This window comes from Salmo salar, chromosome ssa12 (assembly GCF_905237065.1).
Source record: "Salmo salar chromosome ssa12, Ssal_v3.1, whole genome shotgun sequence".
Lineage (NCBI taxonomy): Eukaryota > Metazoa > Chordata > Actinopteri > Salmoniformes > Salmonidae > Salmo > Salmo salar.
In genome coordinates this window covers 65,524,761-65,588,487 of record NC_059453.1, presented here as the reverse complement: position 1 = coordinate 65,588,487, position 63,727 = coordinate 65,524,761, and the positions used below count along the sequence as shown (strand labels likewise).

Below are 63,727 nucleotides of genomic sequence, written 5' to 3'. Positions count from 1 at the left end.
AGTGAAAGAGGTCATTTGCCATAGTAGAGTGGTCAGGGCGTGGCAGGGGGGGGTTGTTTTGTAGGTATTTTGGGGTATCTGTTTCTATGTGGGTTTGTTCTAGTTATCATTTTCTATGTGTTGGTTTTCATGTTCGGCCAGGTATGGTTTCCAATCAGAGGCAGGTGTCTTTCGTTGTCTCTGATTGGAAGCCATACTTAGGCAGCCTGTTTTTCCTTTGGGGTTGTGGGTGGTTGTTTTCCGTTCTAGTCTAGTGTACCTGACGGGACTGTGTTGGTCATTTGTTATTTTGTCAAGTGTGTTCATTAAAGAGTTTGAAAATGAGCACTATCCACGCTGCGTCTTGGTCTCCATTTTACGACCCGTGTGACAAAAAGGATACTCCTCCGACTGTACATTCACTTTATATTATAGTCTTTATTAGCTTAAAAGACAAAATAATCTCAATTAAAAATAGCCTCGTGAAATGAAGAGGTGACCTTTGGATAAGACTGTAACCATAATCTAACAGCAAAAAGTCTTTGAACTCCCACATGAAAGTACAATATTGTATCTGGAGCATGGAGTAAAGCGCTCTACAGGGTGTAGGCCTTGTGTCCATCTATGTCTCCAGAGGTGGAGTAGCCCCTGTCGTTGACAGGCCAGCTGCCGGGGCTTGGGGCGGGAGAGCGGATGATGTGCTCAAAGAGGACCCCCTCAGGAGACAGGCCCACTCTGGGCAGGTAGAGTCTCACATGGTTGTCCTTACCAGTCCAGAACGCGTTAGGGTCGGCTCTACGGCTGGACGGCTCCCTCATGTTGCTGCTCCAAACAAACAGAACATACACACTACACATGTTAAACAGTACACATTCTTGTTGCTGTGGCTACTATCATTGTGCACTCTTAGAAAAAAGGGTTCCAAAAGGGTTCTTTGCAGAGCGATAGGATTTGATCAGAAGAACCCTTTTAGGAAGACAAGGGTTATTTTTAAGGTAAAGGGTTCTACCTAACTTTTAACATCCTATGAACCGTTTTGGGAAGATGATTTTTTGGAAGGCAAGAATGGTTCTACATAGAACCATATATACTATTTCCCAGCATGCTCTATTGCAGAGAGATTTATCAGAATTATTTGTTTTACTGTAATCTGTGTTTTTGAATGTACATTGAATGTACCGATTTATTGCACCCGTTACTGAGATGGTTGTCTCAGTTTAGATTATTGAGGTAATCTCAATCTTCTCTACCTTGGCAGTCATTCTGAATGCAGGTTGCGGGTGATTAACAATTTCAGTTGGATATCTTAACTCTGCCTGGATTCCAATAGGACTTACACATCACTTTGCAAGCCAGCATAATGTGACTTGCAGGCCTGATGTGGCCTGTAAACCAGGAGATTCCTAACACCACTGTGTTAGGTATAACTAAGCCCTCAAAGAAATGCCTTATGATATATGGAATATATTGTAAAAAATAATTTAATTTAAAAGGATAATAAGGCTGGTGGAACCGTTCAAAGAGAGTTCTAGGAAGAACCCTCCAAAGATAAAAGGGTTCTCGGTAAAACCATTCATAGACGATTCTAGGAAGAACCTTTAGATGATAAAATGTTTTTTGGTAGAACAATATACAGGGGGTTCTTTTAAGAACCCTCTGCAAAGGGTTCTACCCAGCACAAAAAAGGGTTTCCCTGTGGGGACAAACCGAAGAACGCTGTATGGTTCTACTTAGCACCTTTTTTTCTAAGAGTGTGGCTGCTTGCTATAACACTTATGTCACTTTCTCCTCACCTGGTCATGTGGGTGTACTCCTCCCTGGTCAGCCAGCACTCTGTCTTGTGTCTGACCTCAGCTCGACCTGTGGACAGGGTCATCATCTTGGGGCCCCGACGTACAGACCTATGGGGGGGGTACAAAGACCTGGGGAGAAGGCAGAAAACACCACAGGTAATGTCAGAGCTGTAGACTTCTCCTTCACTGTCAGAACTGCATGTGGTATAATACAAACTTAAATCACTATTCTCTGCTTGATTTGACTGTCACTGTGTGGTCAATTTGATCATCTATCTTCGGTTGATGACATAAATACTCACGTATCCTTGCAGACTTTGTGTAGAGTGGCCTCTTCCTCCAGGTCATGCTCCTCTTCCTCCTTCTCCTCGCCCCCCCGGGGGGTACTGCTGCTGTAACCGATCCAGGTCCTCAGACGGCCCCCACACCCCGGCATGGGATTGGTTCCTGCCTGCCTCAGCACGAGACTCTCTGGACGCTCTAGGACATGGTCCCCTGGATGCAGCAGAACTGAGGAGGAGCAGGTCACACACACACACCGACAATCAAGGTGATTTAAAGTGCTATTAATTGGTAACGAAGAGTACTTGTCACTTAAGGTTGTGTAATTAGAATAGAAGAGGTGTAAACATCATCTGGAATTGTTTGTGTATGTAAAGCCAAAGGGGTATATGTTTGTGCTTTACCTAATGCCTGCCTCAAGGTATTTGGGGTGCTGTGGGTGCTGCAGCACCCCCTGATAAATATAAATAATTTTGCCAAAATTAGGCTATAAAAAAATAATTTCCCCCAAAATTATATTACTCCTGCCTGAACAGACATAAATTAAATAATTCAAAATACTACACCAGAGAGCATCATTTATCTACAGAGGATCAATAGCTTCTAAAAAAAATAGCTGTGGATGAAGTTTTATCACAAACACTTACAGTCGGGAAGGCCGCAATTAGGGCAGCATCCAAGGCAAATATAGAACAGCCTGTTGCATTGTGGCCATAGATACAGGATAATCCATAGAAGGATTTTGGAACCTCTAATCCTGGCACTTTGACTGTTAAACTCATGGGTACACTAGCATTGGCTGCCAGTCCTGACTTGAATGGGAACTGCCATCTATGGGTTATATTTCTATGGTTGCGGCTGTCAGTTTAAAAAGAGAAGACAAATCTGTCTGTACAAGCAAAAAAAAATTCTCAACAACTTTGGAGCAATTCTGAGCGAATTGCACTGATTTTCAAAGTAGCGTATCTTCAGATATTGGCATGATCACATCACCGGTGAATACCCTATGCTTCATCTTCATCATTGGGTGAGTCAGTGTCACTGGAAAATTTATTTTGTAGCCTACTGTAGCCTATACTATACACTGGGTATACCAAACATTAGGAACACCTTCCTAATATTGAGTTGCCCTCAGAACAGCCTCAATTCGTGAGGGTATTGACTCTAGGTGTCGAAAGCGTTCCACAGGGATGCTGGCCCATGTTGACTCCAATGCTTCCCACAGTTGTGACAAGTTCGCTGAATGTCTTTTCGGGTGGTGGACCATTCTTGACACCAGAGGAGGCTGGTGTGAGGAGCTATAGGAGGATGGGCTCAATGTAATGGCTGGAATGGAATCATTGGAACGTTATCAAACAAATCAAACATATGGAAACCACGTTTGACTCCGGTCCATTCATTCCATTCAGCTATTACAATGAGCCTGCCTTCTATAGCTCCTCCCACCAGCCTCTGCTTGATACACACGGGAAACTGTTGAGCATGAAAAACTCAGAAACGTTTCAGCTCTTGACACAAACCGGTGCGCCCGGCACCAACTGCCATACTCGTTCAAAGGCACTTAAATCTTTTGTCTTGCCAATTCACTCTCTGAATGGCACAGATACACAATCCCTGTCTCAATTGTCTCAAGGCTTAAAAATCCTTCTTTAACCTGTCTCCTCCCCTTTATCTACACTAATTGAAGTGGATTTAACAAGTGACATCAATAAGGGATCATAGCTTTCACCTGGTCAGTCTATGTCATGGAGAGCAGGTGTTCGTAATGTTTTGTACACTCAGTGAATACTATATATCAGGGTTTTTGTTAGGAAAATGTGCCTCTGGACAAGTGACTGGGAAGATTTTAATTTATCATCTGATATTTGGAAATGTACTGGTCATCCATATGCATTGGGTGCATTACCTAATAGGGCGTCCACCCACGCAGCCAGCACCATCAATACACGAGGGAAATTGGCCAAATGAGCCACATTTACATTCCTTAAAAACAGCCTATAACAAATTACAAAAACACTATTCCTTGTGTTTCGATGTGTAGCATATGCAACACTTTATAGCCTATTGTTATATTGTTTTTACTTTCCTAAAACAATAATAGTCCACCTCATGGTTCAGTTGTCAGAGATTTCAGCAATAAATGCATCAGGGCATGCATAGACCTGTATAGCTAATTTTCCCCCAACATCGGACACCCCCTAACTTCGGACACTCTCTAGCGGTTGGAGGACTAAATCACCTCGAGCTCAACATTTAAATGGACTGCTATGCTTAGGTGTCTACTGTTTGATATTAATCTTTAGAAAATGAATATAAAGGAAGAGAACCCAGCTTAGGCCTAGCCCCAGAGAGCGATAGAGATATGCCAGCTGCATGCTACGACACCAACATGCATTTGTTTATCCTTGTCAGATGGGCTACTGCGTCTGCTATACCGATATATAGGCGTACAGAAGGAGATTAATTCGTACATTTTCTATCAGAATAATTTTTTTAAAAGACAAGCATTATATTGTTAGATTGTAGGAGTAACTCTGGTAGGACTAAAACATTATTTGTCACCTCAAGTTCAACTGTCAGAGTCAGTTGGAACGTGGGTGTGCTCTACCTTCATATCATAGGCTGCAGTATACGCTAATAGCCCCAACACACCAAACCTTCACAAAAGTTCCTAAACTTTATTAGGGTAATATCAAAAGTAAGTCAAGCCATTGTTTATAGGTAAAATACGAGAAGGATATTATATCGCGGAAAACACAACATTACAGTTGGAACTTAAATTGGCCAAAGAAAATCGCTCAACAGAATGAAGCAAAACACTTGGAACTGGGCTTAAACCTTCACAAAAGTTTTGAACAGGCTATATTGCAGCAATTACCAAGAAAGGCTAGCACCTAACTTACCCAACAAATGACAGCAATAGAGTAATTATATGTATTTAACAAAATGCCTACTTATACAGTACCTATCTTAAAATAAATACTGAGCACATAATTAAAAAGACAGATCAAACTTAATTTAGCCAACCTAAATTTCTCTACAGAATGAAACCAAACACGTTTTGCATATTTAAAGAACTGGTTAAGATACAGTTGAAGTCGGAAGTTTACATACACTTAGGTTGGAGTCATGAAAACTCGCTTTTCGACCACTCCACAAATTTCTTGTTAACAAACTATAGTTTTGGCAAGTCGTTTAGGGCATCTACTTTGTGCATGACGCAAGTAATTTTTCCAACAATTGTTTACAGACAGATTATTTCACTTATAATTCACTGTATCACAATTCCAGTGGGTCAGAAGTTTACATACACTAAGTTGACTGTACCTTTAAACAGCTTGGAAAATTCCAGAAAATTATGTAATGGCTTTAGAAGCTTCTAATTGACATCCTTTGAGTCAATTGGAGGTGTACCTGTGGATGTATTTCAAGGCCTACCTTCAAACTCAGTGCCTCTTTGCTTGACATCATGGGAAAATCAAAAGAAATCAGCCAAGACCTCAGAAAAAAAATTGTAGACCTCCACAAGTCTGGGTCATCCTTGGGAGCAATTTCCAAACGTCTGAAGGTACCACATTCATCTGTACAAACAATAGTACGCAAGTATAAACACCATGGGACCACGCAGCCATCATACCGCTCAGGAAGGAGATGCGTTCTGTCTCCTAGAGAATAACGTACTTTAGTGCGAAAAGTGCAAATCAATCCCAGAACAACAGCAAAGGACCTTGTGAAGATGCTGGAGGAAACAGGTACAAAAATATCTATATCCACAGTAAAACGAGTCCTATATCGACATAACTTGAAAGGCCGCTCAGCAAGGAAGAAGCCACTGCTCCAAAACCGCCATAAAAAAGCCAAACTACGGTTTGCAACTGCACACGGGGACAAAGATCGTACTTTTTGGAGAAATGTCCTCTGGTCTGATGAAACAAAAATAGAACTGTTTAGCCATAATGACCATCGTTATGGGGAAAAGGGGGAGGCTTGCAAGCCGAAGAACACCATGCCAACTGTGAAGCACAGGGGTGGCAGCATCATGTTGTGGGGGTGCTTTGCTGCAGGAGCGACTGGTGCACTTCACAAAATAGTTGGCATCATAAGGTAGGAAAATTATGTGGATATATTGAAGCAACATCTCAAGACATCAGTCAGGAAGTTAAAGCTTGGTCGCAAATAGGTCTTCCAAATGGACAATGACCCAAAGCATACTTCCAAAGTTGTGGCAAAATGGATTAAAGACAACAAAGTCAAGGTATTGGAGTGGCCATCACAAAGCCCTGACCTCAATCCTAAAGACAATTTTGGGCAGAACTGAAAAAGTGTGTGTGAGCAAGGAGGCCTACAAACCTGACTCAGTTACACCAGCTCTGTCAGGGGGAATGGGCAAAATTTCACCCAACTTATTGTGGGAAACTTGTGGAAGGCTACCCGAAACGTTTGACCCAAGTTAAACAATTTAAAGGCAATGCTACCAAATACTATTTGAGTGTATGTAAACTTCTGACCCACTGGGAATGTGATGAAAGAAATAAAAGCTGAAATAAATAATTATCTCTACTGTTATTCTGACATTTCACATTCTTAAAATAAAGTGGTGATCCTAACTGACCTAAGACAGGGAATTTTTTACATAATTAAATGTCAGGGATTGTGAAAAACTGAGTTTAAATGTATTTGGCTAAGGTGTATGTAAACTTCCGACTTCAACTGTAAATACATACGCATACAATAATAACAATGATATAAAATAATAATAATGATGAAACAAAGTATTATTTTGGCCATTTTGTGCTAATGTCTTCTATCATGTAAATGACGTAGAATTGCATGAAATGCGTTTATTAAAGGCCCATTTGTTTAACAGACCCTGCTAAAACATGTTAACCCAAGTGTGTAAATCCTAAAAACGTGTCTGCTCAACTGTATGCCACCATGCAAATGCGATTATAGATGCATGCAATGCATTATTATAAAGGTGTCCACCCCCATCCAGCACACCCAACTAAACCTCTTCCTGTGGCTATGTGCTTGGGTGTCTAGTGTACTGTGTTCGTGTATTGTGTGTGTCATATTTGCTGTATGTGTGTTTTTTTATGGGTCTCACCTCTCTCCAGTGTGGCCTGGTTGACCGTGACCCCCTGTGTGTGACACTGGTCCAGTGAGTCCAGGTACTCCGCCAGACACTGTCTCCTGAACCTGTCCACCGCTCGGGCCGTGTCTCCTCCCAGAGAGGACGGGTGGGAGTGGGCGTCCTGGGTGGTGTTCCCTGTACACACTGTCTTCATGATGGCCAGCACCTCCTCATCCTGCATGCCCTCCTACAGACCAGGTTAGAGTCAGAGAGTGAGAAACAGAGAGAATGTCCTTAATAGCCTTGATGCTCTGTAGTGACAACTGTCTTTGGACAGGAGGTGTCCTGCCTGTAGGATTTGATTGTGTTGGTCCTGCCCTCACCTTGATCCTGTTGCGGCGGTGCTGCTGGATTAGGGCCTGCTCCTGCTGCTCCTCCAGAGACAGGGGAGCCTGTAGGCACAGCTCAGGACTGGGGAGGGGCAGGAGCTGGGCACCATGCCTCCCCGACCCACGCTTAAGACCACGGCTCCACACTGGCCTCCGTGCTGAGAGGAGAAGAGGGGATAAGAGGGAGGGGAGGGGAGGGGAGAGGAGACAAGGCAATGGGAGGTCTTTCTAGCACTGCATTTGTATCCATTTAATCACATCATACAACTTAACAATGCTACACAATGCTGATTGGGTGATGAGCTGAGAGGATCATGTCTCCATCTTTACTAACCTGGGATGCTCGGAGACCGCTGCTCCCTGCCCCTCACTCTCTCTATTTCCCTGTTGCATCCCTTCTCCAGCTCTAGCTCTCCTCTCTCTGTCAGGCCCCTGCGGCCCCAGCTGGCACTCTCCTCCTTCTCCCTCTCTAGGCTCCAGGCCTTGATGCCCTCCGCCAGGTCCTTCACTGTCACTGTGTCCCCTTCCATGCCGCTAAGAGTGGACACCAGGTCATCCAGATGCTCTGGCACCACAGGGAGGCCCTCCTGATGGAGATGCATCAATATCAATAAAAACACACATAGGCTTACACTCACACGGATTGCCATGTCATTATATTATTTATAGGATCACTACCTTCTCAAACACATCTCGGAGGTCATTTCGACTGATGCGTCCCGTGCCATGTTTGTCAAGCCTCTTGGCCAGTTCAGAGGGTCGGAGCTTGTGAGTGTGGAGGTACCTCCTTACCTCCTTTACCTCGCGCAGTGGGGACCGGACTGCGCGTGCGCGAGGCACATTAGCCCGCCGAGAAGGACGGGTCGGGCTGGCACGTGTTCTGGCCTGGAGAAGGGATAGAGAAAGGTGATTAAGACAAGTAACATAATGGGGTCTATGAGCCATGGAGGCATCACTCATTGATGATTTCCCAGTGAACACATGTCTATGCATAGATAATAAACAACGAGCGAGTAGCAGCGTAAAAACAAAGGCGGGGGGGGGGGTTGTCAATGTAGATAGTCCAGTTGGCCACTTGATTAATTGTTCAACAGTCTTATGGCTTGGCAGTAGAAGCTGTTAAGGAGCCTTTTGGGCCTAGACTTGGCGCTCCGGTATGACTTGGGTGACTGGAGTCTATGACAATTTTTTGGGCCTTCCTCTGACATCGCCTAATATAAACAGTAGGTCCTGGATGGAAGGAAGCTTGGCCCCAGTGGTGCGCCTTACGTTCAGATGCCCAGCAGTTGCCATACCAGGCGGTGATTGAACCGGTCAGGATGCTCTCGATGGTGCAGCTGTATAACTTTTTGAGGATCTGGGGACCCATGCCAAATCATTTCAGTCCCCTGGGGGGAAAAAGGTGTTGTCGTGCCCTCTTCACGACTGTCTTGGTGTGTTTGGACCATGATAGTTTGTTAGTGATGTGGACACCAAGGAACTAGAAACTCTCAACCCGCTCCACTACAGCCCCGTCGATGTTATTGGGGGCCTGTTCGGCCCTCATTTTCCTGTAGTCCAGATCAGCTCCTTTGTCTTGCTCACATTGAAGGCGAGGTTGTTGTTCTGGCACCACACTGCAGTTCTCTGACCTCCTCCCTATATGCTGTCTCATCGTTGTTGGTGATCAGGCCATCCGCTGTTGTGTCGTCAGCAAACTTAATGATGGTGTTGGAGTTGTGCTTGGCCATGTAGTCGTGGGTGAACAGGGAGTACAGGAGGGGACAAGCACGCACCGATGAGGGGCCCCCGTGTTGAGGATCAGCGTGGCAGATGTGTTGTTGCCTACCCTTACTACCTGGGGTGGCCTGTCAGGAAGTCCAGGATCCAGTTGCAGAGGGAGGTGTTTAGTCCCAGAGTCCTTAGCTTAGTGATGAGCTTCGTGGGCACTATGGTGTTGAACGCTGAGCTGTAGTCAATGAACAGCATTCTCACATAGGTGTTACTTTTGTCCATGTGGGGAAAAGTCAGTGTGGACTGCGATTGAGATTGCGTCATCTGTGGATCTGTTGGGCCGGTGTGCGAATTGGAGTGGGTCTAGGGTTTCTGGGATGATGGTGTTGATGTGTCATGACCAGCCTTTCAAAGCACTTCATGGCTACAGGCGTGAGTGCTACGGGTCGGTAGTCATTTAGGCAGGTTCCCTTAGTGTTCTTGGGCACAGGGACTATGGTGGTCTGCTTGAAACATGTAGGTATTACAGACTCGGTCAGGGAGAGATTAAACACAAAGGCTTCTGTCCTGCTGTCCTGCCGATGCAAGGAAAACTGGCCAGCTCTATATTATCCATATAGTCGTTCAGCCACGACTCAGTGAAACATAAGATACTACAATTTTTAATGTCCCGTTGGTAGGATAATCTCGAACGGACATCATCAAGTTTATTTTCCAGTGATTGCACGGTGGCCAATAGAACTGATGGTAGAGGCGGGTTACCCACTCGCCGATGAATTCTCACAAGGCACCCCGATCTCCGCCCCCTGTATTTACGTCTTTTCTTCACGCGAATGACAGGGATTTGGGCCTGGTCTCGGGGAACCAAAACATCCTCTGCATCGAACTCATTAAAGAAAAACTCTTTGTCTAGTTCGACGTGAGTAATCGTTGTTCTGATATCCAGAAGCTATTTTCGGTCATAAGAGACGGTAGCAGCAACATTATGTATAAAATAAGTTACAAAAATTGCAAAAAAACTAACAAAATAGCACAGTTGGTTAGGAGCCCGTAAAACAGCAGCCATCCCCTCCGGCGCCATTATACATCATTAAACTTAAAAACTACATTAACACGTAGATGTCTATGATTGGTTCAGATTTGGTCTGGTCAGAACAAACCAAATGTGGTCTTGTTTGGGGGCGGATGTCATTATAATAATACCCTGCATGCTTTGCAAGTCTTTATTTTTTTACATTTACATTTTGGTCTTTTAGCAGATGCTCTTAGTCAGAGTACTTACCGCCAGTGCATTCAATTAAGGAAGATAAACAACCACATATCACAGTCTTAGCAAGACTGTAAAAGTGTGTTATTGTAGTTTGTGTTCTGTTGTTGTTTTTTGTTGGTCTGAAAACTTGCCACTTCTAATGCTTTTTGAAAAACACATAATGGGAGGAATAATAAATATTCCATAATGCAATCTTCAGTTGGCTCCAATTAGAATAAAAAATGATGAATGTGATAATGCTTTCTATATATGTGAATGAAAGTACAGTTGAAATTTGGCCATAGAAACAAAAAAATAATCAATTTTAAAGGTCTATTCAACTTTAATTCAGAACCGAAAATGAACTTGAATTCAACGCCTGGAAAAAATGTCTACAATACATATTTTCAACATAATTCTGCTCACTGGGGTTACCTTAAGAGCCTCAGGGGGTGTCAAAGTAAAACCCAGGACAGGTGAGGGAGTTCTCTGCTTCTTTTTCTCTCTTTCCACAACCAACATCTCCAGCTCGGTCACCGTCGGCTTGCTGTTAACCCACTTCGACAAGTCTCCGAGACTATCGAACTGTCGACGAAATGACCTCCTTTGGTTAACCCAGTCTTGGTGCTTCGCGTCATTACCTTCCAAAGGCATCACTGTCATTGGAGCACCACTGACTCTGTCCCCTGTTCCCGACACCATGGCCGCCACTGACCCATATCGGCTTTTTGTCAGCACTTGGCTTTCAGGCTTCGGCATGCAAACGGGCCGTTTGGGCATCGGTGGCGCGATGAAAACCCTGTCCCGTGTTTTAGCGGGACCGAACACTCTGCTTGCCATTTTGTAGAAATATGTCTGCAATAAATCTCTCTTTTTAATGCGCGCCAGTTGTTCCTCTATCTCCAAATCATCCATGTTTGGGTGCTGAGATTATAGACCTAGTCAAATGAAACAGTTTGGGATTTATATTGTATATAATGTATTCCTATTGTAAATGGAGAAGTAGCGACACCAGTTCTGTTTTCAGCATTCGACTTGTCATGGCCGTCTACTCTTGGGGAGTAGCGCTGGTTCTCGATACACTCGTGCGTGTTTACGCATGGTAACCATGGAACCTTTTGTTGCTTTTGCAGGGGCCACTCCATACTGTAGATGCTGTAAAGATGTCAGTCGAACTCGACCAACAATGGAATTGCCATGGAAACGCGTGGGGGTCAAAGTAATGGACTTCAGGATTTTTGGAGTCGACCACGATTCCGACTCCTGTTGTTAGAGTCGAAGACTCCGAAAACAAGCTGAAATTGATGCGCACACATGTACACACCACCTCATTATTGCAGAGTCCTACTAGACTACATGCGGGTTCAAGAGGACTGGCATGAGCATGATGCTGCCTATTTGGTCATCAACTAGAAGGTGATGTGTTGGAACTAGAATATTTCAGTGATATTTCTGCTGTATGCAGCCTTGACGATCACATGGGATGATGCGGGGCACTATGCTGATAAACCTATTCTTTACCATGTTATAGCCCTATTCGGACGGGTATTACTAGAGATGTTGGTTTTGTCATTATTATCCAAGCATGTGCGTTATTCCAGAGGACAATTCACACACCATATTTTTTTCCAAACTGCCCCCTGTAATTCTAAACGTTTTAAAATATAATTTACATTTACGACAGAAGCCTGGAGGGTTTGATTGTAGGCATGAAGATATTTCAACGTCATGGTCTATACTGATAACTCGTGCTTGGCTGCCAAATGTATAGATGTTCCCATAACATTTAAATTTATAAAGTGTGATCATAATCATTATTTTAGCGATCCATGGTTGACGACCTTCCTAATAACAATGCACCCCATCCGGCTGATTTCAATAAATAAGCTATAGGCACAATATTTTTTATTGCACATTGATGGCTAATTAAACTGATGCATTTGGCAATGTTTAATTTCAATTAACTGGCACAATGAAGAATAGCTTAGCCATACACATTGATATCTTAATATATACTTGAATATACTTTTGGTGAATTTACAAGGCATTGCTCGTAAATGACAGATTTGACGAATATCCACTTTGTTACATCAGATTTGTTCAATGTGTGCCAAAGATGGCGCTGAAGAACATGGCTGACGTTTTACATTCTCCCAACCAATTGTGTTATTTTGTTAGTTTTTTTTTGCATTTTGTGTAACTTATTTTAACTTATGTTGTACATAATGTTGTCTTATGACCAAAAATACCTTCTGGACATCAGAACAGAGATTACTCACCGCAGACTGGAAGAAATGTTTTCCTTTAACGAGTCCGACGAGAAGAATATACTGTACTGCTTTCACTGGAACAGACCCAGATCCCTGTCATTTGCTTGAAAAAAAGATGCAGGAAAAGGGGCCGCAGATCGGGCTGCCTTCTGAGAATCCGTAGGTGAGCGAGTAAACTCCCACTGCCATCCGTTCTTCTTGCTAACGTGCAATCATTGGAAAATAAAATTTATGACCTACGATTAAGATTATCCTACCAACGGGAGATTAAAAACTGTAATATCTTATGTTTCACCGAGACGTGGCTGAACGATGATACAGATAATATAGAGCTGGCAGGATTTTCCATGCACCTGCAGTACAGAGAAGCTACATCTGATAAGACGAAGGGTGGGGGTGTGTGTTTATTTGTCAATAACAGCTGGTATGCGATGTCTAATATTAAAGAAGTCTCGAGGTATTGCTCGCCTGAAGTAGAGTACCTTATGATAAGCTGTAGACCACACTATCTACCAAGAGAGTTCTCATCTATATTATTTGTAGTCGTCTATTTACCACCACAGAACGAAGCTAGCACTGAGACCGCTCTCAACCAACTCTATAAGGCCATAATCAAAGAAGAAAATGCTCACCCGGAAGCGGTGCTCCTAGTGGCCGGGGACTTTAACGCAGGCAAACTTAAATCAGTTTTACCACATTTTTACCAGCATGTCACATGTGCAACCAGAGGGGAAAAAATCCTGGACCACCTTTACTCCACACACAGAGATATCAGGTTTCAGGTAAGACTCAGGTGCAGACTGTGTTGAAATAACAATGTTTACTGCAAACACAGCGGCAGGCAGACGACAGGTCAAGGCAGGCAGGGGTCGATAATCCAGAGTAGCGGCAAAGGTACAGGGCAGCAGGCAGGCTCAGGGGCAGGCAGAGTGGTCAGGCAGGTGGGCTCAGAGTCAGGACAGGCAAGGGTCAAAACCAGGAGGACGAGAAAAAGAGAGACTGAGGAAAAACGAGCTTAGAAAATGCTGGTTGCCTTGAACAAGACAAACTGGCACAGACAGACAGAAAACACAGGTATAAATACCCAGGGGATAAGTAGGGAAGATGGGCGACACCTGGAGGGGGGTGGAGACAAGCACAAGGACAGGTGAAACAGATCAGGGCTTGACAATACCCCCCCTAGGGACGCCACCTGAGGTCCTACCTGGGCGCATACCTGGTTGAGCGGGGTGCCGGCGCTGGAACTCAGAGATGAAGCCTGGGTCCAGGATGTCCCTAGCGGAGACCCAGCAGCTCTCCTTCGGGCCATAACCCTCACAGTCAACCAGGTACTGATTTTAACTCTAGGCACAAAAAGGGTAAGGAAGAATATGGAGGGTACGGGGCAACAGAGGACGAACAGCAGGTGGGCTAATGATTTTGGAGTGGGGGTGAAAGGTTTTGGCTTCCGGGGTAGTAGCCGCGGCACTATAGCGGCGTGCCAGCGCCTCAGGCTTGACATTCTTGGATACGGGTGCTGCGGAAGCAAAGTGGCCCGGGCCTTACTGAACCCCTCCTGTGGGTCCTGGTGTTCTGCGGAGCTGGCAGAGAGTTCCAGGGCAATTTCCAAGCCCCCAGGAAGACGTCACGGGGCAGGCAGAGCTGACTTCAGGCAATGAGTGTGGCAGGACGGAGCCAAGAGAATCCCAATACCACGGGAATCTGCGGAGACTCAACCAGCAAGAATTGTATCGTCTCGCTGTGGTTCCCTGACACTTGTTGGTTGACGGGGGTGGTCTGGTGGGTGACCCAGCCAATAGAGCGCCCGTCCTGCGCTCTAACACCCATGGGAATGGAGAAGGGTTGAGTGGGGATGCCCAGTTTGGATGCCAGGGAAACATCCATGAGACTCACATCGGCCCCCGAGTCGATGAGTACCTGGAGAGACTTGGACTGGTCGCCCCACCGCAGGATGGCACAGAGAGGGGGGCGAGCAAGGGGAGACAAAAAATTATCTTTAAGGCCCACCGGAGTACTCACGCAAACGAATGAGCTAGGTCTCTTGAAGGGACAGGTAGACACAATGACCGGCAGTACCGCAATACAGACAACTCTGGGTCTCAAGTCTGCCTACGCGTTTTGTCTGGAGACAGCCTAGCCCTGCCGAGCTGCATTGGCTCGGGAAGAGGTGAATCGGCAGTCTCCGGAGGCACTTGGAGGGACTTGGATAAGCTCGGATCCTCTTGGGGACGTAGACGCCGGGGACTTCCGGAGTTCATCAGATGCAAGATTTGGAACGTCTATGTACCATTGACTCTTTTATTGCAGCACAGTTTGACTCCTTTTTATGAGCACAGTTTGTCATTCCATTGCATTCCCAGACATTGCATTCCCAGACACTGAGCAGTGGTAAAGCGGAGTAGGACTGAACATTTTAACAATTCTGCATCGCAGTGCTGTAGGCGTCACTACGGACCCGGTTTCGATCCAAGGCTTTGTCACAACCGGCCGTGATCAGGAGTCCCGTAGGGTGGCGCACAATTGGCCCAGCGTCGTCCGGGTTAGGGGAGGGTTTGGCCGGGGAGGCATTACTCGGCTCATCGTGTTCTAGCGACTCCTTGTGGCGGGCCGGGCACCTGCAGGCTGACTTCAGTCCTTAGTTGAACGGGGTTTCCTCCGACACATTGGTGCAGCTGGGTTTCGGGTTAAGCGGGCGGGTGTTAAGGGGGGCGGTTTGGCAGGTCATGTTTCGGAGGACGCATGACTCGACCTTCGCCTCTCCCAAGTGCGTTGGGGATTTGCAGCGATGAGACAAGATCGCAATTGGATATCACGGAATTGGGGAGAAAAAAGGGTGTAAAAATAACTAAATAAAACATTTTGGTTCTATGCCTATCCCAATTGTAGGCATAATTCTCATGTGCAAGTTTCTGTCCCAATACTATGAGAATAGGATGTCAACACCATTGTCCTACAATGGGATTTTATTTTAATAAATTACTCATTATCAGTGGTTACAAGTTGAAAAGGTACACACATTTAATATTAAGGCATCTAGATCCACATTAAAGATCACCATGTTAGATATTATTTTTAAATTGATGATGTGCAATAAGGCTTTTGGAGAAATATAACACGAGATCACATTTACAAATAAAATCACATTTTTACTGGTCACATACACATGGTTAGCAGATGTTAATGCGAGTGTAGCGAAATGCTTGTTAGTGATCATCTTAGTTATGCTGTTAATTCAGGACCATCTGGTATGGTGAATGGTGGTGTGGATTAACACAGTGAATACACTGTGTATATCCTTGATCACACTACTCTCTGTGACTAGCTGATTGTCATTAGCTAGATGTGTTGTTGAGCTGTGTGCTAGCCCTGCAGGGACCTGTCTAACACGTTCGTCCTGTATAGGGTAGGGCATAGTGACTTGTAGCTGCGTCTGGTCCTCCATAGTTAATGTTTAAAAAATATATTTCACCTTTATTTAACCAGGTAGGCCAGTTGAGAACAAGTTCTCATTTACAACTGCGACCTGGCCAAGGTAAAGCAAAGCAGTGCGACAAAAACAACAACACAGAGTTACACATAAACAAACGTACAGTCAATAACACAATAGAAAAATCTATGTACAGTGTGTGCAAATGTAGAAGAGTAGGGAGGTAAGGCAATAAATAGGCTATGGAGGCGAAATAATTACATTTTAGCATTAACACTGTAGTGATAGATGTGCAGATGATGATGTAGAGATACTGGGGTACAAAAGAGCAAGAGGATAAGTAACAATATGGGGATGAGGTAGTTGGGTGTGCTATTTACAGATTGGCTGTGTACAGGTACAGTGAACGGTAAGCTGCTCTGACAGCTGATGCTTAAAGTTAGAGAGGGCGATATAAGACTCTAGCTTCAGTGATTTTTGCAATTCGTTCCAGTCATTGGCAGCAGAGAACTGGAAGGCTTTGGGGATGACCAGTGAAATATACCTGCTGGAGCGCGTGCTATGGGTGGGTGTTGCTATGGTGACCAGTGAGCTGAGATAAGGCGGGGCTTTACCTAGCAAAGGCTTATAGATGACCTGGAGCCAGTGGGTTTGGCGGCGAATATGTAGTGAGGGCCAGCCAACAAGAGCATACAGGTCACAGTGGTGGGTAGTATATGGGGCTTTGGTGACAAAACAGATGGCACTGTGATAGACTACATCCAATTTGCTGAGTAGAGTGTGGAGGCTATTTTGGAAATGACATAGCCGAAGTCAAGGATCGGTAGGATAGTCAGTTTTACGAGGGTATGTTTGGCAGCATGAGTGAAGGAGGCTTTGTTGCGAAATAGGAAGCCGATTCTAGATTTAATTTTGGATTGTAGATACTTAATGTGAGTCTGGAAGGAGAGTTTACAGTCTAACCAGACACCTAGGTATTTGTAGTTGTCCACATATTCTAAGTCAGAACCATCCAGAGTAGTGATGCTAGTCGGGCGGGAAGGTGCGGGCAACAATCGGTTGAAGAGCATGCATTTAGTTTACTAGCATTTAAAAGCAGTTGGAGGCCACGGAAGGAGTGTTGTATGGCATTGAAGCTCGTTTGGGGGTTCATGTTATGCCCCTGAAAAAGGGGAGAAATAATCACGAGAGTGATACGGTATTGTTTCTCCATGAGAACTTTTAGTGCAATCATTTTACAAAAGTAAAACATTTTACAAAAAAAAGATCTACAGGAAGTAGATAGTTTTGTAGGGTACAAGGCTTATTCAAGTCACAACAGTATACACTGTAATTCACTGAAACATATACTAATTTCAATATAACTGTCAAGCACAAAGCTTAAACTCAGTAAACCATAACTCAATTTATCAACAGTCAATAAAGTGTTTGAAAAACCATTATACAAATAACACCGCAAAATATCTTATTAACTTCTTTGGGATAGGTGGCAGTATTTTCACGGCCGGATAAAAAAAACGTACCCGATTTAATCTGGTTACTACTCCTGCCCAGAAACTAGAATATGCATATATATAGAAAACACTCTAAAGTTTCTAAAACTGTTTGAATGGTGTCTGTGACTATAACAGAACTCATATGGCAGGCCAAAACCTGAGAAGATTCCATACAGGAAGTGCCCTGTCTGACAATTTGTTGTCCTTCTGTTGCATCTCTATCGAAAATACAGCATCTGTGCTGTAACGTGACATTTTCTAAGGCTTCCATTGGCTCTCTAAAGCCGCCAGAAAGTGTAATGGGGTGTCTGCTGTCTCTGGGCGAAGAACAGCAGCAGAATTTGTAAGTGGTCAGCCTGGGGACAGTGACACTGAAGATGCGCGGTCACGAGACTACTCCATTTTTTTCTTTCAGCCTTTGAATGAATACAACGTTGCCCGGTTGGAATATTATCACTATTTTATGAGAAAAATAGCATAAAAATTGATTTTAAACAGCGTTTGACATGCTTCTAAGTACAGTAATGGAATATTTTGAATTTTTTTGTCACGAATTGCGCTCGCGCATCACCCTTCGGATAGTGACCTGAACGCACGAACAAAACGGAGCTATTTGAATATAACTATGGATTATTTGGAACCAAAACAACATTTGTTGTTGAAGTAGAAGTCCTGGGAGTGCATTCTGACGAAGAACAGCAAAGGTAATCCAATTTTTCTAATAGTAAATCTGAGTTTAGTGAGCCCCAAACTTGGTGGGTGTCAAAATAGCTAGCCGTGATGGCCGAGCTATGTACTCAGAATATTGCAAAATGTGCTTTCGCCGAAAAGCTATTTTAAAATCTGACACCGCGATTGCATAAAGGAGTTCTGTATCTATAATTCTTAAAATAATTGTTATGTATTTTGTGAACGTTTATCATGAGTAATTTGGTAAATTCACCGGAAGTTTTCTGTGGGTATGCTAGTTCTGAACATCACATGCTAATGTAAAAAGCTGGTTTTTGATATAAATATAAACTTGATTGAACAAAACATGCATGTATTGTATAACATAATGTCCTAGGAGTGTCATCTGATGAAGATCATCAAAGGTTAGTGCTGCATTTAGCTGTGGTTTGGGTTTATGTGACATATATGCTTGCTTGGAAAATGGCTGTGTGTCTATGTACTCTCCTAACATAATCTAATGTTTTGCTTTCGCTGTAAAGCCTTTTTGAAATAGGACAATGTGGTTAGATTAACGAGAGTCTTATCTTTAAAATGGTGTAAAATAGTTGATTGTTTGAGAAAATTGAATTGTGGTATTTTAGTTGGTTTTGTATTTCGCGCCGTGCGATGCCATTGGCTGTTGGCTAGGGGCTAGGGGCTAGCGGAACGTCTGTCCTCAACAGGTTAACAACGCACATGTTCATTCACAATCGACATAAAATGGCAGCTACTCTCAGTACGAAGCTATTCTTCGCTGCAACCGAGCAGGGCTTCGCTCACACGCACATATTACTCTCTGCAAACTTAACTCTAACTTCCTCAAGTTACTAAAACACACCTTAAACACTCTTGACATGTTAGCGAGTTATAACATTTAAATTACTCTGTTTTATCATCAATAACGTAACTGAAAAAGGGGAGAAATAATCACGAGAGTGATACGGTATTGTTTCCTCAATGAGAACTTTTAGTGCAATGAGGAAAAAGCCCGCGATTTCCCCGGGAACTTGGGTGGAGACCAGTGCAATCGATCTCAGGCTCATAGATTAAGAGCATTTAGTAGATCACAGATTAACACTTTTACCCTTCAATTAGGCACCACAAAATAAAGTAATCAATATAACGTTTACACATTCCTCTCACAATTCTTACCCTTTGTACGCTTGACGGATTTTAACTTTTTAACACAATTATATGAATTTTATCAATCTCTATCAACTAGTACTGAATGTATGATCTTTTTAACCTTAGATGTTTTAAGATCCTCACATACTATGAACTTACTAATACTTTTTAATGTATACCAGGCTATGAGTATTTCCTTTAACCTGTCACATTAACACAGTGTTCAAAGAAGGACCAGATGTATACAGAATAGTGTCGTCTGCGTAGAGGTGGATCAGAGAATCACCAGCAGCAAGAGCGACATTATTGATATATACAGAGAAAAGAGTCGGCCCGAGAATTGAACCCTGTGGCACCCCCATAGAGACTGCCAGAGGTCCGGACAACAGGCCGTCCGATTTGACACACTGAACTCTATCTGAGAAGTAGTTGGTGAACCAGGCGAGGCAGTCATTTGAGAAACCAAGGCTATTGAGTCTGCCGATAAGAATGCGGTGATTGACAAAGTCGAAAGCCTTGGCCAGGTCAATGAAGACGGCTGCACAGTACTGTCTTTTATCGATGGCGGTTATGATATAGTTTAGGAACTTGAGCGTGGCTGAGGTGCACCCATGACCAGCTTGGAAACCAGACTGCATAGTGGAGAAGGTACGGTGGGATTCAAAATGGTCAGTGATCTGTTTGTTAACTTGGCTTTCGAGCAGGGCAGGATGGATATAGCTCTATAACAGTTTGGGTCTAGAGTGTCTCCCCCATTGAAGAGGGGGATGACCACGGTGGCTTTCCAATCTTTGGGGATCTCAGACGATACGAAAGAGAGGTTGAACAGGCTAGTAATAGGGGTTGCAACAATTTCGGCGGATCATTTTAGAAAGAGAGGGTCCAGATTGTCTAGCCCAGCTGATTTGTAGGGATCCAGATTTTGCAGCTCTTTCAGAAAATCAGTGGGCTGGATGGTCTCATATGTATTGGAGTTCCCCGACCAGCACCGATGAGCCACCTGCAGGGATAAGGTGCAAGGGAGTTATACTTGAGTGATGTATATATACACTGAATATACAAACATTATGACCTGCTATTTCCATTACATAGACTGACCAGGTGAATCCAGGTGAAAGCTATGATCCCTTATCGATGTCACTTGTTAAATCCACTTCAAATCAGTGTAGATAAAGGGGAGGAGACAGGTTAAAGAAGGATTTCTAAGCCTTGAGACAGTTGATACATGGATTGTGTATATGTGCCATTCAGAGAGTGAATGGCCAAGACCAAAGATTTAAGTGCTTTCAAACGGGGTATGGTAGTAGGTTAGATGCCAGGTGCACCGGTTTGGGTCAAGAACTGCAACACTGCTGGGTTTTTCACGCTCAACAGTTTCCCGTGTGTGTCAAGAATGCTCCACCACTCAAAGGACATCCAGCCAACTTGACACAACTGTGGGAAGCATTGGAGTCAACATGAGCCTGCATCCCTATGGGACACTTTCAAACACCTTGTGGAGTCCATGCCCTGAGAAATTGAGGCTGTTCTGAGGGCAAAATGGGGAATGATTCCTAAAAGTTCAAACATTGTTACATTTCATTTCAGTTTTGGTAATGTTCTAGGAATGAACAACGCTCTTCAAGAAACAATGTTCTTGTGTGGGAATTTCAGTACTTCAACATAATGTTTCCGACAGGTTTCCTCATAGTTCTATTTCAAGTAATGTTCTGAAATTGTTCCTGAGAACATTAAGTAAACTTTCCATAAAAACCACAGGAAAACTTTAGTAACATTCAGAGAAAGTTCTAAGAACGTTATTTAGGGTGCGTTCGTAAGTTCTATCCAATTTCAAAATGGCAGTGTCCATAACGGCAAGATGTGATGGATGTGGCTATATTGATACACTTGAAGTTAAAATTCAACATATTGCCAAATGGAATGGGAAAACTAACCAAGGAGGTAATTTAGTTATGTAGTGTATGTATGTGTCCATGAAGATTGAAGGTGTATTTAATTTATTACATTAACTTACTAGTGTTAGCAGTTTGTCACATCCTGACCATAGAGAGCTCGTATTTTTCTATGGTAGAGTAGGTCAGGGCGTGACTGGGGGGTTTTGTCTAGTTTATTTCTATGTTTGGTTCTAGTTTATTTTTTCTATGTTGGGGTGTTTGTCTAGTTTACATTTTCTATGTTGTGTTCTAGGTTCTTTTTTCTATGTTGTTGTTTTGTCTAGTTTAAATTTTCTATGTTCTAGGTTATTTTTTCTAGGTTGGGGTTTTCATATGATTCCCAATTAGAGGGAGCTGGTCATCGTTGTCTCTAATTGGGGATCATATTTAAGTGGTTGTTTTTCCCACTAGTGTTTGTGGGAGATTATTTTGAGTTTATGCATGTAGCACCTCTTCGTCAGGGTTTGTTGTTTTTGTTTATAGTTTATTGTCTGTCTTGCATAGAAATAAAGATGTGGAATGATACGCACGCTGCTCCTTGGTCTCCTCCATACGACGGCCGTGACAGAATCTCCCACCACCAAAGGACCAAGCAGTGTGCCCAGGAGGAGCAGGGATCCTGGGCCCGGAAGAGAAGAGAGCGGAGGACATCCTGGACCTGGGAGGAGGTAATGGCAGGGGAAAAGACCCTGCCATGGAAGCAGGCGGAGACAGTGAGAGAGGAACGGCGACGATACGAGGAACTAGCACGGCAACAACGGAAGCCCGAGAGGCAGCTCCCCCCCAAAAATGGGGGGAGCACACGGGGAGATTGGCGGAGTCAGGGTTGAGACCTGAGCCAACTCCCCGTGCTTACCGTGGGGAGCATGTGACCAGTCAGACACCGTGTTATGCGGTGATGCGCACTGTATCTCCAGTGCGCATTCATAGCCCGGTGCGCACTGTGCCTGCGCCCCGCATTTGCCGGGCTAAAGTGAGCATTCAGCCAGGACGGGTTGTGCCGGCTCAGCGCTCCTAGTCTCCAGTGCGTCTCCTCAGTCCAGGATATCCTGCACCAGCTCTACGCACTGTGTCGCCAGTGCGCCTTCACAGCCCAGTGCGTCCTGTGCCAGCGCCCCGCACTTGCCGGGCTAAAGTGAGCATTCAGCCAGGACGGGTTGTGCCAGCTCTACGCTCCAGACCTCCAGTGCGCCTTCACGGTCCAGTATATCCTGCACCGGTTCTACGCACCAGGTCTCCAGTGCGCCTCCACAGCCCAATACGTCCTGTGCCTGCTCCCCGCACTCTCTCTGAAGTGCGTGTCCTCAGTCAGATACGTCCTGTGCCTGCTCCCCGCACTCTCTCTGAAGTGCGTGTTCCCAGTCAGGTATGTCCTGTGCCTCCTCCTCGCACTCTCCCTGAGGTGCGTGTCACTAGTCCGGTGCCACCTGTACCGGTCCCACGCATCAGGCCTCCAGTGCGCCTCCCCTGTCTAGTACGTCCTGTGCCTGCTTCTCGCACTCGCCCTGAAGTGCGTGTCACCAGTCTGGTGCCACCTGTCCCGGCTCCACGCACTAGGCCTCCAGTGCGCCTGCCCAGTCCGGAGACAGTCCCCAGTCCAGAGCTTCCGGCGACAGTCCCCAGTCCAGAGCTTCCGGCGACAGTTCCCAGTCCAGAGCTTCGGGCGACAGTTCCCAGTCCAGAGCTTCCGGCGACAGTTCCCAGTCCAGAGCTTCCGGTGACGTTTCACAGCCCGGAGCCTCCTGAGACGGCCCACAGCCCGGAGCCTCCTTAGACGGCCCGCAGCCCGGAGCCTCCAGCGACGGTCCGCAGCCCGGAGCCTCCAGCGACGGTCCGCAGCCCGGAGCCTCCAGCGACGGTCCGCAGCCCGGAGCCTCCAGCGACGGTCCGCAGCCCGGAGTCTCCAGCGACGGTCCGCAGCCCGGAGTCTCCAGCGACGGTCCGCAGCCCATGTCTCTGCAAGGATTTATGTCTCTGCAAGGAAGTTAGATATAGTTTTGCGAGCCAATGCTGATTAGCATTAGCACAATGGCTGGAAGTCCATGGTATCTACTAGCATGCTAGCAGTTACCATAGACTTACAGTCATTCCGCTAACGCTAGTTATCAATTGTGCTAACGCCAGTTAGCAACTTCCTTCAAACTGCACCCAGAGACAAAAAAATATATATCCACGAGTTCATCTACCTGAGGAAGTAGATAAAGGGCCTCCATTGCCAAAATCCCAAAGTCTCCCTTTAAGACAATGTCAATGTGAGTTTACAAAGGGGTTAGTGCCCTCTACTGTTGACTGTTAGGACTAATCGTGGTGCCATGGACTATTCCAAATCAAACTGGGAAAACCTAAATGGTAACGGAAAAACAGCATCTAATTGAAATGCTGTAGAGAAGGGAGGATAGGCGAAGGGAGGGATGTGTGGTTACCATGCCACTGGTGACGATGGCATGGGGGGAGGAGGGCAGGCTGGGGAACAGCCCTGATGGATGACCACTGTACATGACAAGAGTCTGCTCCTCTGTCATCTCACTCAGGTAGTGCATCACCAGACGGATCTACCCACTCACACATACACACAAAGATACTGTATATAGCAACGAATGTGTTTCCACACAGTACAAGTAAAATTACACACACATTATTACACACAGATACCTACATACTGTAATACCATCATACTCACGTGCTCTGTCCTTACCTGGGCCCAGATACTGAACACCTGTCCATTCCCCACATAGGTAACCAGCTCCTGGGGAAACTGGAGAGCAGAGCACGGGAAGATGATAAAGCAACAATAGACAGAGTGACTTCGGTGGATTAATACATTGTTTTAGTTAAATCAGAAATGAGAAGTGAACTGTTGTGTGCCATGTACAGTATGTGAGAGTGGTGGTTACCTGGGCAACTGCAGGGTCCAGGTTATTCATGATGATGAGCATGATGGAGGCAGCTTGGCGTGTACGACAGGGATACTGATCTATAGGGTAGGCCCTGAGGACGGACACACACACACACAGAGATTACAACAGATGGGGAGATGAGAGGTGGTGTTTTAGATGTTTATAAGTACCTAATATGTATTAGAGGGCAGAAGCGGTACATGAAGATGTGTCCATACTGCCTGAGCTCCCAGGCAAATTCAGAAGCCAGGATGTTGTTGTGGGAGGAAGGGGGGTAGCGCAGGTCATTCCTCAGGGCCAGCTAGAGAGGAGGACGAAAGGAGGGGGTGAGACAGGAGGTCAGAATGTGGCGTAATTGTTTTGAAATAACTCAAGGACATTGACCCTCTTTTTCTTTTGCGTCCTCTCTTTTGCTAACTTTCTGGTCCTTTGTGTTTCGCTCCCCCTCTCTAGCCCCCTCTGAAAGCACTCACTCGTATCTCTCTTAATCGTTGACAGTGTCCTTTGCTCCCAGTTCTGGCAAACGGTAGTGAAGCTGATAGAAGGTTCTGAGGGGGTGAACCAACACTGTCTCCTCCTACCCTAAAGCCCAAAAAATGCCATTGTGCTGAGCATTACATAATGTGAACCGTGCGTCAACACATCATTGACCCCCAATAGATTGGATCAAGTTAATCACATGCACTGTGTGTTATTATGTTCAGTGTCCCCAATTGTCTCTAACAATATTTGGATACAACCCACAAGCTGTAGTGTGTCTGTAATCTTCACTCCTCCTTTTTCAATTTAAAGATTCACTCTCACTGAGGAATACAAGGATGGGCATGATTTAACACCTAAACTGACAATTCTCTGGATGAGATAAAAAAAGCTTATGAAGTTTATGACACTGGCATCAATAAGATAATTCCTTGGCTATAAATGGGATATGCCTCTAGTTTAGTTACTCCTAAAATATTAAAAGCATTATGGTTCCACTCAAAGATAAACTGAGAAGTCTTGGAAAAATCTACAGGTAAATCCCTGAGTGTGATGTCTATGCTCGTTGACATGGGTCTGCATTCCAGAGATGTGACAGTATGTCTGTGTACTCACCCTCTCCTCCTCTGGAGTGAGGTTGGGCGTCCGGACGGGTGCGTGTGGCTCATTGGGGTCCCGGCCCTGGTTGGGTGTCATTGGGTCCAGGGGCAGGCCCCTACACAGCTCCTTCAGGTTCAACATCCTGTCTACTGTGGGGGACTTAAGCAGGATCAGAGGAGAGACAAACCCATAGAGACACACAATGTCAGGATCACAGTGAAAATGGGCATGCAGCTCTGTAGCTCACTGCTGTCCACTCTTTATCAGAGTAAAGGTGACGTAGATTGTCGGACAGCTACCTGTGTTGAGGGTCACCCTCCTCTAGGCACTCTCATTGGTTATCTGGCCTTTTCCCCCTCCTCACCGCACCAATAGCAGGGCAGAACCAGAGAAGGGTAATACTTGATCTTCTAGTGAATATGATGTGGCACACACCTTCAGTCAACAATTACTGGGTCTGCACTACTTAGGGAACAGGGTTCCATTTGGGACGCAAACTGGCACTGACCTCTGACCTCTCAGCTAAAACATGTAACTCAGAAAAAAACACACATACTGTACGCATCTCAGAACAGGCCCATGTACCCTACAGATTTTTTTTTAACCTTTATTTAACTAGGCAAGTCAGTTAGGAACAAGTTCTTATTTACAATGATGGCCTACCGGGGAACAGTGGGTTAACTGCCTTGTTCAGGGGTAGAACGACAGATTTTTACATTGTCAGTTCTGGGATTCAATCCAGCAACCTTTCGGTTACTGACCCAACATTCTAACCACTATGCTACCTGCCACCCCCCTTAATCAGGAAAATACAATGGAACCATCTCTAATAATGACTATGTATTAACCAGAAATAGGTTGTGTCACGGCTCCTCCACTGCAGTGCAGGGGTGGTTCCTCCTGCAGGCAGAAGAGGGTCATTAGTGATTGGAGCTGGCGTGATTGGAGCCACCTGGGCTCAGGGTATAAAACTGCTCCACTAACCTCTCTCTCTCTCCCTGCTCCTCCAGGTATGATCCTGTTTTGTTTGTGCCTTTGTAGTTTTACGTAGTTTCCACTCAGTCATGTTCACACACACATATTCACGCATCCATGCACTTTACATACACCCTACATTATGACATTTCCACACCTTATTCCTTTTTCCTTTGTTTAAAGTTAATAGTTTTGTTTACAATAAAGAACCTTTTTGAATTGGCCTATACCTGTTGATGTCCCCTCATTTGCCACAGGCTGAGCCAGCCTGTGACAGTTGTTTGAGATTTCATAAGGGTGGGAGGCAATTATGTCTGGGATGCAAATAACTTTTTTTAAATTAAAAATGATTCTTTCAACCACCATTAATGTAATGGTCAAATGTTTTCATGTACATGCAGTGAGGGGGAAAAAAGTATTTGATCCCCTGCTGATTTTGTAGGTTTGCCCACTGACAAAGAAATGATCAGTCTATAATTTTAATGGTAGGTTTATTTGAACAGTGAGAGACAGAATAACAAAAAAATCCAGAAAAACGCATGTCAAAAATGTTATAAATTGATTTGCATTTTAATGAGGGAAATAAATATTTGACCCCTCTGCAAAACATGACTTAGTACTTGGTGGCAAAACCCTTGTTGGCAATCAGAGGTCAGACGTTTCTTGTAGTTGGTCACCAGGTTTGCACACATCTGAGGGATTTTGTCCCACTCCTCTTTGCAGATCTTCTCCAAGTCATTCAGGTTTCGAGGCTGACGTTTGGCAACTCGAATCTTCAACTCCCTCCACAGATTTTCTATGGGATTAAGGTCTGGAGACTGGCTAGGCCACTCCAGGACCTTAATGTGCTTCTTCTTGAGCCACTCCTCTGTTGCCTTGGCCGTGTGTTTTGGGTCATTGTCATGCTGGAATACCCATCCACGACCCATTTTCAATGCCCTGGCTGAGGGAAGGAGGTTCTCTCCTAAGATTTGACGGTACATGGCCCCGTCCATCGTCTCTTTGATGCGGTGAAGTTGTCCTGTCCCCTTAGCAGAAAAACACCCCCAAAGCATAATGTTTCCACCTCCATGTTTGACGGTGGAGATGGTGTTCTTGGGGTCATAGGCAGCATTCCTCCTCCTCCAAACACGGCGAGTTGAGTTGATGCCAAAGAGCTCCATTTTGGTCCCATCTGACCACAACACTTTCACCCAGTTGTCCTCTGAATCATTCAGATGTTCATTGGCAAACTTCAGACGCATGTATATGTGCTTTCTTGAGCAGGGGGACCTTGTGGGCGCTGCAGGATTTCAGTCCTTCACGGCGTAGTGTGTTACCAATTGTTTTCTTGGTGACTATGGTCCCAGCTGCCTTGAGATCATTGACAAGATCCTCCCGTGTAGTTCTGGGCTGATTCCTCACTGTTCTCATGATCATTGCAACTCCACGAGGTGAGATCTTGCATGGAGCCCCAGGCCGAGGGATATTGACAGTTCTTTTGTGTTTCTTCCATTTGCTATTAATCGCACCAACTGTTGTCACCTTCTCACCAAGCTGCTTGGCGATGGTCTTGTAGCCCATTCCAGCCTTGTGTAGGTCTACAATCTTGTCCCTGACATCCTTGGAGAGCTCTTTGGTCTTGGCCATGGAGAGTTTGGAATGTGATTGATTGCTTCTGTGGACAGGTGTCTCTTTTACAGGTAACAAGCCTCCCCTCCCAGTTAGGAGCACTCCCTTTAAGAGTGTGCTCCTAATCTCAGCTCGTTACCTGTATAAAAGTCACCTGGGAGCCAGAAATCTTTAAGAGGGGGTCAAATACTTATTTCCCTCATTAAAATGCAAATCAATTTATAACATTTTTGACATGCGTTTTTCTGGATATTTTTGTTATTCTGTCTCTCACTGTTCAAATAAACCTACCATTAAAATTATAGACGGATCCTTTCTTTGTCAGTGGGCAAACGTACAAAATCGGCAGGGGATCAAATACTTTTTTCCCCCACTGTATGCTCAGAACTGACAGGTTTCTTTCTGTAAAAGTAGACAGTTCAGTCACACACTGCTGATACAGAACTCATGGTTCAAATATAGATTGTGTTCAGATGACTGTGACTCGTGCCTATGTACATTTTTGCTATTCTAGGTTTGTTGTCATGTAATGCTGTGACCTTGTTCTGAAGTAGTGTTCCCTACACAATGAAGTTATTGTGAGATTGGTTTAAGTAACAACTATGGATCTCAGAACTATGCACTCAGGTGCAGGTTTTGTTACATTACATTTTTGAACTGTGACATCTCTTTGCTGTATGGTTTCCATATTATTTTAGAGTAGGATTGGGAAAATCAAACTTCAACAAAGTATCTTGTATCTGTCTAAGAGCGCCAACTCACCTTAATTCTAACAACCACATACTGCTGTTCACAATAGATACAAGGGTTAATTTAAAATGTCTCACAACAATTTAAAGAGAACAATTTATTATATCACTATTCACTTCAGATCAAGCTGATTCAGTCACATTTATTTCAAAAGCACTGGAAACACACCTCAGTCAGAATCCACAACAACTCACAGCTCAACTATGTCAATCAGTGGCGGTCGGTGCCGTTTAAGATGAGGGAGGACAACCATTTTCTTTACGAGCATGGCCTTATTTCTATTACAGCATAGTGGATGACTGTCATTCATATTACATTCACCCAGCTCAATATAACATCGATAGGTTTAGGCTAATACTCGAATTTTCCCTATATCCATCATGAGTTTGCTACAATCTAGCCTATGAATTAAAGTTTACAATGTAGGTGCACAGGTTGAGAGAATTGAGTAATCAAGGTGACAGACATTGACACATTCAATACCGCCTTGCACACTCTTGCCTGCAACTAGCTGATCTAGGTTGTAATCATTAGTCCAACAATTGCAAACGAGTTTCTATTAGACAAATTCAGGTATGTTTATCCCCGTTTAGTTCCGTTTGCTTCTGTTTAAGAAACGTTTTTCAACAGAATCGGCGGAATGAATACACCTCTGATCACACGCAAACACAGTTCACTTTCATAGCAGCCACATACAAATAGCATGATCGCATTGATCATTGTATAAATCCTTCTCGCGTCTACTCGCTCTCCTCCTCTCACCTTTTCTCTTCGCTTGTGGACTTCAGTGCACAACACAGCTGTCTGTGACCAGGCTAAAAAAGTCAAGAGAAATGCACAAGAATTTTGCTACACTCGCATTAACCTTTGCTAACATGTGTATGTGACATAACATTTGATTTGAAAACCTTTCCAAGCCAAACCTTCATATCATTACCGCTAAACGCTGCACACAGCCTACATCGTTGTCACCATATTAACGTCATAGTCAACATACTGTAGCTACTACAACTAACGCATTAGTAAACAATCATTCACTACAGTGTACAGTCAGAAGCAAGCAGTTTCATCAAAGTGTATCAAGTACACCGGTAGGCCCCGGTGGCAATAAATTAATAAAACCAAAAGTTTACCTTGACTTGGAAGAGTTCCAGTGTTGGATAGCCATAGCCAGCTGTTTGAGACAGGTGTTTGAGTAGGCTGAACTAGCTAGCTGTATTCTAGCTAAGAAAGTGAAAGTGAACAAACAATACTGTCCACTGTCTGTTTCCTGGCAAAACTCACATTTTCCTGTTGGATGCTTTCCTATCACATGTAAGGTCTTATTCAACAGGCTGTGTCCCACCCTTAATCTTGTAAATATAGCCTCCTCTCTTCTGTCCCTTCCTGCCATTCTCACCTCCCCAACTTTCCTCTGTACTTGAAATAAATGCCTGCCCTTAGTATCTCTATTCCACTGCTCCTGCCATTTCTCCACCATCACTGTCCATATCATGCTTTTTGCCTCTGCCTTGCTCATTGAAACTACCACATCAACATCCCCACTACTTAGTGCTTGTTTAGCTAGTACATCAACTGCCTCGTTCCCCTCCACTCCCACATGAGCTGGGACCCATGTAAATATTATCTGTATACCCATTTGTTTACTTCTGCCATGGGTTTGTAGCAACTCATAAAGCAGGTCTTGTCTGCTACGTGATATAAAGGACTGGACACTCTTTAGCACTGCACATGAATCAGAGCAAATGACTACTCTTTCTGGCTTAACTTCCTCCACCCACTGCAAGGCCAACAGTATGGCCATCATCTCCGCCGTATATACAGCCAGATCTGTAATACGTTTCCTGACTTTCACCCCACATTCCTGCACTACAAATGCTGACCCAGTACATCCTGTCCTTGGATCTTTTGAACCATCTGTGTATATGGCAAAATCCTGATACACAGTATCAAAACTTCTCTTAAACAAATCAGATGGATCAACACCCTCCCTATATTTCTGTGTTCTCTCCAACACTTCTAGATCTACTACTGGATGTGGGAGGAGCCATGGTGGATTCACAGGAATAGCTACCGTTGGGCTAAACTCCCTTCCATACAGTCTCATCTCCCTCGCCTGGGTACTACCCACCCACCCAAAGCTCGTGTTCTGTCTTTGCTCATGTTCCCAGCATGCCTGTAAAATCCCTTTTTCAGGATGAGATACCCCATGTCCCTGTAGGTTGACCTGATAATTAATTGCCAGCTGCTGTCTCCTAATCTGCAATAGCATTTCCCCCATCTCCACCTGTACTGCAGCCACTGGAGACATCCATAATGCCCCACTACATATTCTGAGTCCTTGTCCCTGTATGACATCTAGCCTTTCCAATGATGTCCGGGCTGCCGACCCATACGCTATACTTCCATAGTCTATTACAGATTGGATCAATTCAACATATATGGTCTTCAATGAGGCACGCCCAGTCCCCTACTCCTTCCCTGTCAGACAGCGCATCACATTTAGTACCTTCATACACTTTCCCACCACTCTCTCACTGTGTTCTGCCCAGGTCATTCTAGTATCAAAGTATACCAAGGAACCTGAAGACCCCCACACTCTCCAAGTTTCTCCCATATAACCTCAAGCATACCTCATCTCCCACCTTCCTCCTGGTAAAGAACACTGTTTGTGTTTTCTCTACAGAGAACCTGAATCCCCACATTAATGCCCACCACTCTACCTCATCAATTGCTTCCTGTACCTTCCTGACTATGTATGGAACATTTCTTCCTCTCTTCCATAAGGCCCCATCATCTGCAAATAACGACCTCGCAAAATCCAGCTGTACCTGAGAGTAAACATCATTGATCATGATTGAGAACAACAGAGGACTAATCACACTTCCCTGTGGTGTACCATTATCCACCATGTAGCTGCCTGAGAGAGACTTCACCACCCTCCCCTGGATAGACCTTCCAAACAAGAAATCCTTTATCCAGTTGTACGTTCTTCCTCCTACCCTCATAATATCAAGCTTGATTAACAACCCCTCCTTCCACATCATATCATACGCCTTCTCCACATAAAAAAAAACACAGCTACAACAGTCTTCTTGTTCACCTGAGCCTCACCTGACCTCTGCTTCTAAGTAGAGCACTGGGTTCATTGTTCCCCTACCCTTCCTGAATCCACTCTGATCTGGCGATACTAACCCCCTGCCCTCCAGGAAGTAAGTTAGCCTCTCCGTTATCATATGCTCCATAATCTTACATGCATGTGATGTTAAGGCTATTGGCCGATAGCTTGTTGGCCTCGTTGGGTCCTTCCCTGGCTTCCGAATTGCTACCACTACTGCCTCCTTCCAACTGCCTGGTAGTTTGCCCTCCTCCCACACTCTGTTGTACAACCCCAATACCTTTTCCAGTGCCTCATCACCTCATCTTTCCTAGGTGAAGTTAACCTAGCCTTACCTATTGCCCTCTTCACATCTGCCATGATAAATGGTTCATTCAACGCATCATTTACATCCTATCTAGCACTCCAGGATGCTCCTCTTTCGTTCTCTCGCTCTCCTCTACCCCTCCTCTGACAAATTTGCCGAGCTATGCACTTGAACAAACGCTTTGGACATAATCTCTGCCTTCTTCTCATCTGTTACAATTTGAGAGAAATAAGCTTTTTGTGTGTATGGACAATTTCTGGCATCTTTTATTTCAACTCATGAAACATGGGACCAACACTTTACATGTTGTGTTTATATTTTTGTTCAGTGTAGATTTAAGTCAAAAAAGTAACTCGCCCACTCAGGAACCTTCACTATCTTCTTGGTAAGCAACTCCAGCGAAGATGTGGCCTTGTGTTTTAGGTTATTGTCCTGCTGAAAGGTGACTACATCTCCCAGTGTCTGGTGGAAAGCAGACTGAACCAGATTTTCCTCTAGAATTTTGCCTGTGCTTAGCTCCATTGTGTTTATTTTTTATCCTGAAAAACTCCCCAGTCCTTAACGATTACAAGCATGCCTATAACATTATGCAACCACCATTACGCTTGAACATTTGGAGAGTGGTACTCAGTAATTTGTTATATTGGATTTTTCCCAAACATAACACTTTGTATTCAGGACAAAAAGTTAATTTCTTTGCCAGTTTTTTTGCAGTCTTGTTGCATGTTTTTGAATATTTTTATTCTGTACAGACTTCCTTTTCACTGTCAATTAGGTTAGTATTGTGGAGTAACTACAATGTTGATATGTCCTCAGTTTTCTCCGAGCGGTTTCCTTCCTCTCCGGCAACTAAGTTAGGAAGGACGCCTGTATATTTGTTGTGACTGGGTGTATTGATACACCATCCAAAGTGTAATTAATAACTTCACCATGCTCAAAGGGAAATTCAATGTCAGGTAAAAAAAAAAAAATCTAGCAAGAGGTGCCTTTCTTCGCGATGCATTGGAAAACCTCCCTGGACTTTTTGGTTGAATGTGTTTGAAATTCACTGTTCGACCACACACATACAATGAATTCTGTTAATTGTATGTGTGGGGTACAGAGGTAGTCATTCAAAAATCATGTTAAACATTATTATTGCACATAGAGTGAGTCCATGCAACTTGTGACTTGTTAAACAAATGTGTACTCCTGAACTTATTTAAGCTTGCCATAACAAATGGGTTGCATACTTATTGACTCAAGACATTTCAGCTTTTCATTATCCATTATTGTAAAAACATTCCACTTTACCATTATGGAGTATTGTGTGGAGGCCAGTGACACAAAATTGAAATTGTATCCATTTTAAATTCAGGCTGTAACACAACAAAATGTGGAAAAAGTTAAGGGGTTTGAATACTTTCTGAAGGCACTGTAGCTTCTATTGTGTTCCCATTTCATATATATTTTTAAGCTTTCAGCTATCCAGAGACAATACATAGAGTGCCTTACAAAAGTATTCTGACTCCTTGGATTTCTTCACATTGTGTGTTTCAAAGAGGGATTAAAATGGATTTGTCATTTTTTTTGTCAACAATTAAGACAAAATAATCTGAAATATCAAAGTGGATTAATATATTCAAGCCTAAATTAGTTCAGGAGTAACATTTGGTTTAACAAATCACATCAGTTACATATCTTTGAGTGACTAACCCCCCCAATTCCCCCTAACAATAGCCTCTACTCGTCGGGGAATGGACTCTACAAGGTGTCGAAAGCATTCCACAAGGATGCAGGCCCATGACTCCAATGCTTCCCATAGTTGTCAAGTTGGCTGGATGTCCTTTGGGTGGTGGACCATTCTTGATACACATGGGAAACGGTTGAGCATGAAAAACCCAGCTGCGTTGCAGTTTTTGACACTAACCGGTGCAACTAGCGCCTTATAACATACCCGTTCAAAAGCACTTACATCTTTTGTCTTGCCCATATACATAATCCATGTCCCAATTGTCTTAAGGCTGTTGATCTTAATGTTTTGTTCTCTGTGTATATTAAACCACCCAGACACATAAAGAAATATAGTCGTCCTCCTGAACTGAGCTGCAGGACAGGTTGAAACAGCTCAGGGATGTTACCATGAGGCCATTGGTGATTTTAAAACAGCTAGAGTGCAATGTCTGATGGTTGAAAACTGAGGTTGGATCAACATTGTAGTCACTCCACAATAATGACCTAAATGACAGAGTGAAAAGAATACAAACATACAAAACTGTATGCAACAAGGCACGAAATGAATATTGCAAAAAAAAAAAAACAGCAAAGGAATACACTTCATGCAACGCCTTGTGTTGGATTTGACCCCAACATAACACATGAGTAACTGCCTCCTTATTTTCAAGCATTGTGGTGGCTGCATCATGGAATGGATATGCTTGACATCAGCAAATAGAGTTTTTCTGGATAAAAATTAACGGGATGGAGCTAAGCACAGGCAACACACTAGAGGAAAACCTGCTTCAGTCTGCTTTACACCAGAGACTAGGAGAAGACTTCACCTTTCAGCAGGAAAATATCCTACAACAAGGCCAAATCCACCAAGACGACAGTGAATGTTCCTGAGTGGCCAAGTTAGTTTTGACTTAAATCTGCGGCAAAACTTTTTTTTCTGCTTGAAAATCTAGCCATGATCCCTAACATCTTGACAGAGCTTGAAGAATTTTGAAAATAATAATGGGCAAATATTGCACAATCCTGGTGTGTAAAGCTCTTATAGACTTACCCCAAGAAGACTCACAGCTGTTATCACTGCCAAAGGTGTTTCTAACATGTATTGACTCATGGAGCTGAATACTTATGCAATGACTATATTTTAGTTATTTAATTTCTATTCAACTTTTTTGTAGATTTGTTGACAAAAATAATTAAATCAATTTTAATCTCACTTTGCAACACAACAAAATGTGAAGAAGTCCAAGGGGTCTGAATACTTTTGCAAGGCACCCACAGAATCTGAGAAAATTGGAAAATAAAAATGAAAAACCAGATGTGAATTAAATATAAAAGACAAATGGAAAAATAAAGAAGTAGAAACAAAGTTTTTAAAATACAAAAAGCAATTACTAATGGACTTTATAGTAAAGAGAACAATCAATACAAAAACAGAACACTAGTAATGGCAAAGGATAGCACAGCACACATGGTCTTGTTTTTTTCCTGAAGGAGCAAAAAGAGAAATATACACAAACCTAGAATAAAGTTATCCCATCTTTTTTCTTACCCTCCTCCCTCTACAAGTCTCTTATATTCTATGAGGAAAACCCAATCTGGGTTAGAGTGGGGGGGGAAATAGTCAACACTTTAATTTATCAGTTTAAATAATTGATACAAAAAGGATCACCTTAACACATCCATAGAAAGGGCTTGTCGTGAATCATGCTCAGCCTGAGGCTGAGCTGTTTGAGGGTGGTGGGGTGTCAGCAGGGGCGGTGGAGGGGCTAGAGTCTTGGACAGGGGCTGCAGGTATAGGGGTAGTGGTTGGTTCAGGGGCAGAGTCTTGTTTGGAGGGATCCGTTTCAGATGGCCCTCCCTGGGTCTCCTTGTCGTCCTCCTGGGGGTAGAGTTCTGGGTATCTCTGCATACACTCCTGCATGCCCCTGAATTGCTCCAGGCACTCTGAGCCCTTCACCTCCTCCTTGCTGTAGTGGAAACAGGAGAAGGCCTCCTTAAACGATGCTCCACAGGGACCGCTGGCCATCCCTCCCAGACAGGGGCAGTTCCAGTTGATCTCCCCATTGGGCAGGATCAGACCTTGGGAGGAGACAGAGAAAAAGGGAAACAGATACTAATTATACCAGAAAGGAGTGCAAATCTATTAGGTTACTGGTTATAAGAGGTCAGCAAGTCTGGCCAATGTCACAACAAACCAATGAAAACATGTAAGGCATGGGGCATGTCCTCATGTCAATCTAGTTAACAATTGAGCTAATCTGGGCCTAATGTAATCTAATTGAGAAGCACTACTCCTCTCTACTCACCTCGTTCTTCATAGGGGTCATCAGGATCCTCCTCCACCAGCTCAGCGTTGCTCGGTGTTTCATGTTCCTCCTTAGTCACAAAGATGACACGGTCCTTACCTGGTGTGGAGAGGACAGGCAGATATCAGTCTCCGCTGACTTAAGTGGCATGAAGAGGATTTTGGACTGAAGTTAGTCAACCCTAATATGTCCAATCAAATACTATTCACTTATACAGTCATGTGATGTAAATTAATGGCCGACCAATTTATAGTCGGGTGATTCTGCAACTTCGGGCACTTGGGCCATGCAAACTTTCAGAAATTAAAAGTTATTCAAAAACCATTTTACCAGTATTGTACTTGTCTTTGATTTGTCTAGAAACTATATCCGAGAATGGCTTCGATCATCCTATTCAGGATTGTATATATTTTTGTAATTTCCCCCCAGACAGCCATAGACAAATGTCATTTCCATCACGTCTTTAAACATCCATTTTAGTTGAAAATGAAATATCATACAATTGATTTATAATGGATTTCTTATACATTTGTACTTGTTCCTTGTTAGTGGGTCCTTTTTCCCTCTTGTTGCTCTGCTGTTGTCATCACATTCATAGAATCTAGTGATTTTCTCTTCTGTGGCAGTGCTAATTCTGTTACACTGATTTTTCCTGGAGTATTTAAGACTTGATGGCCTGTTTTCATTTGCCCTCATTGCTTTTGCTGAAAATCCAAATTCTCTGTTTGTGGCTTTGACCAAGCCATACTTTGCCTCTGAGCATTTTTGAAGCCACTTGTTTGTCCTTGGCACTGGACATTTTTTTATACTTTTGTTTTAACTCTGCAATGATGGCATTTTGAAACAATAAAATCCTTCTCAAGTTCTTCGGAGGTCCCTTCATTTGCTGTTTTGTCTTTGGGGAATCTTGTCTCCATTTTGTTCATCAGTCGATCATACCTTTTTTTGTATTTCTCAGCTTTCCGTAAAGCATTATCAAGTTTGACGTTTGTCATACTAAGATCTCTGTATGCTTTTGAGCGAAATCTTCCAACTTTATTCCTTCCAGCAAGTATTCGACTTCTCATTCCTGTTGCAGACCATGAGGAAGGGGTATCAGGGTGTGCATCAGGGGCAGGCAAGTTAGGGGTAGGTATGTTAGCCTCATGTTCTGGCTGCAAGTCATCTGGTGACTGAGGTGGTGTGTTGCCTGATAGGTAGGTCTCCATTGCAACGGTTCTCTTTAAAAAGTCTGTCTTCTATTCCGTTGGTTGCATTACCATTGCCTTCTCTTGTTTCTTTGTTCTCGCTTTGTAAGCTCAGAGATAGATTTCACTTCTCCCTTCCTTTTTGCAGATGTTCCTGGTATCCTATAGGATCATTTTTTATTTTGTTTCTATATGTCTGTGACCTCTGTGCTGTTTTATGTGGCATCTTCTAAGAATAAAGACAAATACTACTTAGTTTTCAACTTGTGCACACCTTGGAGCATTTTCTAGATTAAATTAATTTAAAACATGATTAAATAAGCCTAAAGAAGAAAACAATGTAAAAACAAGTAAGATAATGGATTTGTCTCATTTCCACCACACTTAAGTTTGTGATGGAAATGACACTTCTACAGTTTCTGAAGAAAATCGACAGACTGCTTAGCATGCTTTGGTTAGTATTAAAGCTAGCATATCATTTAAACTAAATTATTAAAATATACTTTTCCCCCCCAAAAGTTCTACCACAAATTAAAGAAATTATAGCCTGTTTGGAAATGACTAACAATTCAAATATTCTCTACACAAGCAATATTTACCTCGATTTTCCTTCAACTACTGGACATCACATCTGGAACAACTGTCCACTGCAGGCATGTGCTTCAGTGTCACAATATGTTTCCATGGTAACTAAATTAACATTCTATTGAAAAAAACTTTATTAATGAGGTATTTCGTCCTTAATGGTGGAAATGACACCACTCCCAAAGGACAGGTATATTTTATGTAAAAGAAACAATATAAATGGGCATACTCACAATAAATATTGATATAGATTTTATTTAATTGACTCTGTAGTACATAACATTATATAATGTGTAATTATTAATGTTCTCTCATAGAAAAACATAGAAGTTTAAAAGTCTGGGTCAGGGACAAGGGCAAAATAGTGAAATTGAGGTATAAAATGCATCTGAACAGTACTTAAAATACTTGATAGAGAGGTGTTTAAAAAAAGTAGAGTGATTACAGTGTGAACTTAACATACAAATATTTGTATTTGTTCTATTATTTATAAAATCCCCAAAATTGACCCGAAGACATAGAAGTGCCCGTAGTTGCAGAATCACCCATTCATAAGTTATCACACCGACAGCAGTCCGTCTACTTGTACTGAAACTGATATCTCACACACCATGCCTGAAATCAGCGACATAGATTGTCTAAATCTGTCTCTGGCTGAAACTGGTTCTACAAGCATTGGAGACAAACAATGCCTCGTTCTAAATAGAATCATAATTATAAAATACAATGATCGAGCAACGTTAGCTAGCTAGCTACTGCATCTAACCAGTTTGAAGAGAAGCGGTCATTCATTCACACAGCAAGTAACGTTACCTTCCTCCTTGCCTGAGGACATTTCTTCGGTGTGGTGTCTACTGACGTGTTGTGCCCTTCAAGGTGTCCCTACAGTGCCGAGTTTCCCGACTGATGTTATACTACTTTATTAATTACAAAAGGAGAATAATTTGGTATTGTATAGCTAGCTAGCTGTTTCACAACTACTTCATCGTTCACATAACCCACGTTTTTTTGTGTCAGTGCATCTGAGGACGTAAGAACGAAGGACCCATTTTAGCTGCCCCTCTTAGTTCCTGACATAAATTCTTAGGGAACCGTCAAACACTTAGGTTGCAGTCCAAACACTTAAAAGACACACCCTCGTCATATGCCCTTGGGGGAATCCCCGCAGCCATATTTGTCGTCGGTCCAAATGATTAGCCAAGCAAGGGAAGTTTGCAACTTAAGCCGCTCAGCCCTCGTTTCTAATGGAGTTTACGAGTGTACAACTATGTTCACGTCGGGCCTGACACGCCCCATAATTCAATTCGCGTTGAATGTAAATGCGCTAAGAAAAGTCCGCTACAACTTTAAACCTCAACGTCAATACGGAGTTAACATACTCGTGTGACTAAGGCCGATTTATGCTTGATGCAATATGGTCCAACTAGCGGAGGCCAAATCAAGCTCTACCACATCACCGTGCGCCTCCCAAATTTTGTAACAATGTGTAGGGCTCCGCACTGACATGATTGGTTGACGGTAGGTGGGGCCTATACGTCCTGTATAAACACAAACACTTCCTTGACAACTTCCTTCACAACAGCTCTGCTTCTCGAAGTGCAAGTATGAATGCCCTGACTTCTGTAGAGGCCACATTGCAGTAAATACTGTATGGCCAATTCGATTCTTGAATGACCATACATTGGCATTTGATTAACATAAATTGTCAACCAATCATGTAAATGCAGAGCTATACGGAGCCCTCCGCATTGTTAAAACATTTGGGAGGCGCACTGCGATGCGGTACACAACCCTCCATACAGAGTCTTCGGGGCACATGGCCATATCAAGCATAAATCGGCTTTAATGTACAGGTATGAATTAAAATGCTGTCATACGGCCTCTGCAGAAGTCAGGGCACTCATACTTCATGCGTTTCACGGAGCAGAGCTGTTGTTAAGGAAGTGGGTTTGTGTTTATACAGGACCTTCCACCTCCACCTAACGTCAACCAATCATGTCAATGCGGAGCTATACCCTTTTTAAAATATTTGGGAGGTGTACTGAGCTCGATTTGGCCTCCGCAAGCTCAGCAATTGCATCACACCCTCTAACAGTTTTGCTTCCTCTCCTCGCCCCTACCTGGGCTCGAACCAGGGACCCTCTGCACACATAGACAACAGCTACCCTCGAAGCATCGTTACCCATCGCTCCACAAAATCCGCGGCCCTCGCACATCGGTTACACCTCCATACAGAGCCTCAACACCAAGCATAAATCGGCTTTAAGGGACAGACAGAAAGAGTACCACAGTCCCCTCCCGAATTTCACTGTGGGGTACAATAATCTTGACTGAAGTAGATTAGATACAAGAAAGCAAGTTGGTTTACACCGTCGACCATTAGTTTAGACTTCCAGATATTGGAAAGTTATTTTCATCATGTGACACAAAGCTACTTTGCTCTAAGTGTGTTGTGATGGATTTATCCAGACAATAATTCAAATTGTTAGTATAATCTTTACAGACAAAGAAAAAACAACTTTTCCCTAAAATGAGTTTTTATTGAGAAAGATCTTTTTTTTCCCGGAATACATTTGTTCGGAACAGCATACTATTATATATTTTTTTACATATTAAAAAAAACGTATTTTACACTGTTGATGGATTCAATGCATGGCATATATACAGAAAACCAAAATCCACGACATGTGAAAGTGTTTTTAATACAGTCATGCTCAAAGCAGACAAAAACACACAAAAAAATCTTTCCTCACCCAATCTTACCCAACAAAGTGGGCAACAGGTATGAACGTGGCATATATAAGATTACCTCTCCCTAAACGCACGCCCAGTTTCAACATTAAGGACCTTCTGCTGAGTGGTTCACTTGATAAACTCTTCCACTGCTGCACACTTTCACATTAAACACATTTGTTTTTGACAAAGCTGGACCACACAGAGCCCTACACTCTACCTGATCCTATATTGGATCACTGCTTTAAAACAGTCACGTCTGGCAGACAAACATGGTTATATTCTGAATAGTTCTGAGCCTGGTCCAAAACTTCCTTTGCTACTCAGTGAAATGAGTGGCCATCAGGTCAACACCCCAGATAAAGATTGTACCAAAGAGCCCAGCTGTGAAGGTATACTGTACACTTGTACTCATCTATATCCTCCAGGTAATAGAGATGATGGACATTAAGCAGAAAAACAAAGTGTTCCTATGTATACTGTGTTGGGTTGTAGGAAAGAAGTCCAGTAAGAGAGGGACTGCCGTCATCCCAGTGTAGCACACATGATTGCATACATGAGCCACAGAACTCTTCTCTCAGTCTGAAAAGGAACAACCCCCCCCTGTGGATCAGACCATTTTATTCAGCTAAGAAACACTTCAGATGATGACTCTGAGGAGGCTAACCAGTCCCAGGCATCAGGCAAACTGAGTTGAGAGATTGATCTATGCGTTATGACTAAAAGAGGGAGCAGGCCAAGGGTTGTGAATGTCAGGATGTAGTCAGTCCCACCACTTTGCTACACAAACCATTCTGTTCGAGCTGAACCTTCTATAGGCCATATCAGGGGGAGATGCCAGAAAGCACCCGGGAAATCACAGATTAATTATGCAGATTTAAAAAAATCTAAATGGACATAAATTATGGGAATAATAATAATAGATGGAGATTTGGGGGGACTTGGTCTGATCTGTCCATGTGCATTAAGAGGGTTGTTTCATCACAGGTGTGGGCAGCCAGGTGTCTGTCTAGAAGAGCAGGGCTCCCATGCTGCCCATTTCACTCTGCTCCTTGACAAAGATCTCAAAGTACTGGTAGATGATGGTGACGGCCAGCAGGATACCTGTTCCTGAGCCAATAGCACCAAGGAAGTCCGCCATGACAGAAAGGCCGCCGATACAGAGACCACCAAAGGCAGCTGCTGTGGGGATGTACCTGGAACACAGAGTAGTAGTGCACCAATCATTACCTGAAGAAAGTTTGGAATAGTATAATATTAAACCCTGGTAAAGCTATGATGATGTGGATTGTTATGGCTAAAGGTTAGAGAGATGGCTGAGATTGTTCACCTGTTGAGTTCATGGACCATGGAGGTCTCTCTGTGTCCCCTCATAACCATCTGTTGCTCCTTTAGCTGCTTAGCCACCTGGGAGACAAAACACACTATGATTACATAACATGTACAGGTCCTCTGACACACGCTGCCCACGTAAGCCCTGGAAATGTTTAGTTAATAAGATTTCTACATCAAAACCACTTGAGTAATTTTAATTAAATCAAATTAGTTGATGAATACATAGTCTAACAAATGTACAGCACATGTGGTAGCAGGACTTACATCTTTGGCAGAGGAGCCGGACACCTCAATCCAGGTCTTGGAGAAGAAGGCACAGGAGCCCAGCATGAAGCAGATGTAGATGGCAGCATGGATGGGGTCATCTAGGACCGAGCCAAATGACTCCGGGGGAGAGAAGTAGTAACAGAGCCCACCCACTGGGTAGGCACGGGCCGGACCGCCTGACGACGTGTCCTACAAACACACACGTCTGGTCATCTCATACAGTCTGTGTTGCTAGATATGTTCATGTGACAAACATGTCAAATGTAGTTAAATTGAGTTTAGAGTTCAGACATGGTAGTTCAGACATGGTAGTTCAGGGATTTAAAAAAAATGGTGTGTACTTACTGACCAGGTGCCCAGCAGGTTAACCAGGAAGTTACCACTGAATCGTGTGGAGAGCATCTGAGAGATCACGTACAGGTTGGACACGAGGGCAGATTGGAGGATGATGGGAATGTTGGAGGTGTAGAAGAGCTTGATGGGATAAGTGTTGTACTGGCCACGGTAACGGGCAGACTTGATGGGCAGGTCCACCCTGAAGCCCTGTGGAGAGATGGGAAGAAGATACGGACATGGTGAGATACAGTATACATTTATAAAGTCTAAATGGACGTTACTAAAAAGGTGAAGAAAAGAATCTACCACATTGTGTGACCAATTATCTGACAATAACAAATGTGTTCAACTCCTTTAACTGCTTTTAGGACAGACAATGAAGAAAGAGCGTTACTGACCTGGAAGTATATGACTACACCAAAGACAAAGACAGTGGCGAGGAGGTTCATGAGGTTGGGCAGGTTCTGGCGGTAGAAGGCCTCTCTCAGGGCACGCACCTTGTCTGTCCGTGTGGCCAGCAGGTGGAAGAGAGCAATGATAGCCCCCTCAAACTCTGTGCCTGAACACAAGACAAGAGACTCAAACATCAGCCTCACATCTAGAGACCACCTGGCCATACTCCTGGGGGGTTTCAAGGCCAAGTCTGGATCTATAGGAGCCCTAGTTGGTCTTATGTGAAATTACTACTTGGAAATTAGTAAGTCTGTCCTAAATGTCCACCCAGACATGGCACATCAGTTTCAATGCCCCATACCTCTGCCAGTGTTGACGGTGGTGGGGCTAAAGGCCTTCCAGACGATGGTCTCACAGATGTTGGTGGCGATGAACAAAGAGATACCAGAACCCAGACCATAACCCTTCTGCAGCAGCTCATCCAGCAGCAGCACGATCAGACCGGCCACAAACAGCTAGAGGGGGAGACAGATGGGTTAGAGAGACAGAGACAAACCACTCGCACTGAAGCCCTGTTTGACTTCCTTTAAATATACCTATTCTTCCTACATTCCATGAAGTAATCTGAGAGGGTTGGATTGATTCAAGAATGATGTGAACCTTGCTCTATATTAGGACCAAGCCTGGATCTGATAGGGGAGGTAAAGAGTAGGGATAAGAATATGACTCAGAGGGGTGGGGAGGAGGGCCCACCTGGATGATGATGAGAAGACAGATCCCAGCGCCCATATCGGAGGGGTCTCCATACATGCCAGTCATCACATACACGATGGCCTGACCAATGGTGATGATCATACCAAACACTGTAGGAGATGGCAAGGGGTTAAAGAATCTATGGCTTCATTCACAGTAATGCTCGTGCTTGACAGAATCAAGTCAAAGACTAGGAACAGGAAGTGGGGCTTGTGGTCTTACATTTCTGTGCTCCATTGAAGAGGGCCCTGTCTTTGGGGGTGTCTCCCACCTCGATGATCTTAGCCCCAGCCAGGAGCTGCATGATGAGGCCTGAGGTGACGATCGGAGAGATACCCAGCTCCATCAGGGTACCTTGAGGGAGAGACCCAGGGGACGTTAACAGGAGAGCAGAGCCATAGAGATGTTCAGCCATTCATTAATAAATAACACCATTCATCCATTCAAGTCGGAGATAAAGTTATCACTCCAATTGATCAACTCAACATTCACTAAACACTATCAATTCCCACACTCGGTTACTAATTCGTTGATATGTCCCTTGATTGAGCTATCAATTCGCAGAGCGTTTCATTTATTCACCTGTTACTCTAATTTGATGTCTCTACACTGCAAAAGTGACAACCCACCTCTGTTGGAGGCCAGAATCACTCTCATCCAGTAGAAGGGATCTGCAGAATCTGAAGACATGATGCCAAACAGGGGAATCTGGAGGATAGACGTGACAGACATTCAAGTGTGAGGTTTTTATTTAATTAATTCTACTGGTACAAAATATGGTGTGAACAAAAAGGCAGATATTTACCTGGCAGCACACAAGGAAAATGAAGAGAGTGATGGCTGTCCATAGTACCTTCTCTCTGAACTGGATCTGTTGAACACAACAATTACAGCGAGACATGGAAGCAAAAATGACAGCATTAACAACATAACACATACAAAGGTTTATAAAGTTTAAAGTAAAACTATTCTTGTCATCATGAAGTAAATACTGTACCTTTCTTTCGGGTTTCTGGATTTCAGGTAATACAGCACAGAAGGGCTTTATTACCTCCAGGAACTTGACTAAAAAACAGACAATGGGAGGGATGTTATTGGTTCCCCATAATAAACATCAATCAAGGGCAGTGAACCTATTTATAGGGGGACGTGGCATTGCGATACATGCATAACTAGAGGTTTTGCATCTTTGGATATTGACTATGAAAACATTTCGCACTATACCAAATAGTTAAATTAAACATTTTGCATACCAGCTGAAGGGTTTCAGTTAGCATTTGCTGCTTTTGATATGGAGCTACTTATGTGGCAAACACTGACTGTTAGCTGTGCGTCGTCATCACTAGTCTGGTTGTCTGCTTCAAGTTTAGCTAGCTATGTTAGCATAACCCCTGCAAGATAAACCTGCAAAGTTACCGAGCTCTGAGATATCAATGATCATGTAACAATGGTAGATATTAAATAGTTATCAATGTAGCTGACTGGGCATTTAATAATACGAAGTAACTAACATATATGTACAGCTGTTAGCTAGCTAATGTAATGTTAGTAAGTAGCTAGTTAACTAGCTATCAACTGACACTGACAGCTAACGTTAGCGAGCTAAATTAGTTAACCTTATTTAACTAGCTAACGTTTATACTAACGTTCGTTTCTTGACAAATAACAAAGTTAACCATTTCATTGCAGTCACTGTTGTTGAAGACAGGAGTTCAAAATGTGTTTTAAACACGGAGTACTCGTCGTCAAACTAAATGTTAGCTAGCTAAATGCTTGCTAGCTAACGTTACAATGAAAATGGCCTCCATAAATAGATCCAATCATAGACAAATCTCATTGCTTGCATCTGATTCAAATGTTTCCTGTTTATGTGAAATCGTCCTTTAGCTAGCTAGCTACTTCATTCTAGGGGATACTCACTGCCCATGATGATGTCCCAAGCGTTACGTTCTTAGTGTATGGTCCCTGTATGTCAGACAGTGGGTCTCTCCAGTTTTCGTTCTGACTACGGGCGAAAAGCTCTGCGCTCTGAAAGAAAGCACTTTAGAGACACGTCACCACTACACAGGCGCTTCAACACGTCAGTTCAACAGAAAGTGGGTGTATCTTTAGTTTCTAGAGTTAAAAGTAAACTGAAAACTATGCGGTAGGGTCAATATTTTTCTTCTGTCTGCCCAGGTCGTTGTAGCACTGTACTGGCCCTCAATGCATATGGTTAGATGTGTGTCGGCCAGCTTTTTCATAACCCCACTGTCTCCATGAAAAATTTGACGACTTTGATAGATTCTTATTATGACGAATAGACATAAAATACAAACATTGACACGCCGTTGGCATTAAACAATAAAGAGATTACTTCCTGCAAACAAATGTAAACGAATGGGCACGTAACCGATTCAAACCGTGCTGCATTATGGGGATACATTTTTTTCGACTTGCAACTACATGTCCACTGCAGGAGTTTTACAAAAATTATGTTATCAAAGGTCATCAAGTTTTGACTGCCAGTTTCTGCAGTTGCTCTTCACCAACTTCATCTTGCAGCCATTACCTGCGTTGTGGGAGGTTCTATTGTCAACCGATTATTAGAGTGTGAACCGTGGAACCAACTTTGCCTTTCATGTATGTATACAGTCTTTCTCACCAATTGATTGTACAATGTACACATGTATATTTTCAGTTTATGATTGTGTGATATGGGGGTTGGAGACATGTTTATTTTGACCTAATAAAGAAAAACTTTTATAAACAATGGGAACACTGCCTCAGATCCCCCAAAAGTTCTACAGCTGCACCATCGACAGCATCCTGACTGGTTGCATCACGGCTGGTATGGCAACTGCTCGGCAACCGACCTCAAGGCGCTACAGGGGGTAGTGCGTACAGCCCAGTACATCACTGGGGCCAAGCTTCCTGCCATCCAGGACCTCTATACCAGGCGGTGTCAGAGGAAGGCCCTAAAAATTGTCAGACTTCAGCCACCCTAGTCATAGACTGTTCTCTTTAATACCACATTGCAAGCGGTACCGGAGCGCCAAGTCTAGGTCCATAAGGCTCCCTTAACAGCTTTTAACCCCAAGCCATAGATAATAAACAACAGTTAATCAAATGGCAACCCAGACTATTTGCTTTGACCCCTGCTTTTGTTTTTACACTGCTGCTACTCGCTGTTTATTATCTATGCATAGTCACTTTACCCCTACCTACATGTACATATAACCTCAATTACCACTACTATCTTGTACCCCCGCACATTGACCCGGTACCAGTACCCTCTGTATATAGCCTCATTATTGTTATTTTATTTTGTTAATTTTTTTACTTTAGTTTATTGTGTAAATATTTTCTTAACTCTTATTTTTCTTGAAACTGCATTGTTGGTTAAGGGCTTGTAAGTAAGCATTTCACGGTAAGGTCTACACCTGTTGTATTCAGCGCATGTGACAAGTCAATGTTGATTTGATGTTGCACCGAGCCTAACTGTTGGAAAACCACATCAGTGTCTGACTTTCGGCTGTCGCAGATATATCTCCTCCGGCTTCACTCCTCGACTTTCATCTATAGTCGGTTGTTTCGCCTTACCAGTCAAACGAGCCCAATGGCCTGTGTGCAAGAGTATCAAAACCTTAATGTATCATGGGTAAATTGTGACTGACTGACTGACAGATCAACAAATCATAATGAGTAGTTATTTATGATGCAAAGTTCTTTGTAGATCAGTCAGTCAATCGGCAGTCTCCTGCACTGTCCTCTGCAATGTCGAAGAAGCCCAATCACTAGCCGTGTTCGAGAGGATCAAAAACATAATGTATCATGGGTAAATTGTGACTGACTGATCTACAAATAATAATGAATAGTTATTTATGCTGCAAGATCAGTCAGTCGGCAGTTGCCTGCACTATCGGCTGCAATGCCGAACAAGCTCACTGTATTTCAATGAAGCACTCAGTTATGGGGAATTAAACGGTTTTGTTGATTCTAGTGTACTTCAGAAAATGTGTTTTGTCTGGCAACAATCAGCTGGGGGGGTTGCTTTTCTGAGAGCCTCAGAGTAGTCACCAACAGGCAACAGCACCACACTTCCATCTTCATTATTACAGCAGTACATCTTTTTTTTTTCACCTTTATTTAACCAGGTAGGCTAGTTGAGTTCTCATTTACAACTGCGACCTGGCCAAGATAAAGCAAAGCAGTGCTACAAAAACAACAACACAGAGTTACACATGGGATAAACAAACTTACAGTCAATAACACAATAGAAAAATCTGTGAAAATGTAGAAGAGTAGGGAGGTAAGGCAATAAATAGGCCATGGAGGCAAAATAATTACAATTTAGCATTAACACTGTAGTGATAGATGTGCAGATGATGTGCAAGTAGAGATACTGGGGTGCAAAAGAGCAAGAGGATAAGTAACAATATGGGGATGAGGTAGTTGGGTGTACTATTTACAGATTGGCTGTGTACAGGTACAGTGATCGGTAAGCTGCTCTGACAGCTGATGCTTAAAGTTAGTGAGGGAGACATAAGACTTCAGCTTCAGTGATTTTTTGCAATTCGTTCCAGTCATTGGCAGCAGAGAACTGGAAGGAAAGGCGGCCAAAGGAAGTGTTGGCTTTGGGGGTGACCAGTGAAATATACCTGCTGGAGCGCGTGCTATGGGTGGGTGTTGCTATGGTGACCAGTGAGCTGAGATAAGGCGGGGCTTTACCTAGCAAAGACTTATAGATGACCTGGAGCCAGTGGGTTTGGCGACAAATATGTAGTGAGGGGCAGCCAACGAGAGCATACAGGTCGCAGTGGTGGGTAGTATATGGGGCTTTGGTGACAAAACGGATGGCACTGTGATAGACTACATCCAATTTAGTAGAGTGTTGGAGGCTATTTTGTAAATGACATCGCCAAAGTCAAGGATCGGTAGGATAGTCAGTTCTACGAGGGTATGTTTGGTAGCATGAGTGAAGGAGGCTTTGTTGCGAAATAGGAAGCCGATTCTAGATTTAATTTTGGATTGGAGATGCTTAATGTGAGTCTGAAAGGAGAGTTTACAGTCTAACCAGACACCTAGGTATTTGTAGTTGTCCACATATTCTAAGTCAGAACCGTCCAGAGTAGTGATGCTGGACAGTCGGGCAGGCGGGTGCGGGCAGCAATCGGTTGTTAAGCAGTTGGAGGCCTCGGAAGGAGTGTTGTATGGCATTGAAGCTCGTCTGGAGGTTTGTTAGCACAGTGTCCAAAGAATAATCTAACAGATTCTAACCAAGCCATCTTTCAGTGGATAGACCTGGCAGATTCAGGGTCAGTGACAGTGTGTAAATACAGTGGCCTGCTCCCCCCCCAAAAATTACCAAGAAAACACATACAAAATTATTTTTCTTTCATCTCTGTGTTTCATACATTTCCTTCAATTCGCAATAGGCTGAATGTATTTCACCGGAGAAAGCATTCGAACGAAACAGCGCCCCTCTGTCTCAGTATGTGTAGCGTATCAACATTATCTGATGCTGTTTGGTCAGAAAGAGTATGACATTGCTGCCGCCCATAGCATTGAATGCAAGGGAAGCCAGCAAGCATTTGGCTTCCCTTGATAAATAATAATAAAATCATAGCCAATCAGCATTGAGCTACACTGAGTGAGCTCATCTGTGAATGGTCCTGGTGCACCAAAAAAAAGTGTTAAGGGAAGCCAGTTTGGATTTTGCTTCAGACCAATCACATCACAAGCCAAATGTCATTATTGACAGGAGAAATCTCATCTCTTTGTGTTGTTGTCCTCCGGTGGCTAGCTAGTGAGCTAAAATCGTCCATCTCCTAAATTAACCATGGATGGATATAAGGATTTGGACAAGTGATTTTACTTAATTCACCATACTGTCTAATGATTATAACAGTGATTCTGATCCAACCATAAATACATTATATCGTGCCCCTGGACTGAGAGGGTTGAAGTTCAACATGTAGCTAGACATAGTATGCGAATGCTAACTAGCCGGCCTGGCGCATCGTTGCCCATGAAAGGAAGTTAAGCTAGCAAGCAATTTTTTTTTAACCAGGTAGCCTAGGAAAACAAAAACGAAAACCATGTACTGTATGACATAGTCATAGACCGTTTAGGCAACATGAAAGAGGAGAATGGCATTGTCATTTCTCTACAAGTAGGGTGAGTCAACATGTTTTTTCTTCTTGCACGCACGCACGCACGCACACACATCGTGCACACACACACTCAGAAATCAGAACCATCGACAGCCACATCACATTTACCTTACGTTGATTGGACTAAATCGTTTTTGATATTTTTTAGTTGTGGATGTATTAGACTAAGCATAGGTGATAAGATTATGTTAAAATGTTGAAGTTGAAATTGTGCTGGAATTGTGAAGGTGTCACGTCCTGACCATAGAGTGCTCATATTTTCTATGGTAGAGTAGGTCAGGGCGTGACTGTTTTTTAAAATCTAGTTTCTTTTTTCTATTTTGGGTTCTAGTTTCTTTTTTCTATGTTGGGTTTTTTGTATGATTCCCAATTAGAGGCAGCTGGTCATCGTTGTCACTAATTGGGGATCATATTTAAATAGTTGTTTTTCCCACTTGTGTTAGTGCATGTCACGGTTTGTGTTTTGTTTATAGTTTATTGTTTGTCTTGCAAAGTTTCAAATTCAAATAAAATATGTGAAACGAAACTCACGCTGCGCTTTGGTCCGTTCCTACACACAAGCGAGACAGAATCTCCCACCACCAGAGGACCAAGCAGCGTGGCCAGGAGGAATGGACATGGGAGGACATCCTGGATGGCAAAGGATCCTAGACGTGGGAGGAGATCCAGGCCGGATGGGATCGTCTCCCATGGGAACAGTCAGAAGCAGCGAGGGAGGAACGGCGACGAGATCGGGAGTCACGGCAATGACGGAAGCCCGAGAGGCAGCTCCAAAACATTTTTGGAGTGGGGCACACGGGGAGATTGGCGGAGTCAGGGTTTAGACCTGAGTTAACTCCCCGTGCTTACCGTGGGGAGCGTGTGACCAGTCAGGCACCGGGTTATGCTGTGATGCGCACTGTATCTCCAGTGCACATTCATAGCCCGGTGTGCTCTGTGCCTGCGGCCCGCATTTGCCGTGCTAGAGTGGGCATTCAGCCAGGACGGATTGTGCCGGCTCAGGGCTCCTGGTCTCCGGTGTGTCTCTTCGGCCCAGGATATCCTGCGCCAGCTCTACGCACGGTATCCCCAGTTCGCCAGCACAACCCAGTGCGGCCTGTGCCAGCTCCCCACACTTGCCATGCGACAGGGGGTATTCAGCCAGGACGCGTTGTGCCAGCTTTACACTCCAGACCTCCAGTCCGCCTCCACGGCCCAGGGTATCATGCACCGGCTCTATGCACTATGCCTCCAGTGCGCCTTCACAACCCAGTGCGTCCTGTGCCAGCTCTCCACACTTACCGAGCTAAAGTGGGTATCCAACCAGGACGTGTTGTGCCTGCTCCACGCACCCAGCCTCCAGTGATGATCCATGGTCCGAAGCCTCCAGTGATGATCAATGGCACGAAGCCTCCAGTGATGATCCATGGCCCGGAGCCTGTAGTGATGATCCATGGCACGAAGCCTCCGGTGATGATCCATGGCCCGGAGCCTGTAGTGATGATTCATGGCACGAGGCCTCCAGTGATAATCTATGGCCCAGAGCCTCCAGTGATAATACAACTCTTCTTCCATGGCCTCCAACTGCTCCTAAATACAAGTAAAACTAAATGCATGCTCTTCAACCGATCGCTGCCTGCACCTGCCCGCCTGTCCAGCATCAATACTCTGGACCTTTCTGACTTAGAATATGTGGACAACTACAAATACATAGGTGTCTGGTTAGACTGTAAACTCTCCTTCCAGACTCACATCAAACATCTCCAATCCAAAATTACATCTAGAATTGGCTTCCTATTTCGCAACAAAGCATCCTTCACTCATGCTGCCAAACATACCCTCGTAAAACTGACCATCCTGGCACTCCAGCTCCAGCAGGTATATCTCTCTGGTCATCCCCAAAGCCAATTCCTCCTTTGGCCGTCTCTCCTTCCAGTTCTCTGCTGCCAATGACTAGAACGAACTACAAAAATCTGTGAAACTAGAAACACTTATCTCCCTCACTAGCTTTAAGCACCAGCTGTCAGAGCAGCTCACAGATCACTGCACCTGTACATATCCCATCTATAATTTAGCCCAAACAACTACCTCTTCCCCTATTGTATTTATTTATTTATTTATTTTGCTCCTTTGCACCCCATTATTTCTATTTCTACTTTTCTTCACGGTTTCTTCTACTACAAATCTACCATTCCAGTGTTTTACTTGCTATATTGTATTTACTTTGCCACCATGGCCTTTTTTTTGCCTTTACCTCCCTATCTCACCTCATTTGCTCACATTGTATATAGACTTATTTTTCTACTGTATTATTGACTATGTTTGTTTTACTCCATGTGTAACTCTGTGTTGTTGTATGTAGTCGAACTGCTTTGCTTTATCTTGGCCAGGTCGCAGTTGTAAATGAGAACTTGTTCTCAACTTGCCTACCTGGTTAAATAAAGGTGAAATAAAAAAATAAAAAATAAAATAAAATAATCCATGGCACGAAGCCTCCAGTGATGATCCATGGCCCGGAGCCTGTAGTGATGATCCATGGCACGGAGCCTGCAGCGACGGTCCCCAATCTGGAGCCTGCAGCAATGGTCCGCAGTCTGGAGCCTGCAGCGGCGGTCCGCAGTCCGGAGCCTGCAGCGGCGGTCCCCAGTCCGGAGCCTGCAGCGGCGGTCCGCAGTCCGGAGCCTGCAGCGGCGGTCCGCAGTCCGGAGCCTCTAGTGGTGGTCGGCAGTCCGGAGCCTCTAGTGGTGTTCGGCAGTCCGGAGCCTCCAGTGGCGGGTCGGCAGTCCGGAGCCTGCAGCGGCGGTCCCCAGTCCGGAGCCTGCAGCGGCGGTCCGCAGTCCGGAGCCTGCAGCGGCGGTCTGCAGTCCGGAGCCTCTAGTGGTGGTCGGCAGTCCGGAGCCTCTAGTGGTGTTCGGCAGTCCGGAGCCTCCAGTGGCGGGTCGGCAGTCCGGAGCCACGGTCCAGAGCTTTTGGCGACGACCCCCGAAAGAGAGACGCCTCCAATGTTGGCGGATCCGCAGGATGAGAGGGTTCTTCGTCCTGCACTAGAGCCGCCTCCAATGCTGGTGGATCCGCAGGATGAGAACGTTCTTCGTCCTGCACCAGAGCCGCCACCAACACTAGACACCCCCCCAACCCTCCCTTTTGGTTTCAGGTTTTGCGGCCGGAGTCCGCACCTTTGGGGGGGTACTGTCACGTCCTGACCATAGAGTGCTCTTATTTTCTATGGTAGAGTAGGTCAGGGCGTGACTGGGAGTTTTTATCTAGTTTATTTTTTCTATGTTGGGTTTTTTGTATGATTCCCAATTAAAGGCAGCTGGCCATCGTTGTCTCTAATTGGGGATCATATTTAAGTAGTTGTTTTTCCCACTTGTGTTTGTGGGAGATTATTTTTGAGTTAGTGCATGTTGCACCTCTGTCGTCACGGTTTGTGTTTTGTTTATAGTTTATTGTTTGTCTTGCAAAGTTTCACATTCAAATAAAAGACGTGGAACGAAACTCACGCTGCGCTTTGGTCCGTTCCTACACACAAGCGTGACAGGAGGCAGCTCCTGTTTTCTTTGCGACTTTCGGTAACTTTCTGTGGTTCTAAATCAATAGTCATTTAGTAGTCCGAAAATGTTGGAAACACTACCTTGCTTGACCATGTTGTAGGTCATGTAACTGTTTGTTACATGCAATATGTTTTGTGGACTTCACCTAACAGATGTTGCTCTCCGGTTTTGTAATGAAACAAATGTCTGGTTGAATTTATTCTGCCACTGTGTCTTCTTATTGTCTTGGCCTGAGGCCTACAGTATATATCACAGTGTCAAGGCATATGAACTAACAGGTTACACATAGGTTGTAATATGGCTTTTTTTGCTGGATTGGCTTCCCCGGTGATTTTACCCACGCACCGCTGCTGTTAAAATGCTTGATGTGTATATTATTATGGGTTATACAGGAGGCAGCTCTGTGATGCCAAGCATTTGGTGCGCCGCAGACCAGGTGGAGATTGTGATGAAACAGAGAAGGCACTGTCTGTCCTGCTGAGTTTTGATGCAATCTTTACAAAGTCAAGTTAGGATCTGTCAGTTATCCCGTGAGAGCTATTGTCCAGAACCCATTATGGTGTTTTAGGTGCCAAGCTTATGGTCATGTTGCAGCAGTGTGTAGGAGGGCACGTTCCTGGATGTGAGAAGTGTGCAGGAGGGCATGAGCAAAAAGGAATGTGTAGTATCTGTGGGAAAAGTTGTGTGTGTTAACTGTACGGTGCTGGAGAGCAGAAGTGTCCGGTGAGAGAAAGGCAGGTCGAGGTTTCCAGGATCAGAGGTGTCTTATGCTGAGGCAGTGAAGAGAGTAGTAGAGGAAGATGAGTCCAGGGCGAGGGATCTTAAGAGGTTCCTTGTCAGTAGACCGAAGTCAATAGAGTGATAGGAATAACATGTGCTTCGATAAGATTGGCTTCTTAGTGTTCATCTCCATGGTTATTAACTGTAATGCAGAAATGGAACAAATCTCAGAAAATAGATGTTGTGGTGGCAGCTGCAGAGGAGTACTTGGGTGTACGAGATTTTCCTGCAGAGGAGTTACAAGATGTGTTGAACGATAGAGTCCTGTCCTCCCAGGCTGCCGGTCTGGTGTAAGATCAGGGCCATGTAGTGGAATACTGGTGAGGTTTTAATGGGTGTAGGGTTAGTTGGTAGGGCAATTTTTCTTCCCTTTTCCCATTTCTTTTTTGTGTCTCAAAGTGTGATGAATTCACACTCCAGAACAGTTGGTGGAAACACAGGGCTAGATAAGATATATAGATTAATAACAAGCCTCACTTTCCAGTACAGTAGGTGGCGCTGTGTGCACCTTTCAGTTGATTGCGATCCACCATTACAAATGTAAAGAATAACAAGAACACTGGGAACAAATGAGTCATAGTGGACGGCACCAGCAAGAAGGTGGCAGGGCCAAGCATGAGCTAGCGAGATCCTTTTGGTGCATTCTAGCATACATCTGCATATTTCCGTTAGAGAACGCCTCCTCTTTAAAATGCATGTGTGCAATAACTCATTTTGCCTTGACACTCCTTTTAAACAATGTGAATTTTTGCTAAACTTTACAAAACTTAGTCCACTCTGTTCATAACAGATTCTTGTTTTGGAACAAAAAACTATTGAGAAAATGTGCAGAATGTCGGCCAAAATCCATCTTGTTCCATCTTCTCCCACAGCCGGCCAGTGGGCTTCCTCTCTCTACCATATTTGGTAGTGAGTGGAAATGCTAAGAGGATGCTTCACATTTATACATCCGGTGAAATATCTGTCTCATTGTTCTATCTGTGACTAATCCATTGTTAGTTAGCTCAATGTTCTTGTTCTATCTGTGACCACAAGCTAGTGAGCTCAGTGCAACAAACACTTAATTGAAGAATCCCAACTGTTGACCAATCACCAACGAAGGAGTGTAGACTTCGGCTACTGAACTTCGGCTTGCCTCAGGGAAAAATGTGTGCAGGAACATCTGAAGAAATCGTATTATTTTTTAAATAAAAAATACAGAAACACCAGTATACATACAAGAAGTATACAAACAGACAATGATAACATATGCTAGGGGGTACAACAAACTACAGATTATACAAAGACCTTAAAAGATACACACATATTGATTGTTTTAACAGCTTTCTTAACAGAAGAATGTAGAATGTACTGTTCGAATTCCTTATAGAAAACACGGAAGAGTTTTTTTTATTCATTCGTGAATTTACATTTCTGAATATTACATTTTCCCATTAGCACAATTAGATTGATGAGGTAAAATTGTTTTTCTTTATCCTTATTATAGTTAAGGAAACTGAGCAGCACATTCTCCCATAAAAAACAAAAGTCATCAAGAATATTAACAATTATAAAACTATGAATATCTTTCCGTCATTTCTTTACATGCCGACAGTGGGGAAAATAAATGCAAAACTGTTTCTGGATTCTCAACACAAAAAGTACAGTTAATGTTAAAGTCTTTTTTGAGTTTCTTCAGGTAATGATTCGCAGGGTAATACTTATGGATCATTCTGAAAGAGACATCTTTAACCTTGGTAACAAGCAGGTATTTGTGTTGTAATAACCAGACTTTTTTCCAGCAGATATTATTGACAAATGTATTCCAGTAAGTTGTGTCATAAGGAATGGACACAATATCCCTTTGAAATAAAGCACGTATAGATCTGTTGTTCTGAGGGAGCACATCCAAAGAAACCTTTGCCGAAGACCAAAACGAGCAACACCGTCACAAAATGTCATCATAATACACTACCGGTCAAAGGTTTTAGAACACCTACTCATTGAAGGGGTTCTCTTTGCTTATTTGAGCTGTTTTGGGTCATTGTCTGTGTTTCTTGGCCCAAGCAAGTCTCTTCTTATTGGTGTCCTTTAGTAGTGGTTTCTTTGCAGCAATTCAACCATGAAGGCCTGATTCACACAGTCTCATCTGAACAGTTGATGTTGAGATGTGTCTGTTACTTGAACTCTGTGAAGCATTTATCTGGGCTGCAATCTGAGGCTGGTAACTCTAATGAACTTATCCTCTGCAGCAGATGTAACTCTGGGTCTTCCATTCCTGTGGCGGTCCTCATGAGAGCCAGTTTCATCGTAGCGCTTGATGGTTTTTGCGATTGCACTTGAAGCAACGTTTCAAAGTTCTTGAAATGTTCCATATTGACTGACCTTCATGTCTTAAAGTAATGATGGACTGTTGTTTCTCTTTGCTTATTTGAGCTGTTCTTGCCATAATATGGACTTGGTCTTTTACCAAATAGGGCTTCTATAGGACGCCTTTACAGGAATCAAATCAATCAAGGACATCAGCAGTCCACATGTTTTCTGTCACCAGCAGGTGTCCCCATCACTCTACAATGCAAAGGGATTGTGCTGTCAAATAGTACTAAATATATCCAGCAGGAGGCAGACTGGGTCTGTAATGTAATATTGTGGATCAAACAGTTGTGAAATAGGAATATGTGAAATGTGGAAATGCGTATGTAGTTGTGAAATGTGGAGTAGGTACAAACACCAAATGACACAAACAGTTGTGTGATGATTTCTTGGAATTACTTATGTTCAAATGTGACAGGATATTTTAGTCATTTATTTTAACGGATTGTAGTTTCCCAATATTAAGATGTATCTGGGTGAGTATGTAGTATTGTGCAATATATTGATATCATGCTACGACTAATTGAACTGAACATTGTATTGACACGCATATTTATTGACCATTGTATTACCATGTATATGTTGGGACATGCCTCACAAGATAAGAAAGGGGCAACACTTTAACTTCTGCAGGCATTTGAAACGTAAATGCAAAAATATGCACAAATACATGGCACACCTGGCACTGTCTACTTTAAACAAAAACATTGTTTGTTCAGAGTGGTGACATAATCAGCCAGGTTAGACGTGCATCCATGTTTGAGGACGTCGGGAGATGACCTGGAAACCGGTCACTAGTATGTTTCGGTTTTGCTAGGGCATTGTGGATAGGGATGGGGTAAGCACCTGCCCCTGATTCGCGGGAGCCAGATTTGTAACAGAAATTTTGGTGACCTTATTTGACCTTTTATACTGCTTTTGAGACACAGTTGGATCCCATCTTGGGGCACTACTTGTTGACTAATTAAAACACTAAATAATCACAATACAGTAACTATTGGTCACTCTATTATGTATTATTATTTTAATATGAATTCATTATAGAATTGTGTCAGTTATTAATGATAAACCTTTAAACTGCAGTCTTCCTCCCCTCTCTCCCCATCTCTCCATGTTTCAGCTCCAGATGACAAAACCTGCACACTCCCAGAGGGTTGCAGGGCTGCCGACTTCCTTTTGGTCACACATTTTATTTGGAGAAATATCCAATAAACCAAAGACATTGCTTTATGTGAATGTACTTTATTGCAGACATTTTCCTCAAATAAAATGGAGCGTACATAAAATAAACAAGTTATTACAATGTGTTTACGTGTGTGTGTGTCATTTTTTGTTGTTGTTAGCCAACCATCTGTGGTTCTCTGCTTCATAAAAAGCTGAGGTCTGGAACTCCCTCCAGGTCATCTCTTTCGCCATTCCTTGGCCTTGGTTGCCTGATGACTCATCCTGAATTTTACATACATTCATTGTGGAGAACAAAAGTCAGTTTAGCCTGAGCGATGTGGGTGGGTAGCCAGGGAATGGCCTTGGTATATATAACAATTATTTTGTAAAACAATAAACATATCTGCCTGCCACTCATGGGAACCCTATACATATGTGAGGGCTGTTTCAGCTCGATGACAAAACCTGCACACACTCCCAGAGGGTTGGTTGCAGGTCTGCCAACTTCCTTTAGGTCATTTATTTACTTTAATCAGAGAAATATCCAATAAACCAAACTGTTGCTTTAACTGTGAATGTACTTTATTGCACACAATCCTCAAATAAAATGGAGCATACATTAAAAATAAACAATGTATTTACATTGGGTGTGTGAGTGAGAGTGAGGCATGTTTTTCCACTCAGAAAAAAGCACACAGAATTTCCTCAAACGACAAATTAAGCAATACTCTTACAATATTATCAATCACACTTTGATTATTATCAATCACACTTTGATTGGATAGAGTAAATACATAGCTATTGATAATGGATATGTAGGCGTAGATATCTCCAATCCTAAAATAAAATTATTTATTTATTTACATTGGGGATAATGTGTGTGTGTGTGTGTGTGTGTGTGACAGAGAGGGAGAGTGTGTGTGCATGTTGTGTTTTATTTTTCTTTGTCAGCCTCCCATCTCTGCTTCGTCAGTTGTGATAGGCCCGGTGCATGCACTTCTGGGTGAGGCTGTCTGGGGCAGTGGTGGAGTGCATGGCAGATCTGAAAGAGAGATGCACAACGTGACAGTAAGTATACAGTTCAACAACATGTTTGTGTGCACATCTGTTGGTGTGAGTGAGCGCATGTGTATGTAATATAATTCTAAATGACCTATATCCATCTGGGAATCCTCAAAAGATTCTCCCTTCACGGCGAGTGTAGTAGGAACCGGTGCAGCCGGTAAATGAAATACCACAGCAGAGGACTGCTGGGGCTGGCAGATCTAAAAGAGAGGCATCATTTTCTTAACTGACAATAATAATACAACTAAACAGACTGAATGAGTGTAAGGCCTAGATTCAATCAGATCAAGCGTTAACCGGCGATAGCCGACACTCGCATAGCTGATGTTTTGGCGGTGTCTGAGGTGTAACTGAGTAGGATCTGTCAAATCAGTAAGCAGCTGCTGTTGATCACTGGCACGAACCTACACCCGTCCTACTCACGTTACAAGTTCAGAAAGAGAAAGTGCAGGTTAAATAGAAATAATGATGCTCAAATTCTAAATCATTAAACTAAATAATGAGGATTTCTATCAGCCTAAATGAGGTGTAGATTACATCTCAAATTCCAGTGTTCTAACTTGTAAACAGGGCTGCATGACATTTCTGTTAATACGACTCTGTGCTGCCAACGGCAATGTCCACTTTAGGTATAATGCCAGGAGCCGCTTGTGAATTTGACAGCTCTAACACAGTTTACCTCAGACAATGCCAAAACAACTGCTATGAGGATGTCGGCTAAAGAGGATGTGATTGAATAGAGCCCCAAGTGAGGAAGAGTATGCGTGTGTATATACAAGCATGTGATAATTACCTGAATCACCTGTCGTGGCCGGTGTAGCAGGTGCAGGGGCAGACGACTGCAGCTGTGAGAACTGTGGTTGAGCTAGTAGGGGTGTCAGATCTAAAAGAGAGGAACAATTTTCATAAGTGAAAATAATTATACAACAAAACAGAGTGAGTGTGTATAACGTGTGTGTGATAATTACCTGGACCACATCACACTGCTTCAGGCCTACAAGCCTCTGGAAGTTCCAGCGTGCCACCCCAGGCCTGGAACAGCTTTGTGGAAACACGGTTACCTGTCACCCACCGAGCCTGGTTGACAGATCTGAAAGATAGACACTATATTATTTTAACGATAAATCCTTGACTACACACTAACCTAAATTAAGTGTGTGTGTGTATGTGGGGCAACCACGCAGCAGACTTCAATTTCCCAACTGACCATTGTACCTGCCCTCACAATCTGTGGTGTGTGTGTGTGTGTGATCTGTGTTATTGTGGCTCATAAGTGTGTCAACCTGACCACATCCTTGTAGTAGGACATTCAGTGATTAGCTTAGGAGAAAAAAAACAGTGTACAGTAAAAAGGATATCAAATATTCAGATCTGGATTGACAAGTACGCTAAATCATGTGAAGTTACAAAACCTCTAGGGCTTAGTCTACAACAATTAAATAAAGGCTGCAGGACCTGAGGCCTAGGACCAGGACTTACTGGCCTGATGACTCCTGGCTATCCCTGTCCCTAGTTCACCTGGTCGTGCTGCTGATCCAGTCTGTTTCTATCTGCAGCTATGGAACCCTGACCTGCTCAGGACTCACCGGAAGTGCTACCTTGTCCCAGACCTGCGGTTTGATCCTGTCTCTCTCTACCGGACCTGCTGCCTCCACCTCAAAATGCTCAGCTATGAAGAGCCAACTGGCATTTACTCCTGAGGTACTGAACTAGTTCACCCTCTATAACCACTGTGAATATGAACGTTTAAACGTCTTGAAGAACGATCTGGCCCAAATGGCTGTACTGTTTTATAATCTCCACCAGCACAGCCAGAAGAGGACTGGCCACCCCCCAGAACCTGGTTTCTCTCTAGGTTCTTGCCTTTCTAGGGAGTTTTTCCTATCCACTGTGCTTCTATGTCTGCATTGCTTGCTCTTTGGGGTTTTAGGCTGGGTATCTGTAGAAAGACTTTGTGACTGCTGATGTAAAAGGGGCTTTATAAAATAAATTTGATCTATTGCTTGTATATGCTTCTGTTCATTTCAGTAACTCTAAATCTAAATATGACATTGAGTTAGTTATCTCATTTCCTCAATAGGAAGTTTTCCCTGGTCTTTCCTGCTGGGGACAGGGGGCTTCAGGTTTGGGAATGGAGGGCCTAGAGAATTGGAATTTTAACAATAATTAGTGTCCACATTTATGAATGAAATGAAATGTGGGTTAGCTGTGTATCTTATCTGGTTGAAAATTGTTGATGATATACTGTATATGTCTATTTTCTTTTGAAAATCTGCCACCGAACCACACAATTATATCTAGTGAGAGTGGACACAAGCTTATTTTACCAGGTCAAAAATAACATCATTTTGTCAAGGGAGACCTGGCAAAGACAGAGCTCAAGTAAAAGGCATATCCGTAGCTGCAGCTATGGTATGGATAAAGACAATGTGACACCACCACAGCTGCAGAAATGTGTGATCTCTCTATAATATTATCTAATTTAACCATTTCCAGACCCAACGAATAACAGAACAGTAGGAAGGCTATTGTTGCTGTAGTGTAGCCTACTTTACCCCACCCCATCAACCAACTACTTGCTAGTGACAAGGCTACGTTATCATTTAATACTGTTGTACTGTAGCCTACTGCACCCCATATCAACCAACTTGCCAACTACAAGGCTATATTGTTGTCATTCAGTAACACTGTAAAGGTACTGTTGCCTACACCACATTAACCACCTAGCTAGCTAGTGATACCTTAGTAAGCTAGCTCCAAAGAAACAACCAATTACATCAACAGGCTTTTTAACGAAATATAGCTAGCTAGTGTGATTTCATGTAAAATAACTTTATAGATGATTACAAAGTTCGAAAGCAAAGTTGACTAACCGGTCTGCTGTTCTAGGGAACTAGATGGAGGCATCCACAGGATATTAGCTAGCATGTTTACAGTTCCCTATGGGAAATCCGACTCTGTGTTGACAACTAATTTTCAGGGGAAGTTGCTAGAGGCAGGTCGATTTGTTGCTGAAAGTTGCTAAATTACGTTGTGATTTCATTGCGTAATAACGTAAATCTACGACATTACGTAGAATACGCAATAACGTTACTCAAATTGACTAGCCATCTCGGCGAAAAATATGATTTGACGTTTGTTAGTTTAGATCTGTTTGTTTATCACAATTTTTTTCTTCTAAAAGTAATATAAACACAACACATTGTATATGATCAGATATTTTTAAACACAACACATTTAATTATTGAACAATTACATGTTATTTATTTTATTTTTATCTAGTAAATCTACACATTCTGAACAATTATAGTTCTAAGCAGTGTATTATTGGTAGTTAACATGCCTGGCCGCAAAAAGTGCATTGCGAGTAACATCAGCAGCAGACGCTCAGCTCGTGCACAGGCAGCTGCAGTCAGCCAACAATGATTTGCAATTTGCGGAAATTGCTGCTTGCCGGCTGCTGCCTGTGCACGAGCTGAGCGCCTGCTGCTGACGTCACTCACAATGCACTTTTGCAGCCAGGCACGTGGTGTGACTGAGAGTGTGACAGAGAAAATCGTTTTGTGTCATTTAGAGGGAAAATGCGTTCATTTTAGCATTTGAGTCACTTTTCAAAACTTGATAAAAGTTCCAAATACATTTTTAAAAGTAGCCCAATTTGTTGCTAGGTGTGTTTGATTAAAAGGTTGCCAGGGTAGTCTGAAAAGTTGCTAAATCTAGCAACAAATTGCTAAATTGGCATCACTGATCAGACTAGCGTCACAAAACCAACCAGTGGCAAGAAATATATATCATCCGGTTTGGATTCTGAAGTGAGACTGATGCCTGAAGGAATGATTTAATAGATCAATAAATCATCTGTTATATCTGAGCAAATGGCATTGTTCTCCCGAGTGGCGCAGCGGTCTAAAGCACTGCATCTCAGTGCTAGAGGTGTCACCACAGACACCCTGGTTTGAATCCAGGCTGTATCATAACCGGCCGTGATTGGGAGTCCCATAGGGTGGTGCACAATTGGCCCAGCATCGTCCGGGTTTGGCCGATGTAGACTGTCACTGTAAATAAGAATTTGTTCTTAACTGACTTGCCTAGTTATATAAAGGTTAAAAATAATAATATCACTCTTCCTGATAGTGGTGATTAAATAAAATGTTCAATACCAGAATAAAATGTTGGACTACAATAAATATGATTTTTTTACATATACATTTTATCTGTACTGATGGTTTAAAAAAAAATCTCCCTTCATGTCTTCCTGGCAGGGCTGGTTTCTTTGGCTTGTTCTTGTTTGTTGTAAGACAGCCACTGCTTAAACCAGGAAGTGAAAGTGGGGGTTAATATGAGACAGTTGTCAGAGAAACTGAGAGAGGAAGTCAAGGCAAGGCGTTGAGGGGTTGTGGTAGGGACAGGTGCAGTGAAGGTTGGATAGTGTGAGCATGGGGCACTTCACTTCATACACAGATACAAACACAGTCACACAGACATGCTCATATGAAAGCACACATGCTATCACGTTTCAGGAGAAGTCCCAGATGCAGACTGTGTCAAAGTAACAAAAGTTTATTACTAGAACAGGGGGCAGGCAAAACGACAGGTCAAGGGAGGGCAGAGGTCAGTTATCCAGATCAGAGTCCGGAAGGTACAGAACGACAGGCAGTCTCGGGGTCAGGGCAGGCAGAGGTCAATAATCCAGGGTGGTGTGACAAGGTACAGAATGGCAGGCAGGCTCAGGGCAAGCAGAATGGTCAAAACCGGGAAAGCTAGAAAACAGGAACTAGAAAAAGACAGGAGCAAGGAGTAAACCGCTGGTAGGTTTGATGAACAAAACAAACTGGCAACAGACAAACAGAGAACACAGGTATAAATACACTGGGGATAATGGGTGACACC

At 43.5% G+C, this 63,727-nt stretch overlaps 4 protein-coding genes and 1 long non-coding RNA gene across 6 annotated transcripts; all 5 read right to left on the bottom strand.

The window, feature by feature from the left end:
- Window positions 1–341: 341 nt before the first annotated feature.
- Window positions 342–11,794, bottom strand: si:dkey-197j19.5 (EF-hand calcium-binding domain-containing protein 12). The gene is made up of 8 exons (XM_014132818.2): window positions 10,915–11,794; window positions 8,196–8,402; window positions 7,852–8,104; window positions 7,512–7,675; window positions 7,162–7,375; window positions 2,075–2,282; window positions 1,773–1,901; window positions 342–801 (listed from the first exon to the last, which is right to left on the bottom strand). Exons 1-8 carry the CDS (start codon window positions 11,392–11,394, stop codon window positions 576–578), a joined length of 1,881 nt encoding a protein of 626 aa, XP_013988293.1. The 5' UTR covers window positions 11,395–11,794; the 3' UTR covers window positions 342–575.
- An 11,566-nt stretch (window positions 11,795–23,360) lies between these two features.
- LOC106565608 (urocanate hydratase) lies at window positions 23,361–26,034 on the bottom strand. The gene is made up of 4 exons (XM_045692095.1): window positions 25,435–26,034; window positions 24,813–24,921; window positions 24,510–24,640; window positions 23,361–24,430 (listed from the first exon to the last, which is right to left on the bottom strand). Exons 1-4 carry the CDS (start codon window positions 25,485–25,487, stop codon window positions 24,274–24,276), a joined length of 450 nt encoding a protein of 149 aa, XP_045548051.1. The 5' UTR covers window positions 25,488–26,034; the 3' UTR covers window positions 23,361–24,273.
- A 9,245-nt stretch (window positions 26,035–35,279) lies between these two features.
- On the bottom strand, window positions 35,280–39,443 carry LOC106565560 (mitochondrial intermembrane space import and assembly protein 40-A). Of its 2 annotated transcripts, none has more exons than XM_014132821.2 (3): window positions 38,785–39,443; window positions 36,200–36,298; window positions 35,280–35,972 (listed from the first exon to the last, which is right to left on the bottom strand). In XM_014132821.2, exons 1-3 carry the CDS (start codon window positions 38,804–38,806, stop codon window positions 35,602–35,604), a joined length of 492 nt encoding a protein of 163 aa, XP_013988296.1. In that variant the 5' UTR covers window positions 38,807–39,443; the 3' UTR covers window positions 35,280–35,601. The 2 variants fall into 2 exon arrangements, with proteins under 2 accessions (XP_013988296.1, XP_045547602.1); XM_045691646.1 differs by lacking the exon at window positions 38,785–39,443 and adding an exon at window positions 36,727–37,668.
- Window positions 39,444–40,490: 1,047 nt separating this feature from the next.
- Window positions 40,491–45,887, bottom strand: LOC106565561 (protein transport protein Sec61 subunit alpha). The gene is made up of 12 exons (XM_014132823.2): window positions 45,709–45,887; window positions 44,786–44,853; window positions 44,594–44,659; window positions 44,418–44,496; window positions 44,011–44,142; window positions 43,789–43,898; window positions 43,397–43,550; window positions 43,041–43,201; window positions 42,652–42,849; window positions 42,304–42,495; window positions 42,035–42,111; window positions 40,491–41,900 (listed from the first exon to the last, which is right to left on the bottom strand). Exons 1-12 carry the CDS (start codon window positions 45,713–45,715, stop codon window positions 41,714–41,716), a joined length of 1,431 nt encoding a protein of 476 aa, XP_013988298.1. The 5' UTR covers window positions 45,716–45,887; the 3' UTR covers window positions 40,491–41,713.
- A 12,443-nt stretch (window positions 45,888–58,330) lies between these two features.
- LOC106565562 (uncharacterized) lies at window positions 58,331–61,868 on the bottom strand. The gene is made up of 5 exons (XR_001319690.2): window positions 61,711–61,868; window positions 59,806–59,927; window positions 59,631–59,720; window positions 58,926–59,037; window positions 58,331–58,814 (listed from the first exon to the last, which is right to left on the bottom strand). It is a non-coding gene; the product is annotated as an uncharacterized lncRNA (long non-coding RNA).
- Between the last annotated feature and the right edge of the window lie 1,859 nt (window positions 61,869–63,727).

Coding starts and splice junctions, on each gene's coding strand:
- si:dkey-197j19.5 (XM_014132818.2), bottom strand. CDS start 11,394: ATGGATGATTTGGAGATAGAGGAACAACTGGCGCGCATTAAAAAGAGA. Junction 7,376..7,511: donor ACCGCCGCAACAGGATCAAG/GTGAGGGCAGGA, acceptor CCTGGTCTGTAG/GAGGGCATGCAGGATGAGGA. Junction 1,902..2,074: donor CACAAAGTCTGCAAGGATAC/GTGAGTATTTAT, acceptor CCTTCTCCCCAG/GTCTTTGTACCCCCCCCATA.
- LOC106565561 (XM_014132823.2), bottom strand. Junction 43,551..43,788: donor GTCTTCTCATCATCATCCAG/GTGGGCCCTCCT, acceptor CTCCCCCTCTAG/CTGTTTGTGGCCGGTCTGAT. Junction 42,112..42,303: donor CCGGCTCCTCTGCCAAAGAT/GTAAGTCCTGCT, acceptor TTTGTCTCCCAG/GTGGCTAAGCAGCTAAAGGA.
- LOC106565560 (XM_045691646.1), bottom strand. CDS start 36,895: ATGAGGGCAAATGAAAACAGGCCATCAAGTCTTAAATACTCCAGGAAA. Junction 36,299..36,726: donor AACAAGGAACAAGTACAAAT/GTATAAGAAATC, acceptor TCTCCACACCAG/GTAAGGACCGTGTCATCTTT. Junction 35,973..36,199: donor TGACCCCTATGAAGAACGAG/GTGAGTAGAGAG, acceptor TCTCCTCCCAAG/GTCTGATCCTGCCCAATGGG.
- LOC106565608 (XM_045692095.1), bottom strand. CDS start 25,487: ATGAGCCACACGCACCCGTCCGGACGCCCAACCTCACTCCAGAGGAGG. Junction 24,641..24,812: donor AACGATTAAGAGAGATACGA/GTGAGTGCTTTC, acceptor CCTCCTCTCTAG/CTGGCCCTGAGGAATGACCT. Junction 24,431..24,509: donor TGCCCTCTAATACATATTAG/GTACTTATAAAC, acceptor GTCCGTCCTCAG/GGCCTACCCTATAGATCAGT.